Genomic DNA, 66,412 nt, shown 5'->3' on the forward strand with positions numbered 1-66,412 from the left:
TTTCACACCGCAGTGACTTAGCTAGGATATGGGGGAAGGGCCTGCCTCATATCCTTTCCTTCATAGTCTCCTCCTACTCAGGGCCCATGGACTCCAGATCTCCTTTGGGACATCCACCTGCAGGGTGGTTCCCAACTCCACCTCAGCACCAGGGTCCCAGTTATTCTCATTGCCCTGGGACCTGTACTTACCCTTTCTGACTTCCCACCCCCAGCCCGTACCAAGGGCTGAAGACCAGTCACCAGGCATTGGGACCTGGCTAAAGGGTGAGACCTTGGGCTGGAGGGGCGCTGACTGATTTAGAGGCTTGGGGGAGGCTGTGTGGTCTCTGGTCCCCGGAGGCAAGCTGGCAGGTAGCGTGCGGAAGCCGCAGCCGAATAGCGGCGAGAGGTGAGGGGACCGGGCTGCGCCCAGACGGCGGCCCCGCGGGCAGACCCCCAGCCCCGCCCCGCCCCGCCCCGCCCCGCCCCCGCGGCCCGGCACCGGACCAGTTACCAAGGCGCCCCACCCCCGTCCGCAGTGCCCGGATGTGGGTGACGTGCGGCCGCCATCTTCCCGTCCCCGGCAGCCAGCGCCAGTCGGAGCTAGCGCGAGCTGTCTCCGCTGCTGGTGCTGCCGGTGCTGCCGACATCTCTGTCGCTGCGAAGTCCTGCGCTCGTTACTCCTGCCATGTGAGTCAGCCGCCCTTGCCCTTCCCGCACTGGCCTGAGCCGACCGCCACCTTGGGGACGGGGGCAGGGTTCGACCCGCGCCCAACGCCCGGAGGCCGGGCCAGCGCCCGTGACTGCGCGCGGGCGGTGGCTGCGGGAAGGAACAGACCCGGTGTCTGCCCTCTAGCCCCGCCCCTGTCATTTCGGGTTGACCCCAGACCTTGTCTCTGAGGCCGTCCTCATTTAACGGGCGGGGAAACCGAGGCCTGGATGGGGGAGGGGGTCTCATTCAAGGTCACGCATCTTAGGCGGTGTGGCCGGACGGTATCCAGGGCTCCCATCGGGTGGCCTTCTTCCCGGGAAGGAAGAAGGGAGGGACAGATGGATGGACAGGCAGATGGGCGGAGCCCTGACTGCGGGGCCGAAGCATTCAGGCCCTGGGTCTTACTTTGTTTCTTCCCCTCAGGTCGGCTACCGCTGCCACCGCCCCCCCTGCCGCCCCGGCTGGGGAGGGAGGTCCCCCTGGGCCCCCTCCAAACCTCACCAGTAACAGAAGACTGCAGCAGACACAGGCCCAGGTGGATGAGGTGAGTTGGGGAGGGGAGGGTGTGCCAAGGGCAGTGGGAAGGACCCTGTGGGCTGGCAAACTAGTGTGGGGATCCACTTGGGCTAGGGGTGATGACAGGTCACGTTTATAAGTTTTGGAACAAAGATACCGTGCCCCATTCCTGTCAGCATGCACTTGGAAGGTCCCCGAAGTGTTAGCTTTGTTAGCCTGGGTGTTTCAGCCTGGGCAGATGTGCTGTGGTGACAGGCAGGCTGCTTGAAACTCGATAGAGGGTGCTGCTTAGACATCTGAGATGTCTGGCTATCAGCATGCTCCTAATATGTGTTTCTTGCATGTGCTCAAGTGTGGCATAAATGACCTATTTGTGGCCTGGCAACATCAGGATGCATGTTATATATGTAGGCACATGGTGGTCCCAGAGTGCCCTCATTGTAGTGGGCCTTGGCACACCCCCTGCCTTGTGGTCTTCTTCAGGTGGTGGACATCATGAGGGTGAATGTGGACAAGGTCCTAGAGCGGGACCAGAAGCTATCGGAGCTGGACGACCGTGCGGATGCACTCCAGGCAGGAGCCTCCCAGTTTGAAACAAGTGCAGCCAAGCTCAAGCGCAAATACTGGTGGAAAAACCTCAAGGTAAGGGTGGAACCAGTTAGAAGGACTGGTGGGTGAATGGCGGTTTCATGGTCCATCTCACTGACTCTCCCCTCTCACCTCCAGATGATGATCATCTTGGGAGTGATTTGCGCCATCATCCTCATCCTCATCATTGGTGAGTATGGTAGGAGTGGGTAGGGCCCTTTTCTTTGGAGAGGTTTCCCCTACGAGTTCTGCAAAAAGCACATATTCAGCAAAAAGCATATAAAGCTGCCAGCGGTGGCTCTGATTCATGTAGAGCCCAAAAGTTTGATGTTGTTTAGCCTGCGCTTTGTCTGGTTGTAGACAATTCTAAGATTTTTGGAAACAGGAAAGCTGGTGGATCCCCACTGCTCCCTTGAGAACCTGTTGTGCCTAAGACCCCAGTCTGGGAACCCTGGAATTGGGGACTAGAGAGCAGGAAAGGCCTGGGGGAATTGAGACATGGCTAGGGAGCCATTGTTTAAGTGCTCCTGGTTTCAGAGGCCATGGCATGGGGGTCTCTAGCCCCAAGGCCATGGCATGGAGTTGAAGGGACCTTAGAACCCACCTGTCCAGCCCCCCTTGCTTTACATGGGAATAATCTGAGGCCCAGAGGGGAAGGGATATTGGCCAGCTGGGGAGTGGGGAGGGTGGAAGCAGGGCCAGGCCTGACACACTGCTTTCTCTCCTCTTTCTCCCCTCTCCCTCTTCTTCCTTCTTTTTCCGTCTATATAGTTTACTTCAGCTCTTAAACCCCTGAGGAGCCTGCCCAGAGAAGGGCCTCTCATCCCCACCCATCCCCAGCCGTTACCCCACCTCCCAGCCATATCTTCCAGCCCCCCACCCGTGTGTGTGTCTGTGTGTGTGCCCCCCTGTAAATAGCCAGCTGTTATTTATACATATATAATATTATATATATTTGGTCTGTTTGTAGTTTTATTACTAGAAGATTTTTCTGGTTGTCCTTTAACACCCCTTCCTGAGGTTCCCATCACCTTTCTCTTTCCTTCCTTCCCTTTCCCAGTTTTCCTGACCAGCCCCAAGTTCCTTCATTTGCATCTGCTATGCAATAGTCCCTCTTCCTCTCCTTTCCTTGGATTTAGCTGATCCTTCCTCCCACCCTGGCCTTCCCCATACCGCCACCCTCCCTACAAAGAACAAAAACAAAAAGCAATTGTCCAGGCCTCCCTAGGTGCATCTTTGCATTATTTGGGAGGCTCTGAGACTGGCCTATCCCACTTGGTCCTAAGAATCCCAAGGTCTGGGAGCTCCCAGCATGTTAATTAGCATTCATTTGTATACTGACATCCCTTTCAGTTTCCTTTTTTGTTCATCACTCTTCTGTTCATTCTTTCAACCCGTGGTTGATTGGTTAGTTTGGTTTTTTCCACTGAGGAATTAGTCCTCATTGGTCACTGTATCACAGTTTTATTTGCATGACATTATTTGTAGGTGGTGGGGAGCCTGGGCTTTTGGGGAGCCAGGCTGTTCTGGCCCCCCGAATCATCGCCTAACCCCTGTAGTCCAGTTTGCCTCCTCTACCCCATTTTCCAAACCTCTTGTCCCCTCCTCTCCCTCCCTGGAGCTGGTGTGTAAGTGTCTTGGAGTTCAGTGCGTTATGATGGACCAATAATTCTGCCACATGGAGTTTCTCCCCACATTCCTGATTCCCAGTTTTCATGTGGAGGGCTCAACTGACATTCCCATGGGGTCTCCCTCCCTCCCATCTGTCTGATCTTCCCCATCCTCCTCCCACCAGGAGAGTTGGGGGTTGGCCACAATCTGATCTCTTTTGGGAGAGGTGGCTGCGGATGTCTGAGGGGTCATCACTGCCTTGGAGAGGAGTGGAGCAGGGCAGAGAATCTTGTCAGTTCCTGCCTGAAGTCTCCTCTGGCCCCATCCCTCCTGGGGGTTGGACTGAAAACCCTCCTCCCCAGTTTGGAGGGTGTTGCCTCCTTCACTGCCCAGCTCCTCTGACTGCCCCCATCCTGAATTCAGGGTGGGGGGTACTAGTCACTGCCAATGTATGTGTGGGACTTGTTGGAAGATGGGGGTTCTTGCCCTTCTCCAGGGCGGTTGAGCCCAGAGAGACCTGTCTTCTCCTTAGGTGAAGTGATAGAGGAAAGGTCTAACGTCTTTTTAAATGGCACAATTTGGGGGGGGTCTGAGGGTACAGTCCCTTAAACTGTCACTCAAGGGGACCCCCCAACTCTTTCCCCCACACTCAAGGTTTCTGTGTGGAGGCGGAGCAGGGAGATCTAAGATGTGGTATGAAAGGGTAGGGAGAGATGCTGGGGGTGGGGGTGCTGTGCTCTAGATCCCCCATAATATCCCAGTGTCCTCTGCCCCCCATTCCCTCACCCCATGCCCCCAATTCTGTGGCGCATCCAGATTGTGAAAATGTACAATAAATGTGTAATGAGTAACTAAGTGGTGTCTGTTTTGAGATCTTTTCTTAACCAGTGGGAAAGGTATTGGATCTGCAGGTTTAACCAGAAGGTTGAGAAGATATATTGGGAAGGAACCGAGCTTTGCTGGAGGGCCTGACCTTGGGCAGGGCAAAGTGTGATTCCCACAGTGGCCACGCGGGGGCACCAAGCGGCTTCAAGCGTGGTTAATGGGAAATGTTGATGGTTCCTGTGTCACACCCTGGTGAACCTTGAGGTCTAGGTTTCCCAGCTTTCCCTCCTCCATTGGCTGAGGGTATGCTCTTAGTGTTTGTTGGGTCCCTTTTAGCCCTTAATTTAACTCCCAGACACTGTACAGTCGCTTCTGTATTCATTTACACCTCCATCTGAAGTGAATGGCCTACTTCAGTGAAGCATCTCTTCCCCTTAGTACTTAGCACAGTCCGTCATACAGAAGAGGTTAATAAATACTGAACAAATTGGCCCTTACTGCTGCACTCTGTTATCAAACTCATGACACTAGTCCATGATGCCTCTGTTACGGCACCCTAGCTTTCTTGTCCCCAGGTGCTTTAACAATGAGTAGCCTAGATAGTGTTTCCCAAACTTACCAGTTCTTAAGAACTACCAGGAATTCTTTGAAAATAGATTTTTAGGCCCCTTCCCTGGAGATTCTGATTCAGCAGTTTAAGGGGCTGAGATGATTTTTATAATTAAGTACACAGTTATCAGTGTTCACCATTTTTTAAGGGTTTATGACATTCCCATCAGTGCTGGGGACTTTTTTGTATTTCATCTACTGAATACTTAAGGTTTAGGGTTCCCATAGGTACTAGTACCTGCTTTCTTTATAGTGCTAGGGACCCGAGTTCAAATCTTGGCCTCATTACTGACTACTGCGTTAATCCGGACAGATTATGTAACCTTTCTGGTAAGAACAGATACTACACTTGATTTTAGCCAGATGACCGAGAAGCGATTTGTAACCTTTCTGGATCTCAGTCTCATTTGTGAGGCAGTGGGTAGTAAGGAAGCCGGCCTCTGGGTTTATGAGAAGGGCCTGAATCCATAGAAAATCTAGGAGCCCGCTGTCATGATCTTTATCCTCATGGTGGCAGTGAGATCTGAAGACAGCTCTTCACTCTATTGTTCACACCTTCCAGCCTCTGGGAGCCTCGGGGACTGAGGGCAGATGTCTCAGCTCTAGGGAAGGCGGTGACAGGGTGCAGAAGCTGCGGCTCTCAAGCTGAGACTGCTCCCTCTCAGGGTCTCCACACGCAGCGCCCGTATCAAAGCCACGGCCGCACTCTTCAGCCACACCAGCGCCTGCGCAGACTACAGCCTTCTGTGCAGTGTCGTCAAGGAAAATCCCCAGCTTCTAGGTAAACAAGATGCCGCGTGAGACCGCCCGCACGTGTCCGCTACTGCTCCGAAACCTCTCAGCCTATGAGAAAGATTAGAGGGTTGGGCCGGCATTCGCGTCACGGCATTAGGCAAGTATGGGGATACTGCCACAGCCAATATGAGCTTCGGAAGTGGATGGAGGAGCGGCTTTCTGTCAATCAACGAGCACTGTGGGCGGCCCGCCCGCACGTGGATCTGTCACTGAGGATTGGCAAACTGACTAATGAGATGATGACGGGCGGCAGGCAGCACCAATGGTGGCTGTGCGGAGGTCTGCCCAAGGCACGCGGCGCAGGGCATGGATCCGCACCCTTAGGCCAATAAGCTTGAGGGGCGTGGCATCCCAGCTGGTGGGCGGGCCTGCAGGAGCAAGTCCCAGTTTCTGTGGCGCTAGTTAGGAAGACGCTGGACACCTGCGTGCTTGTCAAGCGGTAAGTGCTCAGGGGTAGGGGTAGATGAGCGGTGGTGAGTTTTTCTGGGGTGCTGTGTTCTGACAGTAGGGTTGTTAATGGAGTGTGTGTGCGTGTGTGGGGTTGGGGGAGGGCGTGGGGATCCTGGGAATGCATGATCACAGCGGTGGGAGCCCTGATCCTCCTGGGGAATAGAGACCAGAACTCAGCATTGGAGGGACAGGGGTTGGGGACTAGGGGGTGCCTCCGAGATCCGATCCTTCACCACCCTAGGCCACCTGGACCCTTGACTGCCAGGGAGGTTGGGGATCGGAAGCTCTCAGCGACCTAAGGGAGCTGAGACCCCTGCTCTCGAGGAAGTACAGGGTCGGGGGTTTCTGAGAGTGTGGGGGACCTTCCAGTGCATGGCTGCTGTCTAGGTATGTGCCTTAAGCACTTGAAAGAGGCAGGGGTTCTGAGCTGCAGGGACACCCTGGTAGGGTAGGTAGGAGGATTCAAAGGTTTGACATTTTGATGATTTGTGTGACTCTGAGCCAGTCATGTCACAGCTCTGGATGTCTTATGTGTAAAGGGAAGCCATCCTTGGGAGTAAAGGTGAGGTAGCAACTGTTGAATCCTGAGAGGGAGGAAGGTGTTGTACAGACTGGCTGTGCATGTCTTCCTGAGACCCTGAAGGTGAGGAGGAACTAACAGGGTACTCTGGTAACTGTACAAACAACTATGTCTGTAGGAAAGGTGGAAGAGTGATGAAATTGGGGTTCCTAGGACATCACTGGGGCTGGTAGCTGCTAGGATAATCTCAAGGACTTTGGGAATGTGTGAAAACTGGGCTGTGATAACTGGAAATGTGTAGGGAGTGCACACTGAATATCCTAAATGAGAGAAGGAGTTGGATGGAGTCTGTGTTCCAGGCACCAAACTCAATTGCCTGGACATTTGAGACGTTCAGGTTCCCCAGTGCTGTGTAACCCTTCACAGGTTCCAGCATGACAAGCCATTATCAGAGGTCACATTTGAACTCTGAGCTCTATTTGTTAAGAGCCTGAGAACATATTATGAGGCAATTTAGTCAACTTTAGAGACTCGTGAGCCTTAGTAAGCCCTTGTGCAATGGGGAGTATCCATCTCACAGGACTGTTCTGGGGATTAAATAAAATAATGTATGTAAAATGCTTGACACAATGCCTGGATCATGTTTTTAAAATTATTTAGCTAAAAAATGCCTATAGGCTGATGAAACAACAGTGGCAGAGTGAGAGATTTATGTGATTTTTTTGCTTAAAAATTATTCTTACATTTGCAAGTTTTTCTGCAAGTTTTGGTGACTCCCTCTGCATTTCCCTCTTCCTGGTTCTGGTCTTCAGGCACCTGCCCAAATCCCTCATTCCATCCTTTTACCCCTCTCCCAAGAGCCAGGCCTAGGCTGAGCCACTTGCTGTCCCAGTTCGGTTTTCTCATCCTAGATCCATTCTCCTCCCTTCCCCTCCTCCCTCTTTGCCATGGTAACGAGAGATTCAGGCTCTGAAGGGGGCCTTTGAAAGAGCAAAGGTACGTGTTCTCTCACAAAACCTGGGCCTCCAGCTTCCCCACCCTGGCAGTTTGGAATTCGGCCAGCAAATGTGGGAAAGCCAGTGCCAAGAGCTGTAGGAACAAGCCTAGGGGAGGGCGATGCGTGTCTGGAAGAACCAAACATAGGGGCGAGGGAGGGGGACCCCTTCCTTCTAATCCTCTCTCCAGGAATCCCTGGCTTTGGGACAGACGCCTGTCGTTGGGTTGGGGGAGGCGTCTGGGTTTGTGCTTGTCCTGGGCCACCATCCAAAAGAACACGATGTTCCTTAGTGCGCTGGCCGCCGCCCTCGGGCTGGCCGCAATCCAAACCGCTGCCTCCCCAGCCTCCCTGCCCCACATTCCCCCCCCCCCCCCCCCCCGCTTCCTCGCCCCGCCCCCTTCCTCAGCTTTGACGTCACCACTGTCTCCCGCCCCCTCTCTTCCATTGACGGCAGCAGGGCCTGGTTACTGTGGGGACCATGAGGCAGGACAACCAGGGCCGTGGGAGCAGGTGAGGATTGCTGGAGCACTGGACCCTTTTGTCTATGCAAGAAATAAAGATGGAGGTGGAGGTGGGAGAACAAGGACTGTCTGTGTCAGGGCAGATTATACCTAAATTCCTGAGGAGAACTGGGATGGAAGAAAAATTGTTTCCAGAGAAGAGGTGTCTGAAAACCAGGGACAGGGCCACAGTATGTGAGATTGGGGTACATTTCCAAGTAGAGAAGTCTGAAAATCCAGGCTCTTAAACCCTTTGTTTCCTGTGTTTTCTTGCTTTTTAGCTTATATTAATTCCCCACCCCTCAGCTTTCCATAGAGCCTGCCCCCAACCCCTCAATGGGCAACACCACTTTAAGGAAAGCTTAGGCCACGTGACAGGGGCATGCACACACAGCTGATTATGTCAGCATTAGCTGGGCAGGGGGGGGGCCTCTTCACTTGCCAACCACATTTTCAGGGAGCCCTGACAGAAGCCGCTTGTCACAGCTCTGGATGGAGTGGGTCTGTGTAGCTGCAGCTCTCCTCGGCCCAGCCTGGCACTTCATCCTCCAAATCAGGCCCTTGTTCTTTTTTTAGGATTCAGTGTTCTGCTCCCTCTTTTTTTTTAAAAGGTTGTAATGTTCAGCTCCTTCCTCATTGGCTGAAGCCCCTGCCCCTCTCCTATCCTTTTTTATTTTTAAATTATTTATTGATTTTAGAGATAGGAAAGGAGAAATAATGATTTGTTCCACTTATTTATGCATTCATTGGTTGACTCTTGAATATGCCTTGATGGGGGATCGAACTCACAAACTTGACATATTGAGATGATGCTCTAACCAACCGAATTACAAAATCACTCCTTTTCTATTGGTCACCTGCCATGTGTCAAGTTCTACCCTAGGGCCTAGGCAATACAGTAGAGAGATGATGTCCTTGGCTTTCTCTTTTCCTAATGGCGGGGATCTGAAGCCCTTGCACCCCATGGGCCTTTCACTGTCTAGGGTCTCTCAGGCACTCCCTCTGTTCCCCTGTAACCCTGGGTTTCTGGTCCCTCACTTTTGGGGCAGCCCTGAGGGCTGCTGCATCCTCAAGAAACACTAGTCACCCAGTAGGCTGCCCAGAGATCATTTTTTCTGATTGGACATGGAAACACCTGCCATTGTTTCCCTTCACAGGCCCTATTGGCTCTGGCCGCCCATTGTATTATTAGTATGCTTCACTCCCACTCTCCCACCCCCACCCCAGCACACATGGATATTCAGTTGCTTTCCTCCTATCTGTCCAAGTATTCGAAGTGTCAGATGAAAGGGTTGTGTTAAACAGCTTTACTATGATGACAAAGCTGGGGAAGGGAACCCAGGAAAGGTAAAGTCAGGTTTCTGTCTGTACCCCTCCTCCCAGGGACCAGCTATCTCATTCATCTTAGTACACTCCCCAGGGTTTGCATTTCCTTTCCCACCCCTAGCAAGGCCACGGTGTCCTGCAAGTCTGCTCAGTTCACCAATTGAATATTTCTTAAACACCCTCTGCGGCCAGAGCATTTTCCCGGAAGAGGCACAGTTTACTTCCCCTCCCCTCCCTTTCAGTATTCACTGTACAAGGCGTCCTGCTCCCAAAGGCTGGGCGGTGGTGTCTGGGGCCCTTCATTTTAGTGCCAGCACCCAGATCCACGTGCGCCCGAGTGTGTGACACAGCCCTGACCTCAGTAGAGGCCAGTAGCCAATCAGGGACCAGGATGAGATTCCCCAGCCAATCGAGGGCGGGGTCTGTGGCTCCCGGGCGGGAGGCCAAGGAGGGGCAGTGCCTGGCATTATGCAACCCGCCTCCTGGCCCCGCGGAGCTTCCACTCGGCTGCGGGCTGCAACGGCGGGCAGGCTACCGAAGGGGACTCGCGCGGGACAGGTAGGCGTTTCCTTGACCACCTGGGGGCTGGTTACCAACCCCATACCGGACCGTCATTTCCAGCATAATGTGCCGCTTTCGACCTAGGCGCTCAAATGGCCCACCAATAATCCGTCTTCCTTGCCGCTGTGCACTCGCTCTCTGCCCCGGGGTATCCAGCTGATTCTTGAAATCCTGCACTGGATGTCTGTACTTCTTGACCCTCTTACCTCCTGTTTGCTCCGCACTCCCAGCTCTTCCGGTCCCACACCTGACCTTCCTGCCTTCTTTCTTGTCACTCGGGGGTCTCCAGTTTTCCCTGGGTAGCAGGATCCCTCTGACTTTCCACGCTCCCCTCTCTCCCCCCTCAATCCCTGGCCCGGCGCCGGCCGTGATGTCAGCCCGTTTCGGGCTGGAACATCCCGTTCCCAGCTTTAGTTCCTGCTGTTGGCCACAGCCTTCCCTTTTCTCTTGGCGCTCAGAAAATGCTGGGGGGGGGGGGTATGATTGGACCTGGAGTAGGGGAAGAAATGTCCGTTGGCTGTTGTGTATACCCTGTTCAGAGCTGAGTGTGTCTGCTTCTGATGGGGGCGGGGTGCCGTTGTCTAGAAAAGTAGCAGACTGAGGAAAGAGAATTCCTGGGCCCCTGACAATGGCACATACTGGCTTTGGTTCTGAGAGTCAGGAGAAGGCATAGGGGCCGGAGAAGGTAAGGCTGTGTGCTAATAACCAGAATGACTCGGATCCAGGCGAGCGTTAGGCTGTGGGGCTTTTGTGTGGAGGGCGGTGGCGGTTGTGTTTTGCCCGGGGGAGCAGGGCCAGTCTGCTGAACCTCGATGGGCCACCTCTCTCAGGGGACTGAGGCTGTACTTGAGGTGGGCGAACCCTGGCCACACCCGCCTGTATGGGAGTAGGTAGATCCCCTTCTTCCACTGGGAAATGGGGGAGGGTCGCTCCTCCCGCCCTCCTGTGGTCCCTCCAGCAACCGCTGAGCTCAACTGCTGACGTCGGTTTCCCTGGTGACCATGGCGGTGGCGGAAGCTCATGGTGGGACCGCGCATGTCCCTGCGCATGTGCAGCGGGGGTGGCGCCGCCCGCAGATAAAATTAGCCCTGAGACCTAAATATAGGAGGCGACTAGCTCACCCCCCTGCTCAGAGGCCTTGGAATCTTAGGCAGAGTGGGAGACCGATGGGAATTTGGGGCTGGAAGGTGTCCAGACTTTGTGCCACAGCCGTAGTTTTAGTACATTGCTCAGGCTGTACTTACCCAGGCCACGGTGGCAAGGAATGAGCCTCCCCACCTCAAACCCCCTACATGGACAAGAAACAGAACTTAGGAAAAGCTCCCTGTTAGAAGCCGGGGTCCCAAGAGCCTGGGGACCAGTGGGGGTAGGGTCTGAGTGAAGCTGGCAGGTACTGTGAACAGCCCAACTTTCTCTAAGCCATCTTTCTTGGTCTCCCTCTTCAGGTACTGGCTGTGGTCGAACTTCTCAATCTCAGAGGCTTGGGTCCTCTACCTCACTCGCCTAGCCAGGCCTCTTGGCCCCCTTGTGCATCCGTGGTGGCCTCTCCGTCATCGCTGTTTTCTGTCTGCCCTCCCCATGGCCCAGACATGAGTGGCCCCCTAGAAGGGGCTGATGGGGGAGGGGACCCCAGGCCAGGGGAATCATTTTGTCCTGGAGGGGCCCAATCCCCTGGGCCCCCACAGCACCGGTCTTGTCCTGGCCCCAGCTTGGCTGATGACACGGATGCCAACAGCAATGGCTCAAGTGGCAATGAGTCCAACGGGCCCGAGTCCAGAGGTGCATCTCAGCGTAGCTCACATAGCTCTTCCTCTGGCAATGGCAAGGACTCGGCCCTGCTGGAGACCACTGAGAGCAGCAAGAGGTGTGTACAGATGTGTGTTACAGGGTCTGGGAGTGGCTCAGGAGCAGTCTGGGCTAGGAGAAAGGCCCATGCTGCTAGTCACTTTCTCTTCATCTCAAGCCTGTTGCTTCTCCTTTAGCACAAACTCTCAGAGCCCCTCACCACCCAGCAGTTCCATTGCCTACAGCCTCCTGAGTGCCAGCTCGGAGCAGGACAATCCATCTACCAGTGGCTGCAGGTTTGTGGGGTAAGGGCTGGGGAAGAGGCTGGGAACCTGGGCTGTGCTTTGAGGCTGATGCCCATACCCTCTCCCTTCTGGTGGGCCTTGCAGCAGTGAACAGTCAGCCCGTGCAAGGACCCAGAAGGAACTCATGACAGCACTGCGGGAGCTCAAGCTTCGGCTGCCACCAGAGCACCGAGGCAAGGGCCGCTCTGGGACCCTGGCCACACTACAGTACGCGCTGGCCTGTGTCAAGCAGGTGCAAGGTGAGTGGTGCTTACCAGGAGTGCAGTGGCCAGGTCCTGGGCTACTGTGGTGGAGCCGTCTCACTGAATGCTCCACTGTCCTCGCCCTGTAGCTAACCAGGAATACTACCAGCAGTGGAGCCTGGAGGAGGGTGAGCCCTGTGCCATGGACATGTCCACCTATACTCTGGAGGAGCTGGAGCACATCACGTCTGAGTACACACTTCGCAACCAGGTCAGCCGCAGCCTGGCCTCTCTGTGGTAACTCACCCTCATCCCTACTCCCATGGCTTCTGAATCCGCTCTTTCCTTACCTTCCTGCCCAGGATACCTTCTCCGTGGCTGTCTCCTTCCTGACAGGCCGAATCATCTACATTTCGGAGCAGGCAGGCATCCTGCTGCACTGTAAGCGGGACGTGTTTCGGGGTGCCCGCTTCTCAGAGCTCCTGGCTCCCCAGGATGTGGGCGTCTTCTATGGTTCCACTGCCCCATCTCGCCTGCCCACCTGGGGCACTGGGGCTTCAGCAGGTGAGGTCCCCAAGTGCCTGCAGGGGGGATGAGTAGTCACAGGAAGCTCCTTCTGTGGGGGACCAGGGGACCCGAGATATTCATTGTTGGGGTCTTCTCAGCCCAGGTAGGGTGTAGGGGCCTGTGCTCACCACTCTCTTGGTCTGCCCCAGGTTCAGGCTTCAGGGACTTCACCCAGGAGAAGTCTGTCTTTTGCCGTATCAGGTAGGTGGGGGAAGTGGGAGCTTTCCACACATTTCCCTTCTTTACTGTGTGAATCCTGACCTTGAGGTGGAGGGTGGGTGGCCTTTCATTGACAGTCCTCTAACACCTTTTTCTTTCCCTTGCTAGAGGTGGTCCTGACCGGGATGCAGGACCTCGGTACCAGCCATTTCGCCTCACTCCATATGTGACCAAAATCCGAGTCTCTGATGGGACCCCGGCACAGCCGTGCTGCTTGCTCATTGCAGAGCGAATCCACTCGGGTTACGAAGGTGGGCAGGCCAGGGGCCTAGCTGTGGGTGAGGCAGGGCATAACTTTGGGAGGCGTGATTCAGCCCCTCAGGAAGGTGTTGTAAAGAGGAGGGTTTGAGGCCTCCTTTAGAAGTAGAGTTGGATAAGAGTCCTCAGCTAGGAGAGGGTAAAGCAGAGTGCCTCGTTCTCAGCTCTTTACTAGTGTGGGTCACAAGAGTGGTCCAGGCCACCTTTGTAGGCCAGAAGGCCCAGGGAAGGGCTGTGGGGAGGATTGCCAGCTGGCCTGGGCCCCAGGTGGCATGCGGGGCTGAGGAGCTGGACCATTTCAGATGAAATCCAGTGGCTACATTTTCTGTGCTCAGCTCCCCGGATCCCTCCAGACAAAAGAATCTTCACTACACGGCACACACCCAGCTGCCTCTTCCAGGATGTGGATGAAAGGTGAGGTCAGGACCTGGAGGAAAAGTGGGTGGCCAGGGCTGAGGCCATGGCCAGACTGATGCCTCCTCCCATTTCAGGGCTGCCCCACTGCTGGGCTACCTCCCCCAGGATCTTCTGGGAGCCCCAGTGCTCCTGTTCCTGCACCCTGAAGACCGGCCCCTCATGCTGGCCATCCACAAGAAGAGTGAGTTCCTCTCACCCTGCTCTTCCTTCCTGGCTATCTGCAAGGCTTCTTAATGGATGCCCCTGTGGTTATGTCTCTGAGTGCCTTGCTCTTCTAGACTTCCTGTGCAGTGGCTCTGTGTCTTAGCTCTCCTTCCTGCTCACCCACACCTTATTTTCCATTCCCTTCAGTCCTACAGCTGGCTGGCCAGCCCTTTGACCACTCTCCTATCCGTTTCTGTGCCCGTAATGGGGAATATGTCACCATGGACACCAGTTGGGCCGGCTTTGTGCACCCCTGGAGCCGCAAAGTGGCCTTTGTGTTGGGCCGCCACAAAGTACGAACGTAAGTTGGCCATGACCCAGAGCTGGCATTGGATAGTATGGGAAGGGGAAGGGTTCGACTCACCCTTTTCCACCTCGCAGGGCACCCCTGAATGAGGACGTGTTCACTCCCCCGGTCCCCAGCCCAGCCCTGTCCCTGGACTCTGATATTCAGGAACTATCAGAGCAGATCCATCGGCTGCTGTTACAGGTGAGAGTTGAGGAGAGGAGGCTTGGGAGGTGAAGAAGGGGTGAGGGGCGGGGCTGTAGATACCTAACCTGTTCCCCTCTGCCCCAGCCTGTGCACAGCCCCAGCCCCGCAGGCCTCTGTGGAGTTGGCCCCGTGACTTCCCCGGGCCCTCTCTTCAGCCCTGGCTCCTCCAGTGATAGCAACGGGGGTGATGCTGAGGGGCCTGGGCCTCCTGCCCTGGTGAGTGTCCTCCCGATTCACCCCTCCAGTTGCCCATTCCCCTGTCCTTGGAACCAGCATTGCCAGTCCCATCTGCCTCATCCCCTCTCCATTTCTCCCTGCTCTCATCATGGCCTCCAAGTCTCCCCACTGGTTCCTCTTATTGCACTGTGTCCTGGACCCCCGACACTGGCCAGGACCCCTCCCAATGCTGCCCTGCTCTGTCCCACAGGTGACCTTCCAGCAGATCTGTAAGGATGTCCATCTGGTGAAGCACCAAGGGCAGCAGCTTTTTATTGAGTCCCGGGCTCGGCCTCTGCCCCGAACCCGCCTCCCTGGTGAGTTGGTGTGGGTGTGGGCGCAGGTGAGAGGTGAGACTAGGTGGTCCTCCCGACCTTCACCTCAACCCAGAGGAGCTTTCTTCTCTTTTTTTCCTCCTCGATTCAGCTACAGGCACATTTAAGGCCAAGACCCTTCACTGCCAGTCCCCAGACCCAGAGCTGCAGGCAGACCCTGCTTTAGTCCAGGCCCCACAAGCCTTGGCCCCTGAGGAGGCCGAGAGGAAAGAAGCTTCCAGTTGCTCCTATCAGCAGATCAACTGCCTGGACAGCATCCTCAGGTAAGGCCAGTCTGGCGCCTCTCCCTCTTGGGCACTGACCTTGCCTACCCCAGGCCCTGCCCTCATGTCTTCTGGGGCGTCGCCAGGTACCTGGAGAGCTGCAACATCCCCAGCACAACCAAGCGTAAATGTGCCTCCTCCTCTTACACCGCCTCCTCAGCCTCCGACGATGACAAACAGAGGACAGGTCCAGTGTCTGTGGGGACCAAGAAAGGTAAAGACCTGGTGCATGCCCTGTTTTCACTGCCCGGCTGCTGACCCTGTGTCTCTGCCCTTTTGCCTTGGGGCCCCCACCTCGCTCTGCCCTGACCCCTGCCAGCCTCCGGATTTCCAGACCCCCTCCCTGCTGTCCATCCTCCCTCCTCCTCCCTGGGGTTTCCTCTCCTGACCTCTGGTGGGGGCAGTGGTGGTAACTGGCACCATCTCTTTGCACAGATCCATTGGCAGTGCTGTCTGGGGAGGGGGCCACCCCTCAGAAGGAGCCGGTGGTAGGAGGTACCCTGAGCCCGCTCGCCCTAGCCAATAAGGCGGAGAGTGTGGTGTCTGTCACCAGTCAGTGTAGCTTCAGCTCCACCATCGTCCATGTGGGAGACAAGAAGCCCCCGGAGTCGGGTATGGGCTTGGAGTAAGGGGGCAGTGCCCGGGCTCCCCTTGGTCCCCTAGCCAGAGCTCCCTCCTGCCTGCCTTTTCCTGCCCCTTCTGGCCCTAATGGAGAGAAGGAGGCCTCCATCTTAGCTTGGAGCTGCCACTTCTTGCCTCCACCCCTACCAGCCTTTGCTGCTTTGTCTTTTCCTGACCCTGCTTCCTGTGTTCTTACTGTCAGTTCACACACAAAGTGTGGGCTAGGGGGTTCCACCTGAGGTATGACCACAGAGAGTCAGAAAAACCTGTTGAAAAATGCTGAAGGGCATTGCCCTTCAAAATGTGGGAGGGAAGAGAAGGGGGTGGGCTTCCCTTCTAAAGAGAGTCATGGCGCTGTCATCCTTGGGTAGTGCCGCCAGAGGGGACCGAGTATCTTCTGCCACGCTGGGACAGCTTTAGAGAAGCTGCATGGAGAAGAGGGCCCCGAGCCAGCCCTCAGTGGGGAGGGGGGCAGGAGATGCGCACAGGGCCCAGGCTTGGCTGTGGGGCAGAGGCCAGGGGTTGGCTAAGCTGTTGGACAGGGAGGGTGGTGTGGTAGTGTTAACTAACCCCTGAGGTGATTCCGGTGACCTTTCTCCCTTCTCCCCTTCCTCAGACATCATCATGATGGAGGACCTGCCTGGCCTGGTTCCAGGTCCAGTTCCCAGCCCAGCCCCTAGCCCCACGGTAGCCCCTGACCCAGCCCCGGATGCCTACCGCCCCGTGGGCCTGACCAAGGCCGTGCTATCCCTGCACACACAGAAGGAGGAGCAGGCCTTCCTTAGCCGCTTCCGTGATCTCGGCAGGCTGCGTGGACTCAATGGCTCCTCCATGGCCCCCTCAGCCCCTGGAGAGCGAGGTAGCCACCCTTTACCTCTCTGACCCTGTCCTCTGCCAGGTCTCAGACTAGACCAGTGGGGAGGGGGCTCTTGAGGGAGATGTTCTTGCTCCAGGGACGCAGGCTGGTGTTTCCTTCACCACCAGCACCCCGCCCAGGGATAGGCACTGGTTAGCCCCTCCCCAGGAGCCTGGGGTTCCCGGCTGCAGCTAGAGGAGGGCAGCCTCTGGGGGGCCGGCACTGAGGCAGGCAGGAGGAGGTACTCTGCTCCAGGTAAGCTGCTTCAGGTCCAACCTGGGGGCAGGGGTAGAAAGTATGCCTACTTAGACTCAGTTGTTGCCGATTGAGAGATCTATATGGACTCTGGGCCAAATACAGGCAAGGAGAGCTGGAACTACTCTGGGTGGGGCCAGGCTTCAAGGACAGGTGGCAGCCCAGCAGATGCCTGAAGGAGGCTTCCTGTAGGCAGATGCAGGGGTCTGAGCTAGGCAGAGTGTGGCCTTGACTGGCAGAAGGAGCACAACATTGGCGGTGCCTGAGGGAGTTTGGCACATGGACTGAAGCCTCCTGCCCGTTCATTTATGGACCCCCCCCCGCTCCTCCTATCTGCCAGTGTGCTGTCTCTGGGTGCACACCTCCGACTCCTTCCCTCATGTAACATCCTCTCCCTTCCTTTCTCAATAAATCTCCCTGTCCCTGCCTCCTGTGATTTTTTGCTGAACGGTTCCCATGTCCCCAGAGCTGCCTCTGTTCTCTTTGGTCTGGGAAGCTAGACTCTCTGTTTAGGGCCTTTGCCTGCCCTCTCCCTGGTTAGAAAGGTAGGGCAGTAGGGTGGCAGGGGCACTCAGCCCCAAGTTGAGGCTCTCACTAACCCTGGTTTCTCCCCGCAGGCTGCCACCATGGCCCCACACCCCCCAGCCGCCGACACCACTGCCGATCTAAAGCCAAGCGCTCACGTCACCACCAGACCCCCCGGGCCGAATCCCCCTGCTTTATCTCCCACCCTTCACCTGTTCCACCCTCTGCCTCCTGGCCCCCACCACCAGCTGCTGCTCCCTTCCCCGCTGTGGTCCAGCCCTATCCCCTCCCAGTGTTCTCTCCTCGAGGTGGCCCCCAGCCTCTTTTCCCTGCCCCCACATCTGTGCCCCCTGCAACTTTCCCTGCCCCACTGGTGACCCCAGTTGTGGCCTTAGTGCTGCCTAACTATCTGTTCCCCACCCCATCCAGCTATCCCTACGGGGTACCTCAGACTCCTGCAGAGGGGCCTCCTACCCCTGCCTCCCACTCCCCTTCTTCTCCGTCCCTGCCCCCACCACCCCCCAGCCCTCCCCACCACTCGGACTCTCCACTATTCAACTCAAGATGCAGCTCCCCACTCCAGCTAAATCTGCTGCAGCTTGAGGAGCCCCCTCGTGTTGAGGGGGGTGCTGTTTCAGGGGGCCCTGTGAGCAGTGCTGGGCCCCTGCCTCCCAGTGAGGAGGCGGCTGAGCCAGAGGCCAGACTGGTGAGCACTGACCCCGCTGTGTTCTCTTACAGTCTTCGCGCAACCCTCCCCCACTTGCTCCTCCACCGCGTGCTTTTGCTGCCTTCTACCTGCCTGATATCTCCATCTCCACAAGATGGTGTAGGGAGGTGGGAGACCCCAGCTGAATTTCTGGATAAGGTAGAAATCAGCTGCCTAATCTATAAAGGGAGCCAGTAACTTCTGAGTGCATCTGACACTTGGAAACAGTCCAGTGTCATGTCCCTATGCTTCGCCTGCTCTCTCATTCTGGCCCCACTGTCAGAGTGGGATCAGAGACCACCTGGGTTGGTGTGCCCCATAACCAGTGGAAACAGTTGAAGGGAAACCCAGGTGTTGAGCGCTTAATTCCTCCCCATTGCCTTCCTTCCCCTCCAGGTGGAGGTAACTGAGTCCTCCAATCAGGACGCACTTTCAGGCTCCAGTGACCTCCTGGAGTTGTTGCTGCAGGAAGACTCTCGCTCTGGCACAGGCTCTGCTGCCTCAGGCTCCTTGGGATCCGGCTTGGGCTCCGGGTCTGGTTCAGGCTCCCATGAGGGGGGCAGCACCTCAGCCAGTGTCACACGTGAGTGGCCACCCTCCATTACCTCCCCGGGTAGGACAGTGACTGGGGAGTTGGGAGGCCAGGCACTATCTTGGCTGAGCAGCCTGGGCCCATGTTGTGCCTCCTGAGGGCAGTGGGATGGACACGTTTGTGGCCTTGAAGGAGGCTTTGCAGTGTCCCAGAGATGGAAGCCCTGGCTGGCCTGACGTTGGCTGACCCCTGCTTCACAGGCAGCAGTCAGAGCAGCCACACAAGCAAGTACTTCGGCAGCATAGACTCTTCTGAGGCTGAGGCTGGGGCTGCCCAGGCCAGGGCTGAGCCTGGGGACCAGGTCATTAAGTACGTGCTCCAGGACCCCATCTGGCTACTCATGGCCAACGCTGACCAGCGTGTCATGATGACCTACCAGGTGCCATCCAGGTGAGGAGTTTGAGGCCTCCTTGGCCACCCTCTTTCCACAGCTAATTAGGGGTTTTCTTTTCTGGGGCTGGCTCTGCTCTGTGGCTTTCTATCTCATCCCCTGCCTTTTGGAGCCCCCTCATCAGTTCCTTCCAGACTGAGGATAGCTTCCCTGGTCTTGGAAGCCCTGAACTCTGCCCTGGCTGGTGTGGCTCAATGGATTGAGTACCAGTTCAATTCTCGGTCAGGGCCTAGATTGCGGGCCAGGTCCCAGGCTGGGGGTGTACCAGAGGCAACCAATCAGTGTATCCCTTGCACATCGATGTTTCTCTCCCTTTTACTCTGTCCCTTCTCTTCTGTCTGAAAATAAGTAAATAAAAATAAAAAAGAAGTCCTGAACTCCCAGAGCACCAGTTCCGAGGAGGAGCATGAGGCAGTGGATAGGGAGTTTGGTAGAGGAAAAATGCCAGCCTCATGGACCCTGGTCCCTCCTCTGAGCCTTTGCCTTCTGAACCCTTCCCTGGGCAGGGACGTAGCCTCTGTGCTGAAGCAGGACCGAGAACGGCTCCGGGCCATGCAGAAACAGCAGCCTCGGTTTTCGGAGGACCAGCGGAGGGAACTGGGTGCTGTGCACTCCTGGGTCCGGAAGGGTCAGCTGCCTCGGGTCCTTGATGTAAAGGTGAGAGGAGAAGTCTGGGCTGGGAGGGAGGAGAAAGAATTGAGCTCAAGTCAGAAGGATAGAGATTAAGGGCTGACTCCTTTTATTGTCATTGGATCATTCTGAAGGATGGTGATTCCACTAAGTTTGCTGCTAGGTTACATAGTATTAAACCACACAAATTTTTGTAGACCTTTTCTGGACCAATTGTGTGCTGATGTACATTGGGACTTTTCCATAGTAGGGTCTAGATACATGGGGTACAGTGCATTTTCCAATCTTGACCCCATGTGCGTCTTTGTGGACTAGTGTTTCTTCCAAGTACATTTCGGGAAGTCTCTTGGGCTGGGGGGCAAGGGAGCTGGGGTAGCGGGTCATCAGTAACTGACCCTTGCCTGACTCACTCATTCCCTTTTTCCCTCCAAGGCCTGTGTGGACTGCGGTAGTAGCACCCAAGACCCTGGCCACCCTGATGACCCACTCTTCTCAGGACTGGATGGATTGGGGCTGGAGCCCATGGAGGAGGGTGGAGGCGAAGGTGGTGGTGGTTGTGAAGATGAGGGTGAAGAGGCCCAGGTCCAAGCAGGGGCAGGGGTCTCAGGCTCTCAGGACATGGCCATGGAAGAGGAGGAGCAAGGTGGGAGCTTGTCTAGTCCAGCCTTACCTGCCACAGACAATGGCACCAGCTAGACTACATTTTGGAGTGCACTACACCTCCAGGAGTGCATGAGAAGCTTCCTTCTTCCACGCCCAACTCTCAGAACTCAGTTGTGGCTGGACCAACCAGTAGCAAACTGCCCCAGATTCTCCTGCTATGGGGGCTGGACCCCCATCACCAGCCCAGGATCCAGGTGCTACCTCTGGCCTCTGAGGGAGTAGCGGGTGGAACTCTCCAGAGAAGCGTCATCTCCCACTGCTGGTGAAGAGTCCTTCCTTCCTTGGACAGAGCTGCTGACAGGCTGCTGAAGTGGTCTCTTCAAGTCCCAGCTGAGCTCTAGTCCTGGTCCCCGAGGGTTGGGGCTGCACTTATTTATTGAGCGAGGCAGTCCTCTTTCCTGCCTCCTCTCCAGATGGGAGGAGGAGGGCCTGAGGCCCAAGCAGGAGCCAATGGTCCAAACCCCTAGCTGCTCCAGGGTGGGGGCAGTTGGTGGACCATGGAGTCCCTGGTGCTGCCCCTCAGGTGGGACCCAGGTGTTCTCAGCTGTACCCTCTACCGATGACATTTGTGTTTTTGATATTGTGTCTGTTAATATTTTTTAATACAAAAACAAAAAAACAAAACCCAGGACTTTGTGGAATAAAGTTTGCAGGTTGGGTGAGGCACGGTCTTTGTGGGGAGGTATGGCCCTGCTTCCAGGAGAGTGGTGGTGAGAGTGTGCAATTCCTAGCCCTCTTCTCCCCACACCCTTTCCAGCTGAAGGGTCTTGCTGAACTTGCTAAATCTCCACCTAATTCAAACCCTGCTCTCACCTCTAACATGACTCAGCTGTGTTTGTCCAGGGATGGAGAAATGAGGACCAACTTGTGGCTAAGGGCAGGGGTCAGGTTTTATGGGAGACAATTTATCCACGGACCAGCAATGGATGGGATGGTTTCGGGATGAATCAAGTGCATTACATTCAAGCTCACCTCTTCTGTGCTACCTAGTTCTTAGGTCCGCCTCCCAGAGGCTGGGGATCCCTGGGTAAGGGCTTTACTTAGGCAAGCTCCATTGTGGGTCATGGTGCCTGAGTGAGGGGAAAACCCCCTTAACCCCATAGTGTCCTGAAGCAGTTGAGGGCCTTTGGCTTTTTTGTCACCACACAGGAAAAGGCCTGAGGGTGTCTAGGTGGCTAAGGGAGCAGGAGTCACACACCCATGTGTGGTCAAGTTGGCCCCCAAAGTGTGGATGGAGGGGCAGAGCATTAACTTTCTGGTTTAGATCGCAGAACCTAGGAAGGGAAGGGGAAACTGGAAGGGATCAGTTACTGAGGGCTTTGGATCAGCTGTTGTTCTGTAATTATTTCTCACTGGCCGCCTAAGTAGTCCATCTATCTGTAGATGTGGCACTTGGCTTGGACGGTTAAAGTGCCTGTCCATAGTAAACAGGAGATCTTGGATTCCGATCCCTGCAGTACCCGAGCCAGTTGACAGTTATTGCTGAGGGGCCAACGCATTTCCACCTGTTCCAAAGGGCCTGCCTTGGTGCAATCGAAAAATTCTTACCAAGTCAAATTCTTTGAGCTTCGGTGGCCGTGCTCTATCACTGAGCATCTCCAGGCTGAGTCCCACTTCCCCTTCATGCCCTCCGTTGAAGTGGGCATCCTTTGCCTTTAAGGGTGTAGGGCCCTGTTCTCGGATTTTGGCTTATTTTGTTGGGGCTGTATTTGGCTCCGTATTTGGCTCCGGGCGAGAAGGGGGAAAGGAAAGTTGCTCCCAAGGGCTGCTGATGGCTAATGCAAAGCAAACATGGTCAGCTGCACCCAGCCAGGGCACACATGCATAGATGTCTCCAGACAGTGGTTTAGGGTCGCAGGAGGTGGGCCTATTTATAAGCAACTACAGTCGCACAGGGCACATGCTCTACGTGGCTGTGATGGCCGAGTGGTTAAGGCGTTGGACTCGAAATCCAATGGGGTCTCCCCGCGCAGGTTCGAATCCTGCTCACAGCGTTAATAGTTTTGGGAACATGCATTACTGCCTTCGGAAAAAATAATTTGTTTTCCCCACCGCTTTCTTCCCTTGGAGAGCTCGCATTTATTCTGAACTCGGGAGATTCCGCCACACTCCGCGAGCGCCCCCTAGCAGGCCTTACACTCCATACTACGTACACCTCTGAAGGCTGTGTACAGCAGGGCCGAAGTCTGGTAGCTGCCGATATGAATTAAAAATTCCACCAAGGTCAGACGATTCCTTAAGGATATTTGGATGTTGTAATCCATTCACATTGCCATTCTATACTATTTCGTTCCTCTCCTGACACCTCAAGCCACAAATCCCTGAATCCTCTCTGAGGTTTGTATGCTGTTTCAGTGAGTAAACAAGGCATTCTGAAGGCATTGCCCCATCGATATCCACCTACCTACCTACCTACCTACCTGTCCTTCTGTCTGTCTGTAGCCACATATTTTTCCTTTCCCTCGTTACTGTAGATGAACCCTTCCAAGTTAGGTCAACCCCTACCCTTACTAGATAGATCTCCATTTCCTTTTTGGCCCACAAGTGTTCAAGAACACTTCTCTCTTTCCTGTACCATCACATCTTCCCAGTCTAATTGGATTATTCCTACGAGCCTACAAACATACTGAAATGTATTCCAATTTAGAATAAGCAAGACAACAAGTTATCTTGACTTCATGTCCCCCTACAACCTCATTCCTTTGTTCCCCTCTCCTGCAAAGTTAGTTATACCCACTGTCTCTAATTCTATCCTCCCAGTCTCCTTTGAACCATCTCTCTTAAGGTGCACCTCCCCCCTACCCCAATTCATCAAAGCTGCTCTTGTTAAGGTTACCAAATGACCATTTGACACACATGCTTACTACTCCCTCTTAGAAACACTCTCTTCACTTGCCTTCTAGGAGACAACACTCTTCTGATATTCGTTCTACATCATTAGCAGTTCATTCACAGACTCCTTTGTTGGCTCATCATCTTCTGGATCTTGAAATGTCAGAGTGTTCCCAAGGTTCAGTTTCCCAACCTCCTCTCTGTCTGCACCCACTCCCTTAGTGATCTCCAGTCTCGGAGCTTTACATATCAACTAGCAATACATTAATGCCTCCAAAATTTTCATCTCCAGCTCCAGAACTCTTCCCTGAGTTCTAGATGCATATATAATATCACCTACATATAATTTCCACTTGAATATCTAGTAGCCAATTACAAACTTAAAGTATCCACAACAAATTCCTGGTGGCCTCCCCGAAACCTGCTTCATCTGTGGGTCTTTCCATTTCAGTTAATGGAAATTCCATTTCTTTAGTTGGTCAGACTAAAAACCTTAGGATCATCTCTGATTCTTTTTTCACACATGGCACATCAAATCACTCAGCAATTTCTTATTTAAAATATTTTTAAAATTTGACTACTTGTCACTACTTCACCACCAGACCCTGGCCCAAGCCACCCTCATCACCCTCATCTTTCACCCAGGCTGTTTGTTACATTAGCTCCTAAATTATTTCCTTGCTTTTGCTTTGGTTCCTTGTTCCCTTACAGTCTACTCTGAACATAGAGGACAAAATGATCTTTTTTTTATTTTTTAAAGATTTTATTTATCCTTTAGAGGGGAAGGAAAGGAGGGAGAGAAATAATAATGTATGGTTGCCTCTCACACATTCCCCGCCAGGAACTGGCCTGCAACCCAGGCATGTGCCCTGACTGGGAATCAAACTGTGATTCTTTGGTTCACAGGCCCACACTCAGTCCACTAAGCTACACCAGCCAAGGCTGATCCTTTTAAAAAATAAATTAGATTCTGTCATTCCTCTTTTCTTTTAATGGGCTATCAATATGAATTCCTGGTTTTTAATGTATATAGATAAAGGAAAATGTATGCACATACACAACCTAAACACATACATATGAATATATTTCCTAGCTCTGTCCACTGGGAGAGCCTAAAAGGAATGTTACACAGGGAGTGATAAGTAGGCCAAGGGTCCAGATCTTGGTTAGTGAATATCATTCTAAATTGAACCAGGGCTCCTTGGGAAAAAGGCTTATTCCAGAGCTGTGGTTAAGGAATTACAAGAGAATCTTGAAAGATTTTGTTGTACCAGAAAGTAAAGAGGTACTCAAGGAGTGTTGGGTATATATAAAAAAAACACAGCAGCTAGGGGGTATAGTCAAAGAGGTTCCTATTGGCAAATTTGGGACAATAACTAAAAATGCCAGAAAACAAAACAACTGAGTATTAAAATAAATACTGATTGTGGTGGATTATAGCTCATTGAATCAAGTAAGAATCCAAAGTTCATACCAGTACAAATAAATAAATGGGAGGAAAACTGAAAGCTTTTTCTAGTAAACTGCCAACTAATAAATATAGGAGTACTGAAGTTAGAAATCAGCGGTGGACACTACATTAGTGGGTGAACTTTTGATGAGATAGTAAAGAATCTCAAAATGTCCTCCCACAAATTATGTATTAATTACTACTAAGGGGAAATAATAATTCTACAGTGGAGAACCCTGGCAAACACCACTTCACCCATGTGATCCAAGTGAATATCTCAGGTTGGGACACACTGACATGTGTCTTCTGATGTGATGCATTGAGGACACGACATCACTTCTGGGGTGACATTTCTGCTAAAAGTAAATAATCTGAATGATTTGAATTTGACTGTTCTCTATGGAGAAACCTCTGACAAAACAAACTGAAGGACATTCTACAAAATGACAACCCCAAACTCTACAAAACTGTGAAGATCAACAACGAAGATTCTGCCAGATTAGAACTTGATAATCAAGCTATCAAATTAAGTGAAGACATTTTCAGATATACAATGTTAAAAAAAAAAAAAAGAAATCCCACCCATTCCTTCTCAAAGCAAACTAGAAACTGTGCAACAGCAAGCCACCGACTTTTCAGGGACCTGGAAGGTGTTTTTTCTGGCTTTGGTAACCTTGCTGCGATGTGGTTCGAGATTCTCCCCGGGGTGGCCGTCATGGGCGTTTGTCTAATCCTTCCCGGGAATTGCCACTGCGCACATCCACAGGTTCAGTAATGGGAGCAAGGAAAAAAGAGTTGCCTATTATCCATATCAGTGGAATTTGATGGAAAGAGATAGGCGTGTCTCTGGAGTTAATCGCTACTATGCGTCAAAGGGTTTGGAGAACATTGATTAAGGAGCATTTTCCTGATTGATGAAAAATAACTCCATTATACTCATCTACCCCTGCTAAAAGGTTATGCAGCGTATTATGTAGTGCATAATAAACATTAAAAAGTAAAAAGAAAAAGAAAAAGAAACTGTGCAACAGCAAATCAGAGGAAGTAAGTCAAGAGGACATGAGTTATAAGAAGCCCAGAGTCTAACACAAAACACGCGGTGGGGCTTCTCAAGATGAAAGTAAAGAAAACCCCAGGAGCAGTGTAGCAAAGACAAGCAGCACCCAGTCCAGGTTGGAGCAGTAAGCGTGCTCCAGAAGGAAAACTCTTTTTTTTTTATAAAGATTTTATTTATTTAACTTTAGAGGGGAAGGGAAGGAGAGAGGGAGAGAAAAAGGGAGAGAAATACCAATGCGTGGTTGCTTCTCATGCATCTCCTGCTGGGAACTGGCCTGCAACCCCAGCATATGCCCTCACTGGGAATTTAACCACGGTTGTTTAGTTTGCAGGCCTGCATTCAATCCACCGAGCTACACTTCCAGGGCCAGAAGGCAGACTCTTTAAAAGAAATTTTAAAGCTGAAATTAAAGAACTATGTGACTTGTTTGCTCACATCTGACAGCTTAAATTGAGTTTGGGCAAAGAATAATACATTATGGAAAACTAAATAAACCAAAAAATAAAGCAATTATTAACACCATGAAAAATAACACTACAATGAAGGTGACTCAAGTGCAAAAATATTTACCTTATCATAATTATATAAACACTAAATACCCATTTAACTAAAAATTACAATAACAGAACTGGAAGAATGAGGGAAAAATAAAAACATCTGTGGCCAGGGTTCTGGAGGAACAGAGTAGAAAGCCAGTAGAAAGTGTCTAAAACGGGAGAAAGGAGATCAGGTACACAGTATGTTATTCAGAGATATGAAGTGTAGATTAAATGGTAGAACAAACAACTATGAGCTGTTGATTTGCCTCTGAAGAGTAGGAGTCGGGAACGTAGAATGGAAAGCCAACTAGACAGAAATCTAGGAAAACTAAATAGAAGCCGTCTGGAAAAAGGAAAATTAAAGAATCGTAAGTGACATTTAAAAATATGTTTATTGATTTTAGAGAGGATGAAAGAAACATCAGTGATTGAACCTGCAACCTTTTGGTTCATTGGATGATGCTCCAACCAACTGAGCCACCCCAGCCAGGGGAAGGTATGTTCTCAACAAGGGCAAAAGTAGGTGTGGAGGAGTAGAAAAGAGGCAGAACAAAAGGACACAAACAAATGAAAACATGATGGGAGACTGAGGAAACATGAGACTATGGACCTGCCCTGCACTCCAGAACTTGGACATCCCAGGAGGCACTGTCAGTTCTGCCAAACCGGGAGCCAAGTAAATACTAAGCTCTTTGACTCTTCACAGGAGCTGGCACTCAGTGTTGTCATTTCACTAAGTTTATAGAACACCTTCACAGGCTCTGAAGTTACTCACCTTCTAGTCAGTATTCCCAAATAAATGAGTTTTTGATTGTTTGAAGAAAAACAGCTGATTAAAATAATACTTTTTAAATGTTAAAAAAAAAAAGATTCTTTCAGATTGAGACTAAAGAGACACAACAGCTAAATGCAACATTTGATCCTGTATTGGATCCTGGATTGGGGGGAAAAAAGAACTATAAAGGAGGTCAGTGGAACATTTGAGAAAATCTGAATATGGACTGGGGATTAAATAATAGTATTATACCAGCTTTAATGGCCTGATATTGGTAATTGTACTATTACATACTATTATGCTACAACTGTCCTTGTTAGGAAATACAAACTGAGTGACTAGGGGCAAAAGGGCCTGATTACCCCCCTAAATGGTCCGGAAAACTTACCCCCCAAATGGTCCAGAAAACACATATTTTATATTTGGAAGGCAGTGATAAAGCAAAGGGGGCAAATGCAAACAATTAATGGACCTGGGAAAATACTGCACTGGAGTTCTTCGTATTAATTTTTAAAATATTTTATTTATTTATATTTAGAGAGGGGAAAGGAGGGAAAAAGAGAGGCAGAGAGACATCAATGTGTGGTTGCCTCTCACATGCCCCCTACTGGGGACCTGGCCCACAATCCAGGCATGTGCCCTGACTGGGAACCAAACTGGTGACCCTTTGGTTGGCAGACTGGAGCTCCATCCACTGAGCCACACCAGCCGGGGCTCCTTGTATTATTATTGTAACTTTTCTGAAAGTGTGACATTATATAAAAATTAAAAATGCCAGAAAACAAAACAAAGAAGCAAAGGGGGAAAAAACAACTCCATTGGCTTCTCAGCTTCTCAGCTCACTCAGAGATGAGTAAGTCCAACAAAGTCTTCTCAGTGGCCTAGATGGTTCTACGTGATCAGCCTTCTGATTTACAGCTCCAATCTAACCTCCATTGCAACCATGCCTATGCAGGCCCTAGTTGCTCTCTGTTCCTCTGACAAGCCAAGCCTTTCTGTCACTTTGCCTGGAATGTCCCCTGCCTCCGCCCCCACGGTATCCTTGTAGCTTGAGCCTTCACCTTACAGTTTACCTCCCTGGTGACACCCTCTAAAATTGTAGGTCTCACTCTCTACTCCCCTGCTTCACTTTTTCCCATAGCACTTATCACCATCTGACAAAAGATAAGTTTTGTGTAATGTTCATTTGATTCTTTCCTCCACAAGAAGTTTACGACTCATAAGGACAAGGAGTATTGTGTTTTGGTTTTGGGATATATGGAGGTCTTCTACCCTGATTCTTTCTGTGACTCAGAGGCCAGGTCCTCCTACTTCCCAACCCCCAACCCTCGAGGACCCAACCCTCAAGGTACTTCCCCTACCCAGGACCCAGGGGGTCCCAGGAAGCCAGCCTTCCCTTTGAAGAACAAAGAGGGAGGAGCTGAGCCTTGGAACCCAGGCCTGGGGAGACATCACAGCAGGGGAGGGGAAGCTCAGACAACAGGATCAGCCCATCAGCCTGGTGCTGTCTAAGTTCTTTCCCTGCCCCCTGCCTCCCTAGGGGCCCAGCTCTTTTGGACAGGAGCTCCCATTTCCCAAGCCCAGACATGGCCCAGCGTTGAAGAGGCTGGAGGTCCAGACATTCATACAGACACCATGTACACAGACACAAACACAGACAGACACACATACAGGCCCACGCTGACACAGAGGTGTGCCAAACACAGAAAGACCCTATCCTATAACCCCAGCCCTGGGAATGGGGTGGGAGAATGTCCTCAGAGCCACATCTGCACAGGAATAGTGGCTGGAGAAAAACTCCCCAGCCCCAACAACTGATCTCAGGTTAGGGGAGTCTGAAGTGTATGTGTGTGTGTGTGTGTGTGTGTGTGTAGGGGTTTATTTACTTATTAGTTTTTCCATGACTATTTATCTCCTTTATACTCCCCACCACAATCACAACACTGTTGTTGATATTGATGCCCATGAGTCTTTTTTCTTTTTGCTGGATCCCTCCACCACCTAACTACCACTGGCCCTCCCAGCTGTCAGCCTGCTCTCTTTGAGTCTGTCTCTATTTTGCTTGTTAATTCAGTTTGTGTGTGTGTTTTTTTTTTGAGCAGAGAGGGCTTTTTAGAAAAATAACACAAAATTAAGTACAAATGGCAGTATTTAGAGGGAAATAAGAGACGATAACTTACAAACTTAAAAAGCTTACAAATGTCACAGAGCCCAGAAAAATAACATATTTGTATTATCTGCCTGAACACCTCTATAACACTTTCCACAGACTAGCTACTGGCTCTACACATTTCGAATCTTGTTTCTCCTCTACTACCCACTCTTGTCACTGGGTACATTCATATCACACATGCCCTCTGGCATTGCACCTTCGCAGCACAAAGCCTGCTAAGTGGGCACAGGGGATAGGAGTATTCCTGGAAGCCATTCTTACACCAGGGTGGCCAGGCTAACTTAACTGTGTGTGGAGTGACTGGGAACCGTGTTAACATATCCCACAAAAATATCAATCTTATTTCTTTCCAACTCACCTCCCCCCTAACCGAATCCCTCAAAATGTCCACAGCCAACATAGGTGGGGGTTGGTGTCGGGGAAAGTGAAGTGGAAAGTGACAGTGGTCTTTATCATGTATAGTTAAAAATATCTTCAATTTGCAAATTTTACAGAAGCATATAGCCATGTGAAGATGTTGCTAGGGCCCTCCCAGAGGCCTGTGCAAATGAGGGGTCCTGAAGCATAAACTTCTTTGTTTTTTTTTTAAGATTTTACTTATTTATTTTTAGAGAGAGGTGAAGAGAAGGAGAAAGAAAGGCGGAGAGGCATCAATGTGTGGTTGCCTCTCGCACGCCCCCTACTGGGGACCTGGCCCACAACCCAGGCATGTGCCTTGACTGGAAACCCAACTGGTGACCTTTTGGTTTGCAGACTGGCGCTCCATCCATTGAGCCACACCAGCCAGGGAGCACAAACTTCTTTACCTTCGTGGTGAATTGGCCTCTGAAACGTAAAATGTTTGATACCACATCTCAGGTGGACTCTCAGCCTGCCTGGAAACCTTATTCTCCTAGTTTAGAAGGCTTGTTTTCCTATTCTCTCAAGTGAACATTTCACACCTTTCTCCTCAAAGGACGTGTATGTAGCTCTCTTCCCTCCAGAAATGAGCTTGATTCATTCTTTGAGAAAATGAGAGCAACTAGAGATAACCTGCCTCATCTTTCCCCCACTCCAACTGGCTCAAGCCCTCTGTCTCACCTGCCCACCTACTAGCTGAGGCTGATTCCTCTATCTGGCCTTGGAGTATACCAACCTCACCTCCGCCCTCCCCCACACCACAGGTTTTGGTTATTCCCATCAGCCTCAAACCCTTTCTAGCAACCCTCATCTCTGCTACACCTACCTGCCACACACTGTTCTGTTCACCGTTCACTGTTCTGTTCACTGTTCTGTCCACCGTTCACTGTTCACAGTGGCTACACCACTGTCTGTGTGCCTTCACTTCCCATTCTTACCTCAATCGGCTCAGTGGGCTGCACAGTCACTCTCCCCCCAGGTCATCTGTGACTTCCAAGATGCTAAACTGGATGGTTGCTTTTCTCTCTTCTTTTCTGAACTCCCAACAGCTTAGCTAGAGCTCATTGCTCCCTCTTTCATACACTTTCTTTTTTTGTTTCCTGGACACTCCACTCACCTGGCTTTTCAGCTATCTCTCTGATCACTCTGGATTCCTTTGACAATTCTCCTTCCTCAACTTGACCTCAAGTGTTAGGATGCCTCAGGGCTCCTTGCTCAATCTCTTCTCTTCTCTCAGTCCATATTCTATTCTTTCCCTAGGTACTCCAATCTCACTGCATTAAAAACCATGTCTTCCAGTGACTTCCCTGTATTTACCCTCCAGCTCTGACCCTCTAACTTGTATATCCCTGGACTCCCCGGAACCTCCACTTGGATGTCTAAGGGGACCTCAACTAACCTGACTAAAGTATAATGCTTATTTTCTCTCCCCAAACCTTTTCTGTCCCCTCCTCCTTCCCATTTCGATAAAAAAGCCACCACCAATCTCCTTGTTGCTGAAGCCAAAAACCTAGGTGTCCACTTTCTTTCTCCACTGCCACTACCTCCGTCAAGCCACAATCATGTCTACCCAGTGACTGCTCCGGCAGCCCAGATGATATGCCTGCTTCCATCCTCCACACAGCGGCCAAGGTGGTCTTTTAAAATATAGGTCATGCCCTGGCTGGTATAGCTCAGTGGATTGAGTGTGGGCTTTGAACCAGAGGATACATGGTTTAATTCCCAATCAGGGCACATGTCTGGGTTGTGGGCCAGGTCCCCAGTAGGGGATGCTCAAGAGGCAACCACACATTGATGTTTCCTCTCCTCTCTCTCCTTCCCTTTCCCTCTATAAAAATAAATAAATAAAATCTTTCTAAAAAGTAGGTCGTAAATATAACATTCCTATTAATATTCTCCACTGGTTTCCCATGGCGCTTAGACCAAAACCCAAACTCCTGCAGTTTCCAGGGCCCTGTGCGATGGGCTCATAGCCAATCACATAAAAAACTTCAGTTTTTATCCTTGCACGCTCTAAATTCTCTATCCCAGGGACACTGGCCTCCTTTCTTTAGCTCCCATCAGCAAACTCCGTTCCTGCCTCACAGCCTTTGCACTTGTTCCTTTTGCAGGCACTCATAGCTGGCTTAGCGAGGCTCAAATATCACCTCCTGATAGAGACTGCCTCTGAACACGAGTAACAGTAGCACTTACTTCCCTCTGAAGTCATTGCCTTATCCGATTGACTCTCGCTCCACCCCAGCTTTATACGATCTGCATTTACATTATTTTCTGCTTTCTCAATTATGTCTGTCTTCCTGCCCACTATAATGCGGTAGCCCGGACCCAATGTACCCTGAAAGCCTAACCATACTGAACACACAGGAGGCACTCCATAAATAATAACAGTGACTGCGCGCAAGACGTACAGATGCCCAGACTGTTGTAGAATTTCCTTCTGGAGGCCACTGTCCCGCCTTAGAATTGAGAAGAGAGTATTCCCAGTCACTGACACAATCCAGAGACAAGAGGACCCAGACTCCGGCCCAGGTGAAACAGGCTGAAAGAAACAGGAGACAGAAACCAGAGGCAGAGACACAGACCCAGAGCGAGTTTCAGTGACCAAGAGAGACAAGGCGAGACGCAGGCTCAGAGCCTCAGAGACCAGCCAGAGACAGGCCTAGAAGGAGGGGTGCGGAGGGAGGCCGAACACGCCGGAAGACAGAGGGAAACCTGCGCTGCCGAGAGCCGAGCCTCCCCCGCCCCCACTTACGAGTGGCCCCTGCATCTGGCGAGTGTGCCCCGCCGCCCGCCGGCCCGACGCGTGCGGGATCAAAGCCACCGGGAAGGGGCGGGCGAGGAGGTGGCAGGAACCTGGAGGTGTGAACAAGCTTCCCAGGGGATGGCAGGAGCGTGGGAGCGCAGAGTGCCGGCAGGCGACAGAGACCCGGGGAGCAGGCGAGAGATTCCAGAGACCCGGAGACACCCAGAGATCGAGACGCAGACGCAGATGCAGAGAGAGACGGAGAGGCTGGAGAACCCCGGAGCCAAAAGAACCAGAGACAAGAAAGAACCAGAGAGATGAGCGCAGAAATTGCTGAGACCAGGAAAGAACGTGAAGTATAGAGACAGAGACGCCGAGAAGTACTCAGCACAGAAAAACTGCGACAAAAAAGGCCGAGACACCTGGACTTGGAAAAAGAAAGGGCGCTTTAGAGAGAACAGGAGGTAAGACAGAGAGAGAGCGAGGCGGAGAAATGGAAAGAAGAACAAGGCAATTAGAGTGTGTGGGGCGGGAAGACCTCGTCCCGCCCCTCGGAGAATCCAGAGGACCCCTGGGGTAGGGAGCCGAGCGCGGTGTCTTTTCTCAGGGTCACGCCTGCAGAGGTGCGGGCACCCGGGGCGGAGGAAGGGGTGGGGAAGGCAGCAGGACCCCTTGGCTGGGAAGATGGGCGTGTGAGGACGTGAGTCAGTAAACCCTGCGATAAAGTAAAAAAATTAAAAATTAGTATTTGGTTGATATATTAAACAAAGATGCTGCTCAGACATAATATCAGATTTCTTTCTGTTTGGAAGGAGAAAGAAAAAAAAGCTCGTACTTGCATTGGCCGGGAATCGAACCCGGGCCTCCCGCGTGGCAGGCGAGAATTCTACCACTGAACCACCAATGCACACGAAGTCATGTCTATGCCAAAACTTAGAAGTGTTTAGATAGCTGTGGTCAGGTGGCTTGTATGAATTGGGGACCTGGTGAAAGAGAGATTCTGAATAGTTCACCAGGGTGGAGCGAACAGGCCATTCTTCCTCTCGCCGGAATCCGGCCACCCAGTCATAAAATCGCCCCATATGGCCAGGGGCGGCCCCACACCCGGGTGCGAACAGCCCGGGGCCCCCAAATCTCGCGTGCAGGTGAGAAAAACTCAGCCTGAGCCCAGGTTCCCAAGGAGGGGGGCAGCGGGGCCTGCTGGGGTCACACATCTGCGCTCCCATTTGGCCCAGGTAGGGGGAGGTGGAATTACCGGGGGCCCTGAACCCAAATGGGAGCGCCCTCCCCAAGGTCTGTGTCCCTTGGGGCTCGGGCTTTGGCGTGGCAGGCTCCGTGCAAAAACAATAAAGTGTGGAGGGGCATGAGAGGGCTAGGCGGTCCCATTCGTTTCCGACTCTGCAGCTGTCTTCCGACTCGGTCTCCAACCTTGTCTTTACGTCTCCTGGTCCCTAGCACTTTTGCTGCCCCATTAAATCTCTGATTTTATCTTCGCAGGCATTTTGTCCCAAAGTTTCCGAGTGTTCACGCGTCATTTTGTAGAAGGTCATGGTCTAGGTTTGAGGTCGGTGTTGATCCCTTTTTCCTATCCCTTTCTTGTCCCTACCTGCTCTCCTGCAGTCCCGAGGGGATTCTTGGGAACAAGCAAAGCGAGCACATTTGTGTCAGGTGTTCTGGCAGCCATATGCGTAACTGTCCTATAACTTTGAATCAAATAACTTGTAAATGGAAAGATCTCTCCACCTCCTATCTGTACTTCAAATCTTCACTCCCTCTTCCTTGGGGTTCCCCCCCCCCGCCCCAGTCCAGATATCCCTCAGAATGATCCTTTCCCCCATCATATACTTTACTCTGATTCTATAATAGATACTTGATAACATACCCCCCAACTCTTTCTAGTGCATATCTCAGTATAAAACTATCTGGGTCTAGACAGCGCCCAGCGCTCATGAGTGCTGTTGACCATCGTTCGTTCCTCCGGACTCTGATGTGTGGACCAAGTCCCTTTCCCTGTTGCGGAAATTGAATTCGACTGCCCTAGATCAAACAGGGCTTCTCTTCCACCTCCAGACAGAGCCCCAGTTGAATTAGACAGATTCACCTCGCACAGTCAGGTCTCTCCCTGTCTTAAGTAGGAGATAAAATTTGGGTGAAGATGTATAGGATCTAGCCTAGGGGCTAACTTCTACTTTACCGGTCAGTGAGGGTAGAGAGACCTCCCCCAAAAGCTGCGATTCTGGGGAGAGTTTTGACCCCAAATAACCTAAACCCTCTCCCCCTAATAACCTCTTCCCTTCATCTGGGACCCGCCTCATTATACAGCCTTATGGTCCTTAAACCAGCTGGTGCTGCACTGACCCCTCATTTCCCACACTCCCAGGCCAGGTCAACTCCATCCCCTCCCCCTTGCGCTCCTCCCCCTTCCGGGAGCCTCGTGCCCGGGGCCAAGCTGGGAGGGATCCGGGTGCCTAAGAGGGCGGGTCCGGGTCTCCCCTGTCCCCCCACCCGAGAGCCTGGGGGATATAAGACGCAACGCGCGCAGGGGCTCGGTCCACACCAGGGTCCAAAGGAGCGATGGTCACCCGGGATCGAGCCGAGAATAGGGACGGCCCCAAGGTGAGAGGCGGGAGAAGAGGGAGCGGAGATCCCTGGTCCAGTCAGGGGACCGTATCTCTGAGACAGTGGGTCTGGGAAGAGGCTGGAGACGCTGGGCTGGAAGGGGGAGAGATGCACGGGAGTTCCAAGGAGCCAGGAGCTGGGGAGAAAGCTGCAAAGTATGAAGAAGGGATCAGGGTCAGAGCAGGACCTGCGTGGGAGGCAGAAGCAGAAGCAGAGGTCTGGGGTTTGGGTGATGGGAGTTGGCAGCTTGACGCCTCGAGGGCGTGGGAGGGGGCTGGTGTCTGAGTGAAATAACCAGGAGGAACACAGAGCTAAGGGAGGAGGGTGGAAACAAAAAGCTGAGATATACACTTGCTCCACGCAGGCTAGACCAGTGGGCACTGGTCCGAGACCAGGTAGAAGATTTTATAACCAGTTGAGAACGGTGACCGCTTAAACGGGTTAGAAAGAGATGAGGCACGGTTGCGCTGGGTATCTCACTTTCTACACTCAGGGTCGCCAACTCTGAGTCCAGCACCTTGTGGCCCACGTGTCTGGGCGCAAAGAGGGCCCCCAAAGTTCTCCACTGAGACAGAGACAGACTGCACGATGCGGAGAAGTAGAGAGAAAAGAGGAGGAGAAGGAGAGACACAGAGAGGGGAGGAGGGAGGACGAGACTGAGAGAGGAGAATTCAGAAGACCCGGGAGAGAGAGGAGGCGAGCTTCAGGCACTGCCCCTAGGGGCGTTGGGCGGGGGGAATGGAGAGGGATCGAATGGGTTGGGCCTTGGACTCTCAGGAGTCTTGGGGAAGGGGTGGAGGCGGGACTATCCCAGCGGCGGGATTCCGACTCCCGCGCGGCCGCGCTGAGTCTTGGTCCGGTCGACCCGCTCTCCCTTTCCTGCTGGTCGCAGATGCTGAAGCCGCTTGTGGAGAAGCGGCGCCGAGATCGCATCAACCGCAGCCTGGAAGAGCTGAGGCTGCTGCTGCTGGAACGCACCCGGGACCAGGTCAGTCTTTCTGGACCCCAAGCATCCCATTCTTGCGTCCCAGGGCTTCCCACTTGGGTGGGGACATAAACTGGCTGCATTGGAGACCCTGGCCCCAACGCATCCTGACCTGAGTCCCGCCCTTGGAATCCCATCCCAGACCCCCTCTTGCTCTCAGAACGCGATCTTCATGGCCACCCCTCGGGTCTGTAAGTTTCACACCCGGTTCTATAAATTTCACTTCCAGGGTGGGTGCGTTTCAACCTCTGGGTCTGTAAATTCTTCCTCTTCCTTCCCCTACCCCTAAACAGCCAGCAAGGGGAGTTAATTTCAGTCATTGGGTTTGCTACTTCAATTGCCCTCCTCATAATGCGGGATCGATTTCATTCCCTCGGGTTGGATAGTTTCGTCTCATGGTGGGCGAGGACCATTCTTGGTCATCTCCACTCCGCATTTGGTAGCGCGCTCCGTGGTCAGCGCGCAAATGCGGTCCGGGGGCACCCCCAGCTCCCGCATCCCTCCTTCCTTTCTTCCCCCTGCCACTTTCCCCCTCTCTCCCCACCCCTCTGTCTTTGCGCCCTCCCCTCCTGTCTATAGAATCTCCGGAACCCGAAACTGGAGAAAGCAGAGATACTGGAGTTCGCCGTGGGCTACTTGAGGGAGCGAAGCCGGGTGGAGCCCCCGGGTACAGCGCGGGGGGTGGGGCAGCGGAGGGAGGGAGAGGGGATTCACTGAGGTCCTGGCCGGGGTAGATGGGCGGAATTTGCCGTGGATGGTGGGCTTGGGGAGTGGCAGAGTCTGCTCTGAGGCGAGGTTAATAACACCCGCGCGTGTCTGTCTCTGTGTCTCCCTCATTTTCTCTCTCTGTCCGTCCATCTGGTTTCCTGTCTCTGTGCGCCTGTCGGGCCTTGGTACCTCTGCGCTCCGCCCCTTCCCTTACCCCTGCTGGGCCCTTGCCCTGACTGCCCGTCCTCCCATCGGCCGCACCCACCGCCGCGGCTCCAGGGGTCCCCCGGTCCCCAGCCCAGGACGCCGAGGCGCTCGCCAGCTGCTACTTGTCCGGATTCCGTGAGTGCCTGCTTCGCCTGGCGGCCTTCGCTCACGACGCCAGCCCGGCCGCCCGTGCCCAGCTCTTCTCTGCGCTGCACGTCTACCTGCGCCCCAAGCCGCCCCGGCCGGAACCCGTAGATCCGAGGCCCCAAGTGGCGCGCCCAACGCTGGACCCAGCCGCCCCGGCGCCTGGCCCCGCGCTGCACCAGCGCCCCCCAGTGCACCAGGGCTCCTCTAGCCCTCGCTGTGCCTGGTCCCCGACCCCTTGCTCCCTCCACGCCGGGGATTCCGGCGAGCCCCTCACCGGACTGCTGCCGCCTCCTCCGCCTCACAGACAAGATGGGGCGCCCAAGGCCCCGCCGCCCCCGCCGCCCTCTTTCTGGAGACCTTGGCCCTAAGTTTTTGGGGGGTGGGAGTGGGGCTGGGGGTAGGGTAGAGACTCCAGCCTAAGGGCAGCAGAGGGACCCAGGCGTCGGGGTGAGGAGGTGTCGGGGAGGGCGGCGGGGCGCGCGGGCGTAGCGCGCGGGTGAGATGTGGTCTATATTAGAGTATCTATATAAATATATATTTCCCTGGTTCCTGTCCCTTTCCCCTACCCTGCCTCCCCCGTGTCTAGGATTGTATCTTCTCTGCCCCTAGCCCAGCCCCAGTCCCTTCTCGAGTCCCTAGTGCATGGAATAAAGTGGTTATTAAACCCCCGTGTGTCCCAGAGCCAGGGGCCTGTTATCTCGGCGTCCACGCCCACTTTCCCTTCCCTTTTGTCTTCCATCCCTCCCCCTCCCCTCACCCCAGTCTTGCTCTCCATGGCCCAAGCCCCGGGGCAGACAGGTAAGTAAAGAAGAGAGCTGAGCGAAGACTGAGGTCGGAGCTGAAAACGTGGAAAACACTTAGATAGGGTAGGGGAGAAGGGGTGGGGGACCTTTAAGAAAAAAGCTGATATAGAAAAGAAAAAAGTTGAATAAAAGCCGACTCTGGTGGGATTCGAACCCACAACCTTTGAATTGCTCATTTTATCACTAGAAGTCCAATGCGCTATCCATTGCGCCACAGAGCCCACAGTCAAGACTCTGCGTCTGACGGCTTACGGGTAATAGTGTGGGGGAGGGGAGGGTGGCCGGCCAAGAGCGCGGGGTTTGGACTTCGGAGGCCTGCCTGGGAGAGGTAGCGGGCGAAAAGCAGGTGAACCAGGTGGGAGTGCGGGCGCACATGGGTGGAAGAAAAGGGAGAGAGTAACCGAGTATGAGCGAGGGGGCGAGTAAGAGCTCCGGCTGCCTGTTTGGGGGATGCTTCCAGCCCAGGTGCACCCCACTCCCAGATGCGGCCCCACCCATCCAAATAAACTCGTTTCGTTGTAAATTTTTGTGTCTCTGTTTCCTTTGGTTTACCTGCTTTGCCATCTGCAGCTTTGCAGTTCTGAATCTAAATTATTTCCAAAGAAAAACGACTAATTAAATACAACCATCTCTAGCTTACTTTTCTACAGTCTCTTAGGAGGACTAAGGAGAAACCCTTACTTCACGTGGGTAGCGTGGCCGAGCGGTCTAAGGCGCTGGATTTAGGCTCCAGTCTCTTCGGAGGCGTGGGTTCGAATCCCACCGCTGCCAAGCGAGAGTTTTTAGTGGGTTATGTCACATGTAAAATCATACAAGACTTTGTGGGATCTTCCTCAATTTTATGAGGACTCCCGGTAAAGGTCTCACCACTTCCTTCCCTCTCTGGTACTCCAGGCATAATTTTACTTAGGTCTGCATCCCATCCCCAAACCATATCGGAAACTGCTTAAGTATTTCATAGCTTATCTCTCCGTTAACAGATCCTCAAATAACATTCTCAATTCTCAGAACAAGCGCAACACTTGTTCATACACAAATTTAAGTGACTTCTTGTGTTTTCCTCACGGTGTGCTAGAGGATCCAACTACCCACTTCGAAAACCTCATCGGGTTGTTGTTTTCTTTTTAGATTATCTCAGATCATAAAAGCACGTCATATACAAAACTAAAAGTGAGACACGTTGGTACTTAATGAAAACAAAGTATAAGGTTCCACCGAGATTTGAACTCGGATCGCTGGATTCAGAGTCCAGAGTGCTAACCATTACACCATGGAACCAGCTCGCAAGCTGGCTTTTTCTGAATGTTTATATATTAACCAACTCCCTGTTCTACTTATTCTATATTCTGCTTCTTACAGAAGACAAAACAACATAAAAACAGCTGTCAGATAAGGTAGAAGCCGCTATCGAACACTGAAATACAAATTGAGATGTATTGTAAGTATAAAATAGAAACTGTACTTAGAAAACAGCATAAAAATTGTAATTTCGTGAATATAAAAATGTTGATTATGTGTTAAAATGCTAAGATTTTGGATATTTTGGGTTAAATAAAATGTTATTAAATTAATTTCGACTGTTATTTTCACTCTTTTTTAAATAACATTTTATTTCTTAGAGCAGTTTTAGGTTTCCAGAAAAATTGAAGAAAAAGTACAGTGAACTCCCACGTACTCCTGCTACCTCCACAGTTTTTCTTCTTTTAGTATTATTATTTCATTTTTAGCTTTATTGAGGTATAACTGACATACAAAAAAGTCACACATTTAGTGTTTATACATCTTGGTGAAACTTCTTTCTCCTTTTAATACAGCTACTAGAAATTGTAAATTCAACATGTATGACTCCCATATGTAATACTCTAAAATACCTCTATTTTCCTTCCCGTTATTCATTCTACCTTCTGAAAACTAAAACCCTGACTCACTTTATACCACTTTATTTTTTTACAGACAATAAAAACTCTTTGTTAACATTCAAATATCATCCCCACGGACCATGTGGTCTACCTAGACATCCAAGACCCAGGCACAAATCTAGCGCAGCCTCGAGGTCTCTCGCTGCGACTCCAGTAGGGTGAGGCCCTAGTTCACCGGGCCTTTCCGGCTGCCGATGACCGAGCTACTCCTGTTGTCCATTAATTTCAGGCATACGTGCTTGCATTGTCCCCGCACGTGAGTGACCCTGGCTAGCTTGATTGGTTGAACACGACTCGTGTCCATGACGGCGGCGGCCCGGCCATCAGATCCTTTTAAAATTAAGTAATAGTATTTTCGTTATTCTTTTCCTTTGTTTTGTTAGAAGGAACGCAAATATTAATTTTACTAAAAAGGGGATGCTGCTGTTCTGATAGGAAAAAAAAGGAAAAGCAACTGAACGCCCGAACAGGGACTTGAACCCTGGACCCTCAGATTAAAAGTCTGATGCTCTACCGACTGAGCTATCCGGGCTCCTGTAAGACCAGCTTTCCTCTTCTGTCTTTAATAGTATTTTGCTTGCAAAAGTTCGTGCTTGTAAAACTGAGGGGTAATTGTACGTATGTATTCAAATGATTTGGGCACCAACCCCAAGAAAGATAGAGTAAGAAGAGCGACTGCTGATCGCGCTTCTTACCAAGACTCTCGAGTACAGTTCCTACGGAGTTTGGTTTGCTTAAGGTTGCGGCGCTGCGAAGGCTGGGATGGTGCAGTGCCAAGACTGGCCGCATGGGGTCGCTGCCGGCTGCCGGCTTCCCCCGCCGGGTGCTTTCTCCTTGATCTGAAAAACCTGAATTCCAGGCCCGGAGCAGAAGAATGCCACATAGGGCTTTCCGATGCTGTGCACCTGGAGTGCACCTCGATACCCCGACGGGCCCTATTCCAAGGGAGAGATTGATATCTAGAGTGCCAAAGACACGGGACACAGACAAGCTGGGCGTGGGATGGTGGTGCGGAGTGTGTTGGGTGACAGAAGAATTGTTTCTGACCCTCACGAGGTGTGCAGGAATGCTTGATACTCACCTGCGTGTGGCTGTAGTCACGTGTGGTTTATGGTGGTGTGTCTCACTTGTGTATAGTGATTCATATGATGATTCACAAGTAGGAATGTGGGTGCTCTGTTCCCAGTTGTGGTTGAGAGAGAAGAGGAAAGGTTCTTGTGGGGCAATTTGGGTGTGGAGGGACGGACGAGGGCCCCCGAAGCATCTGTAGGGCTCCTGACCAGAAGAAGGGCAATGTTTCAATCATACAGACGTCACCTGCTCCCTGTCTCTTTTTTAGCATTTGGTCCCTCCCTTTCCAAGGGGGCCCGAGCTCCTGATACTCATCTGGGTGAGCCACCCTGTTCTGTCAGCCAGAGGGACCGGCTGTGTCAGAGGGAAGCAAACAACTATTAGGGTGCAAGTGTGGGCGGAGAGAGGGAGCCCACAGTGAGCAAGGGCAGAGGCCAGGAGTTTCTGGAGAGAGAGCATCTCAGAGAGAGCTGATCCTTTTCTCAGAGGCCTAGCCTGTCCCCCACACCCCCCACCTCAGAGCTCCTCTCCAGCGGCTCAGCATCCCAGCAATCCAATTCTGCCCCGCCTGCTGCTCACCTTCAGGCCAGCTGCTGCTGGGGCTAACCTTCTTGGGGCCATTCCTCCGTNAGGGCAGAGGCCAGGAGTTTCTGGAGAGAGAGCATCTCAGAGAGAGAGCTGATCCTTTTCTCAGAGGCCTAGCCTGTCCCCCACACCCCCCACCTCAGAGCTCCTCTCCAGCGGCTCAGCATCCCAGCAATCCAATTCTGCCCCGCCTGCTGCTCACCTTCAGGCCAGCTGCTGCTGGGGCTAACCTTCTTGGGGCCATTCCTCCGTCCCGCTCATCATGGCCGTGTACCGCGTGCGAGTGACCACTGGTGCTTACCTGGGGGCAGGCACACTGGACAACATCTCTGTCACCCTGGTGGGCATGTGTGGCGAGAGCCCCAAGCAGCTACTGGATCGCATGGGCAGGGACTTTACCCCTGGATCGGTGAGTACTGAGGAGAGAGGGAGAAGTGGAGGTAGGGCAGCAGGGTGACCCTGAAGGAGGAGAGAGTCTTCCTTCAGGGCTCATCAAATCCTGCAGAACTCAGAATGCTGGTCCTGACCTCCTCACCATTCCTGATTCTGTCTGGTTCCTGTGTTTCCTGGGGATAATAAATCCCACCCAGACAGCACTGTGAAGGAGCCCTGGGCAAGGGGGTCAGAATTCCCCTGGCTCCCTAGCTCCTCCTCTCATAAGTGAAGATGGGCTTTGGGCAAGTCGCTTGAACTCCCATAAGTCTGGGTTTCATCTTCTCTGGAGGAGTCTGCCTATCTCTGTCAGGCCCAAGGATTGTTTGCTGACGGGTCCCGGGGAGAAGTCAGCCGCCAAGGAGGCTAGTGAAATCCAGAACCCACCCTTGCCTGTGGTAGCTGTGGTTGCTTCTGCCTTGTGAAGGGATGCTCTTTTCAAATTCATAGCTCTTTTTGTGCTAGGCACAAAAGCATCATATGGGTCAGCAGCAGCTCAGGTTTCTATGCCAGAATAGGTGTAGGTATAGCCACACCTTGCAAGGTGCACGGACAGCTCTGGCGGTTCCTTGCCTCTCACCTGCTCCCTCTCTTGGTTCTCTCAGGTGCAGAAGTACAAGGTGCGCTGCTCAGCAGAGCTGGGTGAGCTCTTGCTGCTGCGTCTACACAAGGAGCGCTATGCTTTCTTCCGTAAGGACTCCTGGTATTGCAGCCACATCTGTGTCACCGCCCCCGATGGTACCCTTTTCCACTTTCCCTGCTATCAGTGGATTGAGGGCTACTGCACTATAGAGCTGCGACCAGGAACAGGTGGGCCAGAGGCAGGGACTGGCCTGTGCTCCAGAAGGCATCTGTTGGGTAGGGGCAGGGTCTCTCAGAGCCCAAGATGTAGAAAACAGGGTTGGGGTTAGTGTAACAAGTTCAGGGCTCCCAAGTAAATGTTTCCTGGGGTAAAAAAGTGAACTTCTAAAGCCCTGAAAGGTAGGGGCCTTCTAGACAGTATTCACCCCTCTGGAGACACACATAGACTAGACACATGCTCACGTCCACTCACACCACCCAGCACAGACACAAACACACACAGACAGCAGTTTGCTTCCTGCTGACTGCCTCTACATGTCCCCAAAAGGAATTCCTCTGGAGCCCAGAAAGGAACTAACCTGCAAGCTGAGTGCATTTCAACAGGTGGAGAAGCCCTGAATGTTCAGAGAAGTTAGCTGAAAAGGCTCTGTCCACTACTACTGGCTTTTCCAATGTGTATGAAGTCCCTGTGAGGTGCTGCCAGGACTCCTTCTTGAATTTAGGTGGATTCTCAAGAATGCTGGTCTCAGGCTCTTTTGGCTTCTGGACCCCCATATCTCCTGAGTTGTCTGATCTGGAAAGGCAAGACTAGGGCTAGTCTATGGTTTGAGATGAGTTTTAGGAATGAGAGATGCTGTTCTAGATCAAGGTAAGGTGAGTGAACATTACCCCTTGGCCCATTGTGAGTTCTTCATAGATGTCCCTCTGAAACTCCATCTATCATCATAACAATCCATTCATCACTTCGTTACATGTGTTCACCTCGTGTACTGTGTACGTGCTGTGTACACTGTGCTAGGCACCATGCTACATGCTGAGAATACAGAAAGTGAATATAATGTGACTTCTGCCCAGAAAGGGTTAGTCTTAGGAAGAAGACAAACATGCAAACAATATAGGAGATTGTTATAATTCAGGGGTTGTCCTGCCTGAATCCCCTCTACTGATGAATGTACAAAGAACACGGGGTATCCACATCACTGAGGGATTGGGTACAAGGGTTAAGGGGTTCAGGCAAGCTTTGCCGGAGAAGTTGTTGTTAGAAAAAGAGACTTAATTGATAAATAGTTTTCATTTCCCACAGCGAGAACTATTTGTCAAGACCCCCTTCCAATCCTTCTGGACCACAGGAGACGGGAACTCCAGGCCCGACAGGAGTGCTACCGGTGAGGGTGACCTAGTTGGACTTCTCTCCCGTCTTTATTATGACCCCAGACTTAATCACTTTACTGACTTTGACCTCGGTCCCACTCTTGGGGGCCCAACTCCAATCAGGAACGTTATTTAAACCTAACTTCAACCTAATACTGACCTCAAGGTCAGAACCAGCGAATCTCAGGCCACCCTCAGACTCACCCCCTCCTCAGCATCACTTCCGACCTGTCCACCATCTTAATCTCAGCACAAACCTGATCCTAATGCAGCTTGGACATTCACGTCATCCTCCAATTCTACCCTGACCTGAAACCCAGTGCCTCAGGGAGAAAATTCAAATTTTTTGTCACCTATCCAGAAAGTTGGAGTTTTGGGGGCATTTTAATTTCAAGGCATGTCTTTAAGAGCTAAAGTTTCTGTGTACCCTAAGTTTGACCTACCACCTCTAACCTCTTTCTCTTGGAAGCTGGAAAGTCTATGCCCCTGGCTTCCCTGGCATCGTGGATGTCAGCAGCTTCCAGCAGATTGAGTCAGACAAGAAATTTGCCTTGACCAGGACAACAGCGTGTGCAGACCAAGATGACAGGTGAGGGAAGACCCAGGCTTTGGGAAGAAGGTGGAGGGGTGTGAAGTGAAGGGTCTGTTGGGAGGCTGGATCCCAGGCAGCCTGGAAATAGAAGTTGGGAACTATGATAAATGCAATTTAATCTAAGTGTCAGAAGTGGAATAGGCAGGGAGGGTCCAGGGGTCTGGCAGAGAGGACGAGGTGGTTTCAGGCCTGATGGGAGAGGGCAGGGGAAAAGCCCAGAGTGAGGGAAGGCCTAGGAAGTCTGGGGGAGGAGAAAGGGAAGGAATTAAGGAAGTGAGCTGCAGATCTTTCTAACTGTTCTCTGTTCTTCTGCCCCATTACCCTCCCATCCCCCGCTCCCAGCAGTGGGAATCGGCACCTGCCTTTTTTCCCCATGAAAGTTGACATCCCGTCTTTGCTGCACATGGAGCCCAATATTAGATACTCGGCCACCAAGACGACCTCGCTGATCTTCAACGCCGTTCCTCCGTGAGGCAACTGCCGGCTCTGCGCTCCTGCTCACTCTCCCATCTGCCTCTGCCCCTTCAATGCACAGACACATCTCTGCTTCTCTTTCCCTTCTTTCTGCCTCCAGTCTTTTCTTTCTTTGTTCCATAGTCTCCCCTCTCCCTGCCCAGTCTTTCCCCTCTGTGGTCCCCAGTTTCCTCTGCTCCCCAGTCTCCTCTCTCTGCTCCCCAGTCTCTTCTCTCTTTCTCTCTCTCCTTAGACTCCTCCACTCTCTATCTTCCCATCGTCTCCTCTTTGCTCCTTATTCATCCATTCTTTTTTTTTTATTCCTCAAGCCAATACAATTGATTGTGCACAGCATGGCCCCATGTTGAGTAGAACAGAGAGGCCTCACTCTTATACTTTAAGGAGGCGGCCAGACCATCTCAGTTTCAATTCCCAGAACCAATGCTTTCTAGCTGTGTGAACTTGATTTTCACTTAGCCTCTAAATAGTTTCCTCATTTATAAAATGACAATAATATGCATACCTACCTCATAGGTTTGGGAGAAAACTTAATGAAGTAACACCCAGCACAAAATAATCTCTCAATAGATGCTAGTAGTATTTGGATATAATCTTTGCTGGGAAGGACTTGGTATCACTAGGGAGACACGTAACACAGTGAATTAGCAATTGAAGGGTTATTAGCAGCTCAAGGCAATGGCTGAAGTTCTAAGTGTGACATGGCTGGAGCGGGTACTGTCCACACTCTGGTGTCTAGAGGAGGCAGCGATCTGGGGGGGGGGGGGCAGGAGGTGGCTTTCTGGGTGGTAGGTGGGACTGAAGCAGGCTTTTTGCCAGGGGGAGAAGGATAGGTGAGGGGAGAGTGGGTGGGTCCTGGGCAAACCCACTGATCTTGTCAGTTCCCTCCAGACCTCTAGGCTGGGGACACAGTGCTCCAGAAAGCCCCAGACCCCACCTTCACTTCCCCTCCCCCTCAGGTCCCTGGGAATGAAGCTTCGAGGGCTGCTGGACCGAAAGGGCTCCTGGAAGAAGCTGGATGACATCCGGAATGTATTCTGGTGCCACAAGACATTCACTTCAGGTGTGCAGAGCCGAGCAGATGTCCATCCTCTAGCCTGTCCATGCTCAGATCCCTCTGCCGTTCCTGAGAAAGTACCCTCCCCCAGCACTCTCAGACAGCCTGCTGGATTCTGGTGGGAGGGGCTCCTGGTTTCGCAATCTCATAGACCCCCCCCCCACAGGAACCCTCGAATCTCCCCTTCCTCTGGGAGGAGACAAGAATAGGGGAGTAAGGACAAGAGATACTTTGCTTGCCTGAGAAAAGTCAAGTCACTTAGGGAGCCCTGATCTTGCTCAGGAGCACTCACTTCTGTTCCTCTACCCCCACCACCAAGCCTTCTGGGCTTTGGGGCCAGACTTAGGTTCAAAGCCCTGTTATGCCACTCAGCTGAGCAACTCACTCCACCTCTTTGGCTCTTAGCGTCCAGTGTTAAATGAAAATGTAATTCACCTACTTTGTAGGGTTGCTGTGAAATCCTAAACTAAAATGATGATGAGCAAAGACCTGGGCAGGAGCAAGATCTGGAGAAGTAGTTTCCAATCCAACCAGTCCCTCCCCCTCTCACCCCCTAGAGTATGTCACAGAGCACTGGTGTGAGGACCACTTCTTTGGGTACCAGTACCTGAATGGCGTCAATCCTGTCATGCTCCATTGCCTCTCCAGCTTGCCCAGCAAGCTGCCTGTCACCGATGACATGGTAGCCCCCTTGCTGGGGCCTGGCACCTGTCTGAAGACAGAGCTAGAGGTGGGTGAGTTGCCATTATGGAGAAAGCATGGTGTGAAGGCTGGGGTGGGATGGCCAGGGCTGCATCCAGCCTGCAGGCGTCATCCTCTGGGTAGCCTTGGCCCTGCACCTTTTAAGTAGAGTAGATGTGGATAAGGGCCAGATGGGCCTGGGGATGGCACAGTGATGTGAGTGTTCAGGACTCCTTGAAGGGGTATGAATGAACAGGACAGTTTGGAGGAGGCTCTCCCTCTATTTTGGGCCTCCAAGATCCTAAGTGCTGATGTCCAAAGAAGGCTGTTTGAGGACAGACCGAAGACAGTGCCGCTAGATACAGCAGGCACAATCATGGAGCACTAGGAGTTTTGAGGGTGTGGGAGAAGATGATGATCCAGTTTCTCTGAAGTAGTCAAGTGCTCAGGTATCCTCTAGAAGGCTGGAGATGGGTTTGGCGATTTTGTTTTTCTTGGATACACTGAGGTCATCTGTGTTGAGAGTAGGAAGGACCAGGTATGGGCAGAAGGGGAGAGGATGAAGGCTTGTCCAAGCTGGGAAGCCAGGTGAGAGGTCGCACAACAAGGTATTCTGCTGGACCTCATTCCTAACATTCTGGGAAGGGTGGGGTACCCGACATTGACCATGAGTGCAGATACCAAGCATTGCAGAGGCCAGAGCTGAAGTGGAAATGGGCAGAAAACAGGGAGAAAAGCGGAGCATGGGTGGGAAGGGCACTCTGAGGCTCTGTGTGCCTTCCGCAGAGAGGGAACATCTTCCTAGCTGACTACTGGATCCTAGCGGATGTCCCTGTCCAGTGCCTAAATGGCCGCCAGCAGTACTTGGCTGCCCCTCTCTGCCTGCTGTGGCTTAACCCCCAGGGGGCGCTAATGCCCTTGGCCATCCAGGTGAGCCTGTGGAGGGGCTTTTGGGTGTGGGGCTTCAACGTGCACCCTAGCTGTCTTAAGTCTTACTCCCTTATTACTCTTGGACGCAGCTCAGCCAGACCCCAGGGCCCGACAGCCCCATCTTTCTGCCCACTGACTCGGACTGGGACTGGCTGCTGGCCAAGACCTGGGTGCGCAACTCCGACTTCCTTGTGCACGAGAACAACACGCACTTCCTGTGCACACATTTGCTGTGCGAGGCCTTCGCCATGGCCACGCTGCGTCAGCTGCCACTTTGTCATCCTATCTACAAGGTCGGTGAGACCCCCCTGGTGGGTCGCGAGGCGGTGGGGCCAGGGCAAGGCCCTGACCTTAGCTAGCTCCTGTGACCTCATCCCACTCGCAGCTCCTGCTTCCCCATACTCGGTACACGCTGCAGGTGAACACCATCGCCCGCGCCACTCTGCTCAACCCCGAGGGCCTGATAGACAAGGTGCGGCCTTCCCAACCCCCACCCCCACCCCCACCCCGTCTCTGAGGCCCCGCTCTGAAGGGCACTTTGCTCGACCTACAACCCAGTTTGGCCTCAAATCTCATCCCACAGTTCCGGCCAGCCACCCCCTTTTCCCAAGACCCGCCCCTGCCCTCAGTCTCCTACTTGCATCGCCCACAAACCTTGTCTCTGCCTGCCCATCTCACCCACGGGGTCCCACCCCTTAGGCCAAGTTCCAAATGCTCCCTGAGGCGGGTAGGGTACCCCCAGCCTAAGCACAACCCCTCGTGGACCCCCGGGCCAACCCCTGCTCTGCCTCCCTAGCATCAGCTCATTCATTTGGTTACCAAATACCTAATGATTACCTCCTATGCACATAGTAGAGTCACAACCTTGGTGAGTCCCAATGGGTGATTTTGATCCATGATCTTGCACTGCTTGATTAGCTGAAAAATCCCCTCTGCTGAGTCACTAGCCCCATCTGGTCCCCCGGGCACCAGGATGGAGGTTGGGAGGGCCCAGGAGCTGAGCTGTGATGTCTCCTCAGGTCACCTCAATCGGGAGGCAAGGCCTCCTCTACCTCATGAGCACTGGCCTGGCCCACTTCACCTACACCAATTTCTGCCTTCCGGACAGCCTGCGGGCCCGAGGTGTTTTGGCTATCCCCAACTACCATTACAGAGATGACAGTCTGAAGATCTGGGCCGCCATTGAGAGGTGTGAGCCTGGGACCCTGAAGCCAGTCTGGCCCTGCAAGACCCTCCTGGTTCAGGGGCAGTGTGGACCTCTGTGTTGATGTAGGCTGGGGCGCTTGGTGGTGGGGTTTCCAGGTGTTCTCAGCATGGAGCACTCCCAAGGGTGAGCATTAGGGTTGGGGTCCCCTATGAAATGGCAGATAGCTTTGGGCTGGAGAGAGGCTGGGCTGTGTGTGAACACAGTGGAGGAAGGGAAGGATAGAGTGTCCAGAGAAGGTGAAACAGCTCTGTGTAGCCTGGGGCCTCCTGGCAGGCAGGTCTTCCTTTCTCTTGGGTGCTGAGCGGGGAGGGGAGGCAGCGTGAGTCTGGCTCTCCTCTGTGTACCTACTCTCCTCCAGCCCCTGTGCAGGAAGGAGGCCCAGAGCAGCCATGACTCAGGAGTGGGTCAGGGAGACTTGAGGGAAGCCTGGGCAGTCAGGCTCCAGCTGTATCTGGGGATCTTCCATGGCTGTCAGCGGACTCTGACCAGCTGTCATCCCCTACCTGAGCAGTATTGGCTCATAGTTTTCTGGCCAGGCCTGAGCCCAAGGTCACTGTGATAGGACAGAATGAGCATCTCTTTCCTGCAGCTTTGTCTCAGAAATCGTGGGCTACTATTACCCCAGTGATGCGTCGGTGCAGCAGGATTCGGAGCTGCAGGCCTGGGTCAGCGAGATTTTTGCTCAGGCGTTCCTGAGCCGGAAAAGCTCAGGTATCTCTTCTCCATCCCTTAACCACAAGCTCCCAATGATGCAGTGCTTCCCCAGGTCTCACCATTGATCAGTTCCTGTTTAATGACCAGAATTTGAAGTACATCCTAGTATTAGTCCCACTCAATAGACAGGGAATAGGCACAGAGAAGGTTATACAGTAAGTGGTAGAGGCAGGATCCAGGGCCCGATCCCATGATCTTCAAAGTCCTTGCTTTCAACCACTACCCTGTGGCCCTCTGGTCCCTTCTAGATCTTTACATGAGCCTGAGCCCATCCATTCACTTCCATTTGCTGAGTTGTACGGACATGTTGCATCGTGCTGTCGGAGCCATCTTTGGCCTCAAACAAGAATATTTCTCAGGGCTTGCTGTGGTCTCCACATTGCATCATCTTGGAAGGCATATAATGTCAGGTTGCCCCACTCTTAGTGATGCCTAGAATGATTTCTGAGTAAAGGTGGTGACAGCCAGATTGCTTTTGGATCTTTTAAAGGGTGACCCCTCCCTGAGCGTTGCAAGCCTGCTGTTGATCACAGGCGTCCGTGATTTCAACTGCTCCTCTTCCCAAAGGCGTTTCTCTTTGGAGTGGTCTGTTTCTTATTTAAGACCCAGAAGGGGGTGTAATTACTGTTGGCTCACTCTCCTATCTTACTTAATTAAGTTTGCCTCTAATTTAATACACCAGAACATTCTTCAGACTGATAAGCATCTCTCCTGACCAGTATAAACTTATCCTAGTTTCATCTGCTTTAAGGTAAAACACTCATTCATTAACCTCAGGCACTATACCTTTCGCTCCATATTTCAAGGGGGAAAACACTAATATGAGTTACAGAAAAATTCCCATAAACGATCTGACTGCTTTCCTTTTTTTATTTTCAGCCCTCAAGGTTAGAGTATCAGCCAGGAATAGAACGTTCGGAGGCTTCCCACACAGTCCCAGGCAGATACCCAATCCTCTCTTGAAACCTCTCTTTCTGTTGCATCAGGGTTCCTCCGGGCATCCTGACTCCGAACCCTGGAGCCGTCTTTGACTCATGTTCTCCTCTGCCTTCCTCTTTCCCTAAATCCCAGTGGGTGGCCAACCCTATTGTCCCTATAATTTCCCGCTGTCATCACCCTAATCCCAGCCTTCACGCTATTCCTGCATTGTGGCAGCTGCTTCTCAACCTTTAGATGTTGCGTGCCAAGCCTGTGGGGCACCGCCCTAGCGAGCCTCTGAAATAGCGCCCAGAAACCTGGCCTGGCACACTGCGGCAGCCTCACCCCCAATGAGTACCCTACTGCCCCTCCACCTGGCTTATGCCCCATTTCTTCCCACTCTGGCTTCTTACCCTCTCATGAATTCACTCTATTCAACCGCTCATCACTGCACTCTTTTAATACATAGTAAGTGTTGCTCTAGATGCTGGGGTTCAGCAGTGAATGCGACAGACAAAAATCCCAGCCTTCATGGAGCTTAATATTCTTGAGGGGAGACACAGATAACAAACAAACATGTTAGGTGGTTATGAATGCTAAGAAGATCGAAACAACATCAGAAATCACTAGCGTGTTGAGGTGGGGGGATAATTTCAGATACGTGGTCAGGGAAAGCCTCCCTGAGGGGTGGTGTTTGAGTAGAGATGTGGAAGAAATGAGAGAGCCATTCCTGTGGCTGGCTGGGCTTAACGGGGGCAGGCAGAGGTGGGAGTGCAAGGCTTTGAGGTGGGAGCGCGCTGGCCGGTTTGAAGAACAGGAGGAAGGCCTGTGCGGCTGGAATAGAGTAGGTGAGAGAGAGAAAAGCTGGGAAGGAAATGAAGTCAGAGAATAAGCCAGAGACAGATCAAGTAGGATCTCTGTGAGGTAGGAGGGATAGGAAGCCCGCAGTGGGTTCTGGCATGTAGTGACAGAATTGGATTTATGGCTCTAAAGGACCATTTCCTCAAGCTGTCGGAGTAATGGTGGGAGCAGTCAGGTTCACCGGGGAGTGAGATGCTGGGTACTAGGTAGTGGTGGAGGCAGGCGATGAGACAAAATTGGCTCTGGAAGCATTTGCTGGTATGTGGGGTATGAGATAAGAGCAGTGAGCGCACAGGATAAAGACTATCAAAATGGGATGACTGTGGGAGGGACAGGTTTGGGGAGTGTGTAGAGGAGGCAGTCAAGCATTGGCTTTTGCAGATGTTAAGTCTGAGATGGCTTGTAGACACTCAGCTGGTGCTGAGAGGGAGCGGCTGCAGATTTAAGCCCACTATTGACCCTCGAGTTCAGGGGCAGGGGGAGCCAGCCAGAGATGTGGACTTAAGGGTTGTCAGCCCATGGGAGGAGGTTAAGCTATCGACTCGGAGGAGACCAAGTACAGAGAGAAGAGGGCCAAGGGCCGAAATGCTTCCCCTGTCATCTTTTTTCCACCGACAGCTTACCCGCTCTTCCTCAGGAAGCTCCCTTCTCCTCCCGCCAGCACAGCCTCAGTGCCTTGCCTGCCTGCTCACTCTTCAAAGAGCCAAGGCCTGGCCTGAGAGCTTCCTTCTGCTTCTACCACTGTGAGCTTATGAGCAGCACGTTCTTGACATCTGTCCCTGCAACTAAGCCCAGTAGCAGATGACCTGATTGCTTGGACAACAGGGAACTAGGTAGACTTACATCACTAAGTGCTAACATGGGCTGTGGACAGGAGTGCCACGGTGGCTGGAGGGGACCTGGCTGCACGGCTGTGCCAGCTGGGCATTTTCTGGTCTGACCCCAACACCCAGCTCCTCTCTTGACCATCTTCAGAGACCACCGACCATGGTGGTGCCCATCCCTAACCTCAGCCCAACCCTAATCTTAGTCTAAAGACAGTGGTGGCCAAATGTTCAGCTCTCAACTCCTCACTCTCCCCCTATGCTGAGCCCCAGCCCTGAGCTGCCCCTCGGAATCCAGTCCCCTCCACACCCTCTTCCCTTCCTCCCACACCCAGGCTTCCCATGCCGGCTGTGCACCCCAAAAGAGCTGGTGAAGTTCCTCACAGCAATCATCTTCAACTGTTCCGCCCAACATGCTGCTGTCAACAGCGGGCAGGTGAGGCTGCAGGGGGCAGGCCAGAGGGGCACTGGGCCGGGAAAGGTTGGGCTCAGCAACGCACAGGAGGCTGGAGTTTGGGCTGAGAGCATGGGTGGGTCAGGTTTGGGGTTTATCATTAGGGTCGGGGTAGGAGTGGTGACTGGGTAGAGGGAAGGACTCGTGTCAGATGATGACTGGGGTGGAGCTGAGGCCAAGGTTGCAATGGCGGCTTGAGTTGGTGTTGCACAAGGAGCAGAACTTAGGGACTCCTGTCGTGATCACGATGGAGCCGAGTGGAACATCAGGTTGCTCTGTTTGGCATGCCAGCCCAAGGCCTACTTCTAGAGTTACCTCCTCTCTGGGTCCTTCTCCTTCCTTGGTGATTCATTCCACCCAGTCGCATTGGGAAGGGAAGGGAGTGACAAGGGTGAGCCAGGCTCCTGCCTCACTGCCGGAACTTCCTATTCTCTACCCCTCCTTCTCTTCCCTTCCCATGACCTCCTCATTTCCCAGCTACAAGGCCCAGGACGGTAGGGGGCAGGATCAGGGATGATGATAAAGGAGCTGGTCCTCTCCCTCTGGCCAGTTGACTCAACTGGGGTGGGGGTCTCCACAGCATGACTTTGGGGCCTGGATGCCTAATGCCCCATCATCCATGAAGCAGCCCCCACCACAGACCAAGGGGATGACCACTCTGAAGAGTTACCTAGAAGCCCTCCCTGAAGTGAACGTCACCTGTAACAATCTTCTTCTCTTCTGGTTGGTCAGCCAAGAGCCCAAGGACCAGGTGTGTGCATAGGGTGGGGTTGGGGGGTGGCTTGCAGGGCCTGGGCACTGGAGGTGATGGTGGCCATTCGAGGGGGACTTAGGGAGTGACTGCTGTCATTCATGTCCACTGCTGAACTGCCTTGGGTTCTTCAGTTTCTGCAGGAAATGATAGTTGATCCCCAGAGACACACATTGAAGCAAATACCAGTTAGTGGCTGGGATACAACGTCCATCCAATTCACCAGTTTACCAATCCATCCATCTATCCATCCATCCATCCAACAAACCATTTATTCTTCCATCCATCAACCATTCATCATCCATCAACCATTTACCCATCATCTAAACATTCAATACACATTTATTGGGTACCTCCCGTGTGTCAACACAATGGTGGGCACCAGGCATGTAAAGTTGGGTGAGACCTTCCTACCTTCAAGAATCCTATTGTCTAGCTGAGGAGACACACAGATAAATGAAAAGGAGTACCATAGTGTTGTAGGTATTATTTAGGTACTAATTCCTCCATTTGAACATGTACTTCTTGAGCCCCTGCAATGTGCCAGGTGCTGGTGGGCAGATGTGAATCCTGTCCACATGAGCTGGCTACAGTCCAGCCGTAGATGTAAGGACAGGGCCCTGTTGGGACCTGACCAAGTGTGGGTGAACCCAAGGAGGCTTCTTGGAGGAAGTGACATCTAAACTAGGACCTGTGAGACCAGTAGGAGTTTGAAAGACAAAGGACGGGCAGTGTGAATTTCTAGGCAGAGGTGAAGGATGAGACCAAGTGAAATGAAATGAAGTGAAGGCAAGAGTCCATTGTGTCTCGAGGATCACAAATGGGACAGTGTGGGCACAATATTCATTCAGAGGACAATGGACAGACACTGAAGGGATTTAAGCCTGGGGTGACATGGCTAAATTTGGGTTTTAGCAAACAGTGCTTCTGTGGCTGTGTCGATGGGTGGGAGGGGCTATTTTGGAGGCAGGAACAACAGTGAGGAGGCGATACTTAGGCTACCAGGCCTTACGGAGGTGAACAGCCCTTTGGTCACCGATTACCATCATCTCCATGTACACATTCAGCTATCAGTCATGCCTCTGCCCTCCTGGTTGCGTTCACAAGCTCTCTCACATTACAGGAATATCCTCATTTCTCTTGTCTGACTCCATTTGGTGTAGATTTTTTATCTCCTTAGCAAGTTCTGACTTACCATCCTATAGCCTGGGATTGCCAGAAACTCATCCCTGGGTCATCCTTTCTGGTCCCCTCTCCCAAGGGTTTCGAGGCATTTATTTCTGTCATTATAAAGGAGAAACTCTTTTTTTGGTTTACTCACAGAATACTTTATTACTACTCTCAATGCAATACTCTCAGTACTTCTGGCTACCAATGCATGGGGGTTGTTCCCACCGGAAACAATTCTCAGACATTGGCTGGGCACCCTCTAATTCAGCTCAGTGCTGACACTACCTGGAGACAGTGTCAGGTCCCGCAGGTTAAGGGCTCTGTCCCACAAGACTGTCACTGTCCCGCTTCAGACACCAACTGCCAAATGAAAGTCCAGATTGTCAGCTGTGTTTCTGACCACCCAGCTATAAATCAGAGGTTTCTACAGCCCCCTTCTCGGGTTTCATTATGTGCTGGAACAGCTCACAGAAGTCAGGAAAACAGTTTCTAGAATACAGGTTTATTATGAGAGGGTACAACTCAGGAACTGCCTGGTGGAAGAAATGCACAAGGTGATGTGTGTGGGAAGGGGTGCTCTCTGCCTACACACCTCACCTTGTGTGCTCTTTCAGGGTACACCGCCTCCCAGCACCTCCACACGTGCACCCACCTGGGAGTTCCCAAACCTGCATCTTAGGGATTTTGATGAAGGCTTTATTACATAGGAATTACTGATTAAATTATTGGCCACTGGGGATTCATTTAACCCCCAGCCCCTCTCCCTCCCCAGAGGTTGGGAGGTGGCACTAAAAGTTCCAACTCCCTAATCACGAGCTTGGTTCCCATGGCAACCAGCTGGGTGGGTGTGCTTTCTAGAAGTCACCTCATTAACATAAACTCAGGCGTGGCTGAAAGAGGCTTATTTTGAATAACAAAAGACACCTGTAACAGTCTATCGTGAAATTATAAGGGTTTCAGGAGCTCTGTGCCAGGAGTGGGAGGAAGACCAAACATATATATTTCTTATAAATCACAGTGTCACAGCGGAGAGGGATGAGTAGGCAAGAGGAAGATGCTGAAGGACTCCCTCCCCATGAGCCAGTGGGAAGTTTAACCTGGGAAATTATGATGACCACAGTAATAGCAACTATCCCTTTTTGAGATTCTATCATCTTAGTCATTAAATCAGCTACCGTATGTCCACTATTTTAAAATAGAAAATAAATAAGTGGCTATATTTAAAGTACTTCATCTCTGGCTGGTGTGGCTCAGTGGATTCAGCTCTGACCTGTGAACCAAAGCGTCGCTGGTTTGATTCCCAGTCAGGGCACATGCCTGGGTTGTGGGCCAGGTCCAGTGGGGGCCACATGAGAGGCAACCACAGGTTGATGTTTCTCTCTCTCTCTTTCTCCCTCCCTTTCCCTCTCTCTAAAAGTAAATGAATCAAATCTTTAAAAACAATAAAGTACTTCATGCAGTGCCTAGCATACTACTATTCAGGAAATGGTAGTTCAATTTTACAGGGAAGAAAACTGAGGTTCAGAGACACTAAGCAATTTGTCCAAGGTCACACAGCCGGTAAGTAGGCTTGAACCCAGTCTACTGGGTTTAGTTTTTCTCTTCTGTGTTTAGTTTTTAAAAAAACTAAACTAGAGTTTTAGACATTAGATGTCAATTTGATAAAGCAGACATAAAACTGATTCTTTGAAAAGGCCAATAAAGGAAAACAAAGACAATTCTAGTCAAGAAAAAAAAGAGAGAACATAAATGTACAGCATTAGGAATGGGAAAGGTATATGGCCACAAATACAGAGAAGACTGAAGAAGTTGCGAGGAAATTGTACTTACAGTTTTATGCAAACAAATGTGGAAATCTAGATGAAAGAAATGATTTTCTAGGAAAACATAAAGAAAACTTAGCAGAAGAGGTGAAAACCACACACCAGTGGGAAAGGCTGTGAAAGGTCTGGTCCTGCCCTTACACGGGGAGGTTCTAACAAACCGCCAAGGAGCAAGTCAATCCTGATTGTGCAGACTGCTTGAAAGTGCAGACAAAGGTTAAAAGTGTCCCAAATCACTGTACTGGGTTCTGCTTTACTGGGGACCCTGATACCCCCACCTGGTGAAGGTGGGGCCCCTTCAGGAGAGAGGTGGGTCTTAGGTAGAGGGTTCCTGTCCCAGATTGCAGTTCCCACCTAGGTGACCTTGGGGACGGAATGGGGCATCTCCAAGCCTTAGTTTCTTAGTTCCTTTTTATTGAATGTATTGGGGTGACCCTGGTTAACAAAATTATATAGGTTTCAGGTGCTCAATTCCACAGTGCATCATCTGTACACTGTACTGTGTGCTCACCATCCCCAAGTCAAGTCCCCTCCCAGCACCATTTATCTCCCCTCCCCCTCCCCCACCCCAGGCCTCAGTGTCTTTATCCGTGAAGTGAGAATGACGAGCGCGCCTGCCTTACAGGATTGTTGTGCCATTGTGGTAGTCCCCATGAAGTGCTTGCAACATGCCAGCTGCAATTAAGAAAATAAAATTATAAACTTGTTCCGCTTAGCTACGACAACCTTAAAAATGTATCATCAGCCAACGAAGGCCGATAGTACATAATAAAACAACAATACACCGTGACGAAGTCTAGTTTATTCTAGGAATGAAAGGAATGAAAGGTTGTTTCAACCTTATGAAATCTAACGACATAATTTGTTACAGCAGTAAAGAAACACACCGTATAATCATCTCAATATAGGTCAAAAACGCATTTGTTAAGAGTGAACAGCCATTACTCATAAAAACTTAGTGTAAAATGAAACCCTCTTACGGAATTTTGGTAGAAAGTATATTTCAGATGACAAAACACTGTCTTTCTGGTATGACAGTAGAGGTCTCACTACAGTCGGGACAAGAAAACAAAGCACTGTTGCTGATGGCAGTTAGCACTTTTCTAGAAGGCTTTACTAGTGCAATAAAACAAGACAAAGCATTTTAAAATATCGGTATTATTGGCTATAGTTTCATAGTACGAAGGTTTTGTGGGCGGGAAGTGTGTGCTGTTTAGGAGGCCGGCCCCACCTGTCGTGACGGTGAACTGGTTGTGTGGTGCGGCCATGGAGAGAGGCAGCCCCCGCTGCCACCCGGACTGAAGTTCATCGCAGTATTTTTTGACTGTGGTTGGCCATGCCATGCCGTGTGACAGTGTACGGTGATGGCGACTATGTTGGCAAAAATTTCATGATGTTGGATGATTGGGAAGCTATCTCTGGCCTGGAGGTCTTTAGGGGTGAATTCTGTTCAGTTGTAAGGTAGTAGGTGTATAAATAGGGTGTGTTTGCTGGAGCGTGTTCACTTTGTTTTCCGTTGTTTTATGAATGAGGTTGTGTTCTTTTAGTCCACAGAAGAGTGGACCTGGCACTGGCAGGGACCTTCAGAGATTTTCTAGTCCAATCCATCCATTTTCACAGGCAGAAACTGATTCAAGGTAATAGGCAAAGGGTTACCAGCAGAGGGAGCACTTACCTTAGGTTGGCTGGCTCCCATGCCTGGCTCTGCCCCAGGCTCTGCCAGCTGTGGGTGTTCTGGCTCCTCTGTGCGGGTTATGGTCCCGTGAGTGGTGCTTTGTGGTTGTGGTTTGAAGGGTGTGCGTTTACGGTAGCTGTGCCTAGTTCATGCCCTTAGAAGCAACCTTGACTGTATTTGTTGACAAATATGGTTCTTCATTATTCTTCACCCTGCCCTGAACATGACCCTTACCCTGCATCTGATTTCCCTCCAGAGGCCCCTGGGCACCTACCCGGATGAGCACTTCACCGAGGAGGCCCCACGGCGTAGCATTGCTGCCTTCCAGAACCGTCTGGCTCAGATCTCACGGGACATCCGGGAGCGGAACCGGGGCCTGGCGCTGCCCTATACCTACCTGGACCCTCCCCTCATCGAGAACAGCGTCTCCATTTAATCCCCTCCTCCTACCACCCCAGAAGATGGACCCAAGCATGAGTAGGGCCAGATTCTCCTGGTCCTCCAGGCTCTTTCGCCCTCCCTGTTCTCCATCAGCCTGCACCCAAGGTGGTTCTGGCATCATATGAAGTGGCCCTGAGTTGTGAGGACCAGTACAACAGTATTCAGGGTGAGAAGCTGCTGGTTAGAGTCAAACGCACAACAGACCCTCCAAAAGGAAGGACCCCCATCGCCCCTTGCCTTACTTTGGGCAGCCTCATGTTTCCCTCTCCTGTCAAAATCTACCTCCTCCCATTGAGATCCCCAGCTTGGGACTCTAAACTCTCCTTCCCAGTTCCCCCTCCCATCCCCAAACTTTATCTTACCTTGCCTCTTTGTTTCCACATTCCTCCAACTCTGAGATCAACCAATCCAGCTTTCTTCTCTGGAAGAGCCTGGAAACTGGACAAGAAAGGAGATGTGCCCTAGACCTGCCATGTAGACCCTCTAGCCCCAGCGTCTTTAAGGGGAGGATTAGAATTAGAGCCCAGCTTACCTGGACCTCTAGTTGCAGTCCTTTCAGGGCCAGGACCCCTGGCCTGGGTGTGCACAGAGTCTCTTCCCAGCTCTCGTCCTCCTGCTATCATCTCTCCTCCTTTTTGTCCGTTTGTTTATTTGTCCTTGAGACCAATGAGTTCAATAAAAACCAACATATTTGGCTCCTGTTTCATTTTTGGTTTGATGTGTGTGTGTGTGTGTATAGGTAGGTAAGGGGAGGTGCCAGGGGACTGGACAAGGTTGGAGCAGCTGTGAGTCCCTGGGTCATCCAGTTCCACTCAGCGCCTAGCCAGGCCCCACGTTCCTGCCTTCACCTCCCAGAGTGTGTCATCCATCCATCAGGAAGTGAAGGAGTATCCAGAATGAAGGGGTTGATAAGAAAAAGAGTAGGTAATTTGCAAAGCCTGGGAATCCAGCTCCTGGGTGTGGGAGTTGTTAGTGTTGCCACTGAGATCCAGTTCCTCTTCTGGATTCACAGAAGACAATCTCTAGCTCTTTTAAGGGTGGGTGGGGTCCTGGATGAGTTTTGGCTAATGAGCATTTAATTACTGGCATGAAAGCCCCACAGTTCTATTCTCTCTGCCTCTGCTGTTGGAGGAGCACATGTTGAGATGGCACTTCCATCAGCTTCTGCCTCTGAGGGACTAGAGCAGAACAGAAACCCTCCTGAGCTGAGTTGCACATGATACTAAGAGAGAAGTAAACTTTTTTCTGGGGGAGAGTGGTTGGAGGTGTTAAGCCATTGGGATTTCAGAGTTGTTTGTTGTTGCAGCATAATCTATCCCATTCTGACTGAAACAGATGGTAATCTGGGGAGTCTGAATTTCTCCCTGCCAGCTCTGGTGCCTCTAAAAATAAAGGTCTGTATCTTTCTCCACAGCCACTCAACACCTTCCTGTTTCCTGCTTCCCTAGACCTCAGATCCCCCTCCCCTTACTCTGCTTCTTGAGTCAGATTCTGTGCCTGAGTAAACCTTGCTCATGGCTTCTCTCTGGCCAGAGACACAGTGCAAGGAGTGCTGCGGCGGTTAGGAGGTAAGGGGTGAGGGGTGGTGTGAGTCTTCTGCTCTACCAAAGGTCAGATTTTCACTTTTTGCTCCAGAGATCCTGGGAGAAGACGACCCCCATGTCACTGTGCATGAAGAAGTGTGTTTGAGTTTATCTCATCTGCAGATTCCAACCTAAGAATTTAAAATCACTAGATTTTGTCCGTTTTAGAAAAAAATCGGAGAACCAAGAGGCGCCCCCTTGTGGCTAGGAGGACCGTAGCAGGGGCTGGATATGCCTGCCCTTTAAATTAGGGCTTTGATTTAGAAGAGCAGGACCAGGTAGGCTGGAGGGATATCAGGGCATAGTCAGGCAAGGCCTGTCCCTCCAAGAGGATGAACACTCCTTTGCCTGCACCAAAGTTAGTGTTAGGAGGCATGCCCATTCTAAAAATGCCCCTGGGCCAGAGAGGGAGGGGCCAGGGCAGATCACTTGAATCTGATTTCCCAGAAAGCCAGCTTGGAGGGAGGTTTATTGAGAGACACACCCAGCTGCAAGCAGGATTCTGCCCAGGCTCTGGGTGCCTCCAGGGACGGGACTCAGAGAAGAAGCTCAGGTAAAGCTGGAGGCATGTCAGAGAGGAGGCTCCCTCCAGCTTGCACTCTGGACCCTTCTATGCTTTTAGGTCAGTCTGGAAGGTGACTGGTATAGTGGGAAGCATAGTAGCCCTCTTTCCCCAGCTGGCCTTGAGGAAGCCTTTCAGCCTCAGTGGCCCAAATATGTCAGATGAATGGGAGGGGCAAGAAGGCTTGGAAAGTCCTCTGGCATTGACATTCTAGAATCTGCTTGCCTCATGGCTCCTGTGTCCCCAGACACTGTTTGAAACATGGGGAAGCAGCCTTACACTCCCCTGGTACCACTAGTTTACAGAGAGACAGACAACAAATAGTCACACGAGCAAATGCATTCTTTCAGATGGTTGTAGTGCAGTCCGCTGATAAAACCAGGTGCTGTGTTACCATGACTGGAGACAGCGGGTGGGGAGAAACATCAGGTCTGGTGGTCAGGGAAGGCCACTCTGAGGAGTGGCAGTTGAGTTGAGATCTGGATGAGAAGACCAAAACCCTTGGGACAGCTTGGGAGAAAGGTGTTACAGACCGGGAATGGGTCTGGTGCAAGGTCCCTGAAGGGCATGTGTTTGAGTGATGGGGAGAAAGCCAGAGGGGCTGGGGCAAGGTGACCGAGGGATGGACAGAAGCTAGGTCATGAGCAGTCCTGTGGTTCCTGGTAAGGCCTTGGTCTTGACTCTAAGAGCAATGTCGTTTTAAGTTCTGATGAGTTTTAAGCAGAGGAGTGAACTGATTTGATTTTTCTCTCTGTGTCCTGGTGTGGGGGTGGGGGGCAAGGGTTGCTCCCTGACTCTCAGAGCTTAGGGTGAGGCAACGGAGGGGGGGGTGCCCCAGCAGTGAAGACTTGGCTTCCTGTGTGGGTGGCCCCCTGTGAGCCAGCCGTGCAAGCTTGCATCCTTCCCAGGGGCCTCTCCTGTCTCTGGGTCCACCCCTGGTCCAGGAGAACCAGTTCTTCAGCCCAGCAAGCACCTACCCAGAGTCATGTGTCCACGTTTTGGTGGTAACTGGGGAGTGCCCCATTGACAACCTCATGCCTAATCCTGTCCATGTCCCCAGTCACATTTACATCCTGGCCATCCCATATGCATTTTCATCCATATTTCCCTCAGGAACGGAAGTCCCACCCAGACTTCAGCAGAGTCACTCCTCCTGCTTTATCGGGAGAGGGGGACTGGCAGTGGGGAGACCTATTGCTAGTGGGTTATGACTTGAGGAGGCAGCTATCGGGGGTAGAGGTAGATCCTTTCATTTGTGGTGACACCCAAACTCTTCTACCCTATCAGCTCCCTTCCCTGCTTGTCCAAGGTCCCCTCCTACTCTACCTTCCAGTTGCCTGTGTGTCCCTGCTTCCTCCCCACTCCCCACAGAGTGAGTTTTCCTACTAGATTAGAAGGTTAAGGCCGGGCCTCTCACCTCTCTGCCCCAGGACCTGTGTCCCATAGAAGCCTCAAGAGGCAGTTTCCCAAGGCCCTGAGCCTCAGTTTCCACTCCACCCTACCCTGCTCCTCATCAAACCTTAGCAGCCCCCTGGGGACACATCTCCAAGGGAGGGGGACAGCTAGAAAGTGGGAGGCTGGGAGGAGTTATAAGGACTTTGCATCTTAAAATGCAAATTTATGTCATCAGGCTCCTAGCATTCCCGCAGAGTCATGGAGAGCTGAGCAGAGCCCAGGAAGGCGGGCCTGACCTGCCTGACAACTCCTGTCCTCAGCGGGGACAGCACTGTGCCAGGCGGATGAGACAGCCCTGCCAGTCACCCAGGGCGGGGGCACAACCTTCATCCCCAGCCTTCTCCTCCATCCTGCCTCCATCTGCTTAACCCATTCCCCTCCACACCCTCCCTGGCCCTCGCCATACCCTCACCCCAATCTACCTCGACTCCCTGAATCTTCACTCTGATTCCAACCGAATTGTTGATGCAGTTCCTGATCCTGACCTTGTCCTCCTTACTAATCCATCCAACTATTAAGAATTATGTTTCAAGAGTCTCCCAGGTACCAGATACTGTGCTGGGAGTTGGGGAGAAAACCAAACTAAACCAAGTGACAAACAGTTTAATCTAGTGGGGAAGACAGATGTCAATCAAAAATGTTAACCACCGGGCTGTGAGAGCCATTCATAGTTCAATTTGGCCTTCCCTGATGAAGCAGTTGTCAAGCTAAGATCAGAAGGAAGAGGAAACAAAAATCAGCTCCACGGGGGAGAGGACAGTGTGTCCAAGGGCACATGCAGCCTGTGGTTGCAACGGACTGACTCACTTCCTCCGTGTTTTTATGGAAAAGTCCCTTCCGAAAGAGCTCTTCCCTGGACACTCTATCTCTAAAATTTGCTCTCTTATACTTTATAATGTCCTTCTCTACTTTGATTTTGCTCTTCAGCACTTATCACTATTTAACATAGTATTTAATTTACTTGGTTATTAAGTAGTATTATCTATTCTCAACACTAGAATGTAAGCTCCAGGAGAAAGGCAGGCATTTGCTTTGCTTACGTTGCGTTCTCAGAATCTGACACAGTGCTGGGCACACAGTAGGGGCTCTGTCTGCTGATGGTGAATGAAACGTGCTTCATCCCATGTAGAAGGGAGGAAAGGGGGATGTTGTGGAGGGTGAGACGTGTGCGGTAGGCCCTGGGGCTCATGTGAAGGGATGGTGTCCTCATCTCAAAGGCAGGACAGAGCCACTGCCAGGCTTGACCTGGGGTTGGAAGGGATGGGGGTGACATGAGCAGATTGGAGTCTTAGAAAGGTCATTTCACTCCATAAGTCCAACCACATCCCCGTCACTAAGCTCAACCTGAACTGCAATTTCATCTTCATTCCTCACCAAATCCAGAATTTACCAGAACCTTCTCCCCATCTCAGAATCCCAGCTCCCTTTGGCCCTAATACGGCCCAGGCATGTGTGTGACCTTTCCTCGACGGTGACAGAAGGGTGCCACCAGGGAGGAAACCTGGATTGGTGCTTCCTGGTTGGCAGGAGCTGCCCCTGGGAGGCAGAAGGAAAGAGGGCAGGCCCGGAAAGGGGGCGATGGGAATGTGACTCTCTCCTCACTCTCCCTGGGTCCCAAACACTATCTGTTGACAGTGTAACTCCAAGCCTCTCTCCTAACATAACCTCAGTCCCAACACCCTCCTAAACTTAGCCCTCTCACAGGGCCTGACCTTGCCGCAGTCCTCAGGGCTCTGGTTTTTTGTGTTCCTATCACAGAAACTAGCTCCAATCCCACCCCCCTTTCCACTCCAGATTTTTCTTCATAGTACTTACTATCTAAAACTATAGCAAAGAAATTATTGTTTACTCTTTCTTGTCCTTCTTTCCCAGCTTCAGTGAGCTCTGTGTGTATCTGCAGTGCCCAGAAGGGTAGCTGGAATGCTGTGTGTGCTCCTGAAACACCTCCTGAGTGAATGAAGGCAAGAAGGAATGAATGACCAGGTTCCCCACAAGCCCAGTTCCCTTGGAGCCCAACCTTGATTCCAACCCTCTCCCTGGCTTCGTTCTTTTTGTTTCTTTTTTGGGGAGGAGGAATGGTGAGAGGTGGAGTGAGTGCTTTATAAAATTGAGGGATGATATAAATATAATAAAATGCATATAGTGCATTTTATAGCACCTAGATCAAAAAAGAACCTTTCCAGCTCCCTACATGGCTTCCCATTCCAGAGCTACTCACTGGTCTTACTTCTACAGGAACCATTTGGTTTGGCCTGGTCTTGAACTTCATGCCAGTGGAATGATGGAGCACCTACTCTTTCTGTCTGGCTACTTTCATGCAATATAATTTTTGTGAAATTCATTCATGCTATAGTTCATTCTTTTTTTTAATTGCTGGGTAGAATTCTATGTTATGATTATACCACAAATTATATATCCATTCTTGAGCTTAGTACTTGTGCCCCAAATGTACACCAACTGTCTTCCAGTTTTGTAGTCAACCCCAGCCTCTCCTCAGCTGATCCGGACCCAGCAGAAACCAACCTCCCCCCCCCGCCCCCCCAAACCCCTGATCATCTCTCCCTGGAGCCTCTCTGTGCTCTAGGGTCCCTGAACTCTAGTTTCAACACCTACCACCCTTCCTTTCATGGGCTCTGGACCCTGGGCAGAAGGATGGACCAGCCTTACTGCTGAGGCCACCACCTGCTGCATTTCCCAGGGAGGAATGGCCAGGCAGCAGGCCAGCTGCACAGAGTTTGTGCTGCACCCTCTCCCTTGGCCCTCACCCACTGGGGGCTCCAGAACTGAAACAGATAACTGACGACCCAAGGCTCTGCTTAGCAGGGGTGCCCAGCTCTGCAGTCCCATGGAGGCGGGCAGAAAGAAGGAGCTTATTAGGATGACAAAGATCTGGGGGCCCCGCCCAGACCCCTCCCCCAACTTCCCTGGGGCTGTGGCTCAGGCTGGACTGGCTCCCCCACCCTGAAGTCTTCTTCATCCAAGGCATCTTCCACCCGCCCTCTCAGAGGCAGGCCAAGCGCCCTGCCTCCTGTTCCTCCCTGCCAGTTCCCAGAGGGCTTGTAGCCCAGACACCTGCTCACCAGCCAGGAGCACGTCCTCACCACAGCCTGCCTGGCTCCCATCCTGGCCACTGAGGGCAGCAGCTTCTCCAGGCTCTGGGCTGCTGGGGGCGGGGGGCCAGTCGTCCCTGCCTCACCTTGACACCTTGGGAGGCTGGCCCTTTCCACTCCTCTGTGTCTGGCTTCCACAGCCTGGCTTGGGCCTCTGTGCAGTACTCCACAGTGTTTGGGACTGAGCTCCTTCTTCTGCCACCTGAAGAGCAGCCATGGCCACCTACAAAGTCAAGGTGGCCACTGGTGATGACTTCTTGTCAGGAACAATGGACTCCATCTCGCTGACCATCATAGGGACCCAAGGAGAGAGCCACAAGCAGCTGCTGAACCACTTTGGCAGGGACTTTGCAACTGGGGCGGTGAGTGTGGACGTGACTGTGTGTGTGTGTGTGTGTGCTATATGTATGTGTGTGTGGTATATGTGTGAGTGTGGTGTATGTGCATGTGACTGCTGTATGTAGTGTGTGTATATGAGTGTGTGTGGTGTGTAGGTATTTGTACATGGTATGTGTGAGTGTGGTGTATGTATGACATGTGTGAGTGTGTGGTGTGTGTGTGAGTGTGCAAGTGTGGTGTATGTGTGAATTTGTGGTATATACATGTGAATGTGTGTGGTGTATGTGTGCGTGTGTATGGTGTGTGTATATGTGAATGTGCGAGTGCAGTGTATATATATGTGTATATACATGTGTGTGTAAATGTATCTATAGTGTATATGAGTATGTGAGTGTGGTCTATGTATGTGTGAATGTGTGTGGTGTGTATATGTCTGAGTGTAGTGTATGTATGTGTATATCTGTGTGAGTGTGTACTGTGCGTATGTGTGAGTGTGGTGTGTGGTATGTGAGTGTAGTGTGTGCATATATATGTGTGTGTCTGCAGTGTATGTGTGAGTTGTGTGATTGTGGCGTGTGCATGTGTGAATATGTGAGCATGGTGTACATGTGTATGTGACTGTGTGTACTAGTGTGTGTGTCTGGGGAGCGTAAGGAGGGATGGAGGTGTGCAGATGAGGGAGACAGAGGAGAGGTTGGGGAACTCTGGGAGAGATCTGAAGGCAGTGGGGCTCTGGGGGTGCCCCTGGAGGCCCCTCACTGCAGACCTGGCTGCCAGCCTCCCCTGGTCTTTGGGCGGCGTTCTTCCCTGGTCAGTCACCTCTCATCCCTTTTGGTTATTCCTCATCTCTTTCCCCTCTCTCCCTCTTCCCATCACTCAGCCCACATCACTCATCTCTCAACCCTCTCCTACTCCATTTATTG

The 66,412-nt window shown here is 51.9% G+C and overlaps 6 protein-coding genes, 6 non-coding genes and 1 pseudogene across 16 annotated transcripts in view; 8 read left to right on the forward strand and 5 right to left on the reverse strand.

Annotated features, from left to right (window-relative positions):
• Window positions 1-524: 524 nt before the first annotated feature.
• Window positions 525-4,263, forward strand: VAMP2 (vesicle associated membrane protein 2). 2 transcript variants are annotated; one of them, XM_037028332.1, is made up of 5 exons: window positions 525-671; window positions 1,117-1,237; window positions 1,693-1,851; window positions 1,936-1,987; window positions 3,593-4,263. In XM_037028332.1, coding segments are annotated over exons 1-5 (552 nt in total). In that variant the 5' UTR covers window positions 525-669; the 3' UTR covers window positions 3,811-4,263. The 2 variants fall into 2 exon arrangements, with proteins under 2 accessions (XP_036884227.1, XP_036884228.1); XM_037028333.1 differs by lacking the exon at window positions 3,593-4,263 and adding an exon at window positions 2,569-3,383 and having other exon boundaries at window positions 526-671.
• A 4,612-nt stretch (window positions 4,264-8,875) lies between these two features.
• On the forward strand, window positions 8,876-21,131 carry PER1 (period circadian regulator 1). Of its 2 annotated transcripts, XM_037028096.1 has the most exons (23): window positions 8,876-9,988; window positions 11,437-11,855; window positions 11,974-12,072; window positions 12,166-12,320; window positions 12,413-12,534; window positions 12,626-12,827; window positions 12,980-13,031; window positions 13,158-13,300; window positions 13,643-13,721; window positions 13,799-13,905; window positions 14,076-14,229; window positions 14,310-14,418; window positions 14,506-14,637; window positions 14,849-14,954; window positions 15,064-15,235; window positions 15,322-15,449; window positions 15,671-15,847; window positions 16,473-16,715; window positions 17,585-18,198; window positions 18,595-18,781; window positions 18,991-19,180; window positions 19,688-19,838; window positions 20,244-21,131. In XM_037028096.1, exons 1-23 carry the CDS (start codon window positions 9,899-9,901, stop codon window positions 20,505-20,507), a joined length of 4,095 nt encoding a protein of 1,364 aa, XP_036883991.1. In that variant the 5' UTR covers window positions 8,876-9,898; the 3' UTR covers window positions 20,508-21,131. The 2 variants fall into 2 exon arrangements, with proteins under 2 accessions (XP_036883991.1, XP_036883992.1); XM_037028097.1 differs by lacking the exon at window positions 15,671-15,847.
• Window positions 21,132-22,386: 1,255 nt separating this feature from the next.
• On the forward strand, window positions 22,387-22,468 carry TRNAS-CGA (transfer RNA serine (anticodon CGA)). The gene has a single exon. It is a non-coding gene; the product is annotated as a tRNA-Ser (tRNA).
• Window positions 22,469-25,393: 2,925 nt separating this feature from the next.
• Window positions 25,394-25,760, forward strand: LOC118974657 (NADH dehydrogenase [ubiquinone] 1 alpha subcomplex subunit 1-like). The gene is given in 2 exon segments (XM_037028173.1): window positions 25,394-25,492; window positions 25,494-25,760. Coding segments are annotated over 2 exon segments (213 nt in total). The 5' UTR covers window positions 25,394-25,438; the 3' UTR covers window positions 25,653-25,760.
• A 7,518-nt stretch (window positions 25,761-33,278) lies between these two features.
• TRNAG-GCC (transfer RNA glycine (anticodon GCC)) lies at window positions 33,279-33,349 on the reverse strand. The gene has a single exon. It is a non-coding gene; the product is annotated as a tRNA-Gly (tRNA).
• A 76-nt stretch (window positions 33,350-33,425) lies between these two features.
• On the forward strand, window positions 33,426-37,534 carry HES7 (hes family bHLH transcription factor 7). 2 transcript variants are annotated; one of them, XM_037028291.1, is made up of 5 exons: window positions 33,426-33,587; window positions 33,940-34,006; window positions 35,954-36,049; window positions 36,626-36,713; window positions 37,034-37,534. In XM_037028291.1, exons 3-5 carry the CDS (start codon window positions 35,954-35,956, stop codon window positions 37,474-37,476), a joined length of 627 nt encoding a protein of 208 aa, XP_036884186.1. In that variant the 5' UTR covers window positions 33,426-33,587; window positions 33,940-34,006; the 3' UTR covers window positions 37,477-37,534. The 2 variants fall into 2 exon arrangements, with proteins under 2 accessions (XP_036884186.1, XP_036884185.1); XM_037028290.1 differs by lacking the exons at window positions 33,426-33,587; window positions 33,940-34,006 and adding an exon at window positions 34,818-35,058.
• A 510-nt stretch (window positions 37,535-38,044) lies between these two features.
• Window positions 38,045-38,132, reverse strand: TRNAR-UCU (transfer RNA arginine (anticodon UCU)). The gene is given in 2 exon segments: window positions 38,045-38,080; window positions 38,096-38,132. It is a non-coding gene; the product is annotated as a tRNA-Arg (tRNA).
• Window positions 38,133-38,600: 468 nt separating this feature from the next.
• TRNAL-UAG (transfer RNA leucine (anticodon UAG)) lies at window positions 38,601-38,682 on the forward strand. The gene has a single exon. It is a non-coding gene; the product is annotated as a tRNA-Leu (tRNA).
• A 435-nt stretch (window positions 38,683-39,117) lies between these two features.
• On the reverse strand, window positions 39,118-39,189 carry TRNAQ-CUG (transfer RNA glutamine (anticodon CUG)). Its single transcript has one exon. It is a non-coding gene; the product is annotated as a tRNA-Gln (tRNA).
• Window positions 39,190-39,948: 759 nt separating this feature from the next.
• On the reverse strand, window positions 39,949-40,134 carry LOC118974623 (40S ribosomal protein S28-like; annotated as a pseudogene).
• A 155-nt stretch (window positions 40,135-40,289) lies between these two features.
• Window positions 40,290-40,362, reverse strand: TRNAK-UUU (transfer RNA lysine (anticodon UUU)). The gene has a single exon. It is a non-coding gene; the product is annotated as a tRNA-Lys (tRNA).
• A 1,270-nt stretch (window positions 40,363-41,632) lies between these two features.
• Window positions 41,633-59,058, forward strand: LOC118974644 (hydroperoxide isomerase ALOXE3). Of its 2 annotated transcripts, none has more exons than XM_037028165.1 (15): window positions 41,633-41,895; window positions 42,524-42,728; window positions 43,804-43,885; window positions 44,341-44,460; window positions 44,806-44,931; window positions 45,894-45,997; window positions 46,549-46,721; window positions 47,459-47,602; window positions 47,692-47,895; window positions 47,988-48,074; window positions 48,622-48,791; window positions 49,399-49,520; window positions 52,462-52,562; window positions 53,161-53,331; window positions 58,256-59,058. In XM_037028165.1, the coding sequence occupies exons 1-15, from the start codon at window positions 41,749-41,751 to the stop codon at window positions 58,433-58,435; spliced, it is 2,136 nt and encodes a 711-aa protein (XP_036884060.1). In that variant the 5' UTR covers window positions 41,633-41,748; the 3' UTR covers window positions 58,436-59,058. The 2 variants fall into 2 exon arrangements, with proteins under 2 accessions (XP_036884060.1, XP_036884059.1); XM_037028164.1 differs by having other exon boundaries at window positions 41,695-41,895; window positions 44,809-44,931.
• A 5,556-nt stretch (window positions 59,059-64,614) lies between these two features.
• The window catches only part of LOC118974693 (arachidonate 12-lipoxygenase, 12R-type), a 12,991-nt gene continuing 11,193 nt past the window's right edge, over window positions 64,615-66,412 (forward strand). The window contains exon 1 of the mRNA XM_037028269.1: window positions 64,615-65,512. Within this exon, the coding sequence (XP_036884164.1) occupies window positions 65,366-65,512 (147 nt within the window). The 5' untranslated portion in view covers window positions 64,615-65,365. The remainder of the gene's footprint in view (window positions 65,513-66,412) is intronic.

The sequence above is a fragment of the Sturnira hondurensis genome, unplaced genomic scaffold (assembly GCF_014824575.4).
Source record: "Sturnira hondurensis isolate 20B ecotype Veracruz unplaced genomic scaffold, ASM1482457v3 Scaffold0019835, whole genome shotgun sequence".
In the NCBI taxonomy this organism is placed as follows: Eukaryota; Metazoa; Chordata; class Mammalia; order Chiroptera; family Phyllostomidae; genus Sturnira; species Sturnira hondurensis.

Excerpts from the sequence above, each read along its gene's own strand:
- PER1 (XM_037028096.1), top strand. The coding sequence starts at position 9,899 with ATGCAACCCGCCTCCTGGCCCCGCGGAGCTTCCACTCGGCTGCGGGCT. Across the intron at positions 12,073-12,165 it reads CCATCTACCAGTGGCTGCAG|CAGTGAACAGTCAGCCCGTG; the intron begins GTTTGTGGGGTA and ends TGGGCCTTGCAG. Across the intron at positions 18,199-18,594 it reads CTGAGCCAGAGGCCAGACTG|GTGGAGGTAACTGAGTCCTC; the intron begins GTGAGCACTGAC and ends CTTCCCCTCCAG.
- HES7 (XM_037028290.1), top strand. The coding sequence starts at position 35,017 with ATGGTCACCCGGGATCGAGCCGAGAATAGGGACGGCCCCAAG. Across the intron at positions 35,059-35,953 it reads AGAATAGGGACGGCCCCAAG|ATGCTGAAGCCGCTTGTGGA; the intron begins GTGAGAGGCGGG and ends TGCTGGTCGCAG. Across the intron at positions 36,714-37,033 it reads AAGCCGGGTGGAGCCCCCGG|GGGTCCCCCGGTCCCCAGCC; the intron begins GTACAGCGCGGG and ends CCGCGGCTCCAG.
- VAMP2 (XM_037028332.1), top strand. Across the intron at positions 1,238-1,692 it reads CACAGGCCCAGGTGGATGAG|GTGGTGGACATCATGAGGGT; the intron begins GTGAGTTGGGGA and ends GGTCTTCTTCAG. Across the intron at positions 1,988-3,592 it reads CATCCTCATCCTCATCATTG|GAGAGTTGGGGGTTGGCCAC; the intron begins GTGAGTATGGTA and ends TCCTCCCACCAG.
- LOC118974644 (XM_037028165.1), top strand. The coding sequence starts at position 41,749 with ATGGCCGTGTACCGCGTGCGAGTGACCACTGGTGCTTACCTGGGGGCA. Across the intron at positions 42,729-43,803 it reads AGAGCTGCGACCAGGAACAG|CGAGAACTATTTGTCAAGAC; the intron begins GTGGGCCAGAGG and ends CATTTCCCACAG. Across the intron at positions 45,998-46,548 it reads CCACAAGACATTCACTTCAG|AGTATGTCACAGAGCACTGG; the intron begins GTGTGCAGAGCC and ends CTCACCCCCTAG.